Genomic DNA, 72,089 nt, shown 5'->3' on the forward strand with positions numbered 1-72,089 from the left:
GGGCCTGGCTCCTGCATGCACACATGACAATGAAAATGGGGAGCCTAAACACAGTAAAGTGTGGTATCCCCCACTAGCCCCATGCAGCAAAAGTAGTAAATTACACCAAGAAGGAAATAGTATTTGAGTGTGGGGATGAACCTCAATAATGTGTATTGTAACTCTTTGCAGCAATGCCTTCCATCTCTACTTGATGAGTAGTGTATAGAATTTTTCCCCCTTTAGTTGGGGAATATCTTTGCTGCAAGTTAATAAGGTAGAAAGCCAGTGCGGTGTAGTTGTTAGAGCTTTAGACTAGGGCCTAGAGATAGCCTCAGCCATCTATAAAACTCACTAGGTGACCTTGGGACAGTCACTGTCTGATCTACCTCATAGGGTTGGTGTGGGAATTAAACAAGAAGGGGGAGAACCATGTTTGCCACCTCTCCTTGGAGGAAAAGTTGGGCTATCAATGCAGTTTCATGGAAATATTATCTGGTGCAACCATTACAACTAAAATAATCCTGTTCTCTTAGGAACCTAATAAACTGCACTTCTAAAGAAGGTGGACAAGTGAGGAGGAGAAGAAGAAAGCAGTGTAAGTGCAGTGCAAAGGTTAAAAAAAATCCAATTACTGCAGGAATAAAGAGGCAGTAGAGAAGAAGCAATGTGATCCAGTCATTAAAGATCTAAAAGGCTGCATAGTAAAAAAGAAAGAAAGAAAGAAAAGTAAATTGGATTTGGATGCACTTTTTATTGATTTTGTTTTGCTGAAGTCATCCTGCAGAGCTTGGCTTCAGTTGGGGAAGAAAAGCAGAAAACAAAACATTTTTACTGGTTTTACTCGGGCAAGTACTTACCTGGAAGAGTGTTCTGCTCTGAAAGCAGCCTGACCAGCCATTTCTTGAACATGTGAGGGAATTATTTACCTTTAGATGCTGTTGCAGCTGAAGTACACAAAGAAAAAGAAAGGTCAAGCCTAAGTGGTAATAAAGTGTGAAATACTAGCAAATTGCAGAACATATTGCGAGATATTAAAATCCATTGACAAACTTGGATCTCGCATACATCTGAGACATATGCATCCGTTACCTGCCTTTTACCTATACTTACAAAAGAATTTTACATATGGAATTCAAGAGTTTGTCACTCCTTTTTACGGCACTACAATGATATGTTCCACATGTTTATTTATCGATACAATTCGTATCCTCCTCATCTTTCAAATATTGGTGAACACTGACATGCATTATCCCATTTTAGCTTCATTAAGACAGTTAAGGCTGAGAGTGTGTGACTGACAGAATATCACCCAACAGGCTTCATGGCTGAGTTGAGATCTGAGCTCTGATTTCCCCAGCCAGGTCCATCACATGAGTCATTCCATCACACTGACTCTTGGTGTCCAAGTTTTAGCCTCAATCTGTGGTTTCTACTTTTCATTTGTATATCAGAACTATGATTTAACCACACACTGCCTCATTAGCCCCACTGAAATCAGGTACTATTACTACTGCTATTAAGAATGATGTATTTCAAGTATAGATCACCCTTTATTTAAAATCACAGAACAGTTTACAGGCATATGTCAATAGTTGGGTCATTTCCCACTTGGACTTATGGGATATGGTTCTTGAACGGATAAATTTATATCCATTTTAAAACACAAGACTGCAAAAATACCTTCTCCAATGCAGGTCAAAATGGCTGTGAACTATCTCCAGTATCAGAAGTTGTATGGCTCTGAAGTTGTATGTTTCTGAGAAGCATGAGTGGAGTGACTGCTCATATATATTCTCTTAAATTGTCAGAAAAATCGGAAAATGTGAGTGAGGAGACATCTGTTAGTAGAAACATTAAGAGGTCCTGTTTCCCTCGCTGGTAGCTCCAAAGAGTTCTGGAGATTATGATTTATACTAATACAACTAAATTCCCACCACACATTGCAAAAAAGTTCTGGATCTTCTAAGCCTCTGGAAACTTATATATTGTAGGTTATCGTTTCTGGAACTGCAAGGTCCACACAGACTATTTACAAACCTGACTTCAGCCCAAATCTGCCAGCTTCCAAATGAGAAGTTCTGATCAAGTGCCTATTTGCGAGGTGAAAATTTTCCTTGGAAAACAGTCCTTCTTGACATTTGAAACACAAAAAGAACAAGAATGAACAAATGGGGGGGGGGGACAACCCCAACTGGTTATAATATGTGGATGGAACAGTGGGAACATTTATAAGAAAAGGGTTAAAATACACATTGTACTATGATTAAAAATAAATTTTTTACGAAATGATTTATCTTTGATACCTAACTCCTGAGCAGATATTTAGAATGTACAAAAATGTTCCAAATGCTTTGTTGGAAGTGTCAAGAGCATGAAGGAACATTTTATCATGCCTGGTGGATGTGTAAAAAAGCTAAAAGATTGGATACAAATACATCCTCGGATACAGAGGATTTTGTAAGTTAATGTTCAACTGAAACCAGAACTGTTCCTGCTGAGATATACAGTTTAAAAGATTATGGGACTTTTTCAATATATCATTACAGCACAAAGATGAAAAGATTCATCATTACCTACCATGGATGGTTGTTAAAATTATTTGACTTAGCTGAGATGGTGAAGTTGATGTGTTTAATCAGAGAAAAATCATTGTCAACTTTTACTAAAGATTGGAGGCTGCTTAGAGACCTTTTGTGTGAAAAAGAAAATGAACATAATATTTGGGTTTGAGGACTGAAGATAATATTGGTTTATAGAAAGTGGATTTGTGGGTGTTATCCTGGAGTGGATGTGTTGAATAAATTTTTACATATGGCTGACAGATGAAGAATGGGATGTTCTCCTCCTTCTTTTGTCTTCATCTGCTCCCCTCTTTCTGCTCTGTGTTATTATTTAGTTTTTTGGCCTTGATAAAAAAGATATCTGATAATAATAATAATAATAATAATAATAATAATAATAATAATAATAAATTATTTTTTAACCCGCCCATCTGGCTGGCTTCCAGATTAAAGGATTAAAAATACATCAAAATATCACACATTAAAAACTTCCCTGAACAGGGCTGCCTTCATCTGTCTTCTAAACGTCAGGTAGTTGTTTATCTCTTTGACATCTGATGGGAGGGTGTTCCACAGAGCGGGCGCCACTACTGAGAAGGCTGTCTGCCTGGTTCCCTGTAACTTTGCTTCTCGCAGTGAGGGAACCGCCAAAAGGCCCTTGGCATTGGACCTCAGTGTCCCGGCAGAACGATGGGGAATCTTTGCATTCCCCCCAAACTTTAGTAACATTGACTTTGAACATTTCCCAACTACAGTTCTGCTGTAATATGTCTTCCAGAGGAATTCATAACTATGCAAGGCAGGTTAATGCAACCATTTCTCCACCACTTTTCACCTTTTGCTATCACATTATGTATTTGTCATCTACAGCAATTTCCATTTTTAATGAGTACCACTTCTGGAAAGGGCAGATAGTGAACTGAATTTTAAAATATTGTGACTATGACAAGGAGTGAACCTTCCAGGCTACCTGGATTAGCCTGGATTTCTTGGTGGTGGTAGTTTTCAATAACCCTCACAACAGATCACTGGATTAGCTATTTAATTTTCTTCTCTCCATATATAAGCAAAACATTTTAAGGGCACACACCATTTCCCAGCAAATTGTTCTGTTCTGCCAAGTCTCTGCAAGATTGAGTATGCATTTAGATGAATAATTTACAAGTCACCTCAATCAATATAAAAAAATTAAGTGCAGAGTACTCAAGTCCCCACAAGCAAAACTACCTCATCAAGGAAAATTATTAGCACACCTCTAGAGTCTACCATATATATATTGATTATTTAATTATGTAAATAAGGCACAGCACACAAGTGAAGTTTAAAAATTAATCAGAGCTGGAAGGAAATCCAAGCCAATCTAATTTGGCTCCTTGTCCCAGAACATCACACATCACACATCAACCAATGTGCATTTCATAGAATGACATAACCCTTCACAGGTAAGAGCAAATATGGTAGCTCACCGAACTGCACATTTAAATGTGTCATGGTACAACAAAAATCATGTAGCTAGGGCTAGCTAGTTACTCAAAAGGATTTGTGTAGCACCTTGGACAACAGGCTAGTTACGTTACCCTCTGCCATTTAGGATATACAGTCGTACCTTGGTTTTCGAACAGCTTAGTTTTGAAACGTTTTGGCTCCCGAATGCTGCAAACCCATAAGTGACTGTTTCGATTGGTGAACTATTTTTGGAAGCTGAACATCCGACGAGGTTTCCAATTGGCTGCAGGAGCTTCCTGCAGCCAATCAGAAGCTGAGCTTTGGTTTCCAAACATTTGGAAGTCGAATGGACTTCTGGAATGGATTCCGTTCGACCTCCAAGATACGACTGTAGATGTCTGACTCTGCTTTCTTGTGATTCAAAATCAGAAACTACTGATACTCAAAACATCTGTATGAACAACTGTGGGTTGTTTGGCATATTTGCTTAAACATTCCATTTGAAATCAGCTCCATTTTCAAACCCATCAACACTTTCCTCCTTGGATGCCATTTGCCTTTGCTTAGATTGGGCTCCTATCAATAACTCATTTTCAGGTTTTTGTTTTTTGTTTTGTTAACTCTGGGCAGGGGGAACTGAGGATGAAAGCCATATTTGGAATAAAAACCCCCAGATTTTGTATCATGCATCTGACACATATTAACTCAATACAATTTTACTTCAGTTTTGGAGCACACTTGTAAACATATTGGGACTTGTGTTTGGTAAATGTGCTGAAATCTCTGCCTTAAGGCAAGTTCTCTATGAATCCAGCACAGAGTTAGTTCAGTAATTTTTAATAATCACTTTTGGTCTTATAACTCATTTTGGATACTGACAGGCCCTTGGGTCGTTAGAGGAATCTCCATAACACAACAATCATGCAAAATAAACTATGGAATTTCTCTTGAAACATGCAAAATAATTCAATGCAAGTCCTGAAAATAACTATACAATATTACACTATACAATCTCTATCACATATATACCCAAAAACCTATTATCATCTCAGATGACAATAGATATATAAATATGCTATCAATGGGCACCAGCTTTGATTTGAACCAGTGCAATGCAGATCATTATAACATGTTTATAATGACAGATAAAATCTTCACAGAATTTCTATAAAACTTTTCAGAAGATAATAAAAACATTGGCACACGTGTAGGATTTTTCTACTGTGTATCCAGTTTCTGGCATTGGAACTCTCTCCAGCATTGCAAAGTTGGAATCTGTAACCATTTCAAGCTTTCACTACTGTTGTTCATAAGGACTTTGAAAAGCTTCACATAATTCACTCTCCCAACTAGTCCCAAATGCAATTCACAAGTCAAGCTGTCCTAATACGCATAATAAAAGATGCTTATAAGAGACAAAGAGATATTTACAAGGTTTGAGCATACTACACCAATATGGGCCCGACTGCACTGGCTGCCAATTAGCTTGTGGGCCCAATTCAAAGTGCTGGTTTTGACCTATAAAGCCTTAAATGGCTCAGGACTGCAATACCTCAAGAACTGCCTCTCTCCATATGATCAAACCCAGACCTTGTGATCACCACCCAAGGCCCTTCTCCATGTGCCTCCTTCACTTGAGGTCCCTGAGGGTGGCAACACAACGACGGGCCTTGCCTGTAGTGGCTTTCCATTTGTGGAATGCTCTCCTCAGGGAGGTTGGCCTGGGGCCTTCAATATATATTTTTAGGCACCAAGCAAAAACAGTCCCCTTCAACCAGATCTTGGGCTGATTAATATTCCAGGTAAAGGGGACCCCTGACCATTAGGTCCAGTCGTGACCAACTCTAGGGTTGCACCGCTCATCTCGCTTTATTGGCCGAGGGAGCCGGCATTCAGCTTCCGGGCCATGTGGCCAGCATGACTATGCCGCTTCTGGAAACCAGAGCAGCGCATGGAAACGCCGTTTACCTTCCCGCTGGAGCGGTATCTATTTATCTACTTGCACTTTGACGTGTTTTCGAACTGCTAGGTTGGCAGGAGCAGGGACCGAGCAACGGGAGCCCACCCCGTCGCGGGGATTCGAACCGCCGACCTTCTGATTGGCAAGTCCTAGGCTCTGTGATTTAACCCACAGCACCACCCGCATTCCTTCGATTAATATTCTATTAATATTATAGAATAGAATAAATATAGAATATACAGCTTTTTAAATGTGTCTGCAGAAAGGGGGAGTTATTGTTTTACAGTGGTGCCTCGAAAGACGAAATTAATTCGTTCTGCGAGTTTTTTCGTCTTGTGAAGCACCACTGTGCATTGACGGTTTCCCATAGGAATGCATTGACGGTTTTTTAAAAAAGGCGCAAGATGTTTTCGTCTTGTGAAGCAAGCCCATAGGGAAATTCGTCTTGCAAAGCAACTCAAAAAACGAAAAACTCTTTCGTCTTGTGAGTTTTTCGTCTTGCGAGGCATTCATCTTGCGAGGTACCACTGTACTGTTTTAATTCTTTACTTTTATTCTGTATTTTGTTCTGTGAACCACCCTGAGATCTTGTGATGAAGGGCTGTATATAAATCTAATAAATCGTAACAAGATACCACATTGTGTGTCCACATCCCTAACAGAATCCCATTTCCAAGCATGTTGGTACCTTTGTACCTAATACCGTTTTGCAGAGGATGAAAAAGGAGCAAGCAAATTGAAAACAAATGTCTGCTTGAAAAGCAAATATATTTATTATGCACTTTCATATACATAAGGATTTTTGCTTAATATAATACAAGAAATAAAATAAAAATTTTACAATGTGAAATTCAATGTACATTATAGGCTATTTACAATCCAATCCAGAAAAAAGTCTTAACTGTGCACCATGTTATTTGAAGAGTTTCAATGGAGGATAACGAGCATGAACAGACATTTGCATAGCAGCATAGTTGACAAGAGAAAATGATGCTTTAAGTAAAAACAAAGCCTTTTCCCAATACTGATCATGACAAGGGTATCACTATAGTGTAAGATGCTAAGGTTTCGACAGGTAGATTTGCCATTCAATTCCCTTTTCAGGTGACTTCCCTGGCACGCATATGGTTCAGATATTAATGCTCATCAGTCTTTTCCCTAGTCTCCAATTATGAATTGTGACACTTTCTTTAGTTTCCTCTAGGGATGATTTTGGATAATATAGGGAAAAGAAAGGTGAAAGCAGAACCAGAGATACAGAGATTTGTGAAACGAGGAAAAAAGTAAGAAGTCTTGAATTCTGCTGCATTATAGCTGATCAGCCCTGCCAAGTCATGGCTTAGCAGAACTGAGCCACACACATCAATTCACAATTGCAAAGAAGACAGACCTGCCAATAATTCAGGGTGATTAATTTTACCTTTTTTTGAGAGAGAGAGGCCACAAAAGCCAATATATTTTTTAAAAACCATACATTAAAGCAATGCGGAACAATCTCACACTCTTGTCAAATGGATATTTTTAAACAGAGAAACACATGCTGCATTCCTAAGCGTTTCTGAAAATGTGCAGGAACTTTTATTTTAATTATCTGAAAGGTAGCACTTTTCAGCTGACCTTCCTATAGCTGGTGTCTGCTTTTGGGCATGTTACCACCACCAGCTCTTTTAGAGACATTAAGATTATAGTCTGCTGAAAATCATGAAGACTTCTGCAATGCGTAGCCTTCTTGTGAAAATGGCCAGAAATATCACCATCTAGTCACAAGGTACATACTGTAATTTAAAAACACACAAATAAACAAATAAATATAATCTCAGCGACAGCCGAGATCCAGAGAGAAAGGCAGCCTTTAGGGATGTCTTTCTACAGATCAATACATCTAACATGAAAGAAGAGCTATATTCTTGTGCAGTGTTGAAAACATCCAGTACTTAAGTTCAGAGCAAGTTGGGAGTAATGATTTGACACTCTTACCCAGCAACATTTTTACCTCCGTACTTAGGTCAAGAATGGGGAACCCATTCTTTGGCTCTCCAGATATTAAGACTGCCGCTCCCATCATTCCTGATCAAGATAGGCCTGATGGAGTGGGGGAGATAAAAAATCTGGCCTGCCAGACGCTAACGATTCCCCACTCCTGTTTTACATGTAGAAGGGTCCATATCGAATCCCTTGCACTTTTAGATAACGCAGGGATAGAGAAACTGGGCTTCCCTGTGTTCTTGGACTACCACACCATTGACAATGCTGACTGGGAATGATGGGAACGGGATGTCTGAAGGACCAGAGGCTCCTCACCCCTGAAGTTAAAGGATCTCTGTTACAGGGCTGGGAACATACAGTGCTGGACTTAAGGGACCTAAGACCTGACTCCACCTGGAGCTATTTCATATGCTCATAAGCAAAACCAGATAAGTCACTTTGGGTTGCCCTGGGCAAGAGAAAGCAGCTAACGAATTTAAATAGTTACCATCATTTAAGTGGGTAGTATGAAAACTGGCCTCGATGCTGAAGAACTGTTCCTTCATAAACCACCTTCAAAACAAGTAGCAGAGAAAGGACCCAATAAATTGCACTGTCGTACTCCGCCCCAGGCTGAAGGTAAGTACTGAAGTTAGCCAACGCCGTCACAAGAGTTGCTTTCCTTATGAGAAACATCTGAACAACACAGAAAACCAACTGTACATTACAGCAATGCAAATGTGATTTTACGTGTACAGAAGAGTAGCTTGTGTTTTGAGCCAGTTTACATATTCAAAATCTGCCCCGCGTTACATGTTTGCTGTGGCTTCTGTTACTTTACCCTCCCACGAGCAGATACAGAATGAAATGCATAAACCAGATTCTCTACAGCCTCAGACACTGATGTCTGAGACTGCAGTTGTGATTTCTCAGCTACCACAGGTGGTGTCGCCTGCTGCTGTGGCTGTTATCTGGGGATGGGCCAATTCACATTACCTAGTCTCCATGCAAAGAGTACTCTCTGAGGTCTTTTATGTGGATTTTGATCATGGTGGACCCTGCAGCAAAACAACAAAAAGTCTAATGGCACCTAAAGTCCTACACCAAAAGTACGCCGCAACACTTCTAGAAGTGGGTTCAAATAATTAACGGGAACTCTAGCTTGGGTCAATGGAGGAGGGGTTCCCTTAGTCTTTGAGGTGACATTGAACGTTCATTGTCTGGTTGACTGTGTGCAGAGTTTCTTTTGCACATGAATGTAAAATAAATACAGAAAGCATTGCTGTTTGTCACAAAGTCCACTGTGGCACATTTACACTGATAAAGCCTTCTGGAACAGAGAACTCAAATTTCTAGCTCTTAACAACTTTTCAGCTGTGTGAGTGGAAATACAACGTATCTTGTTCTGCTACTGAGGAAGAAAAGAAAGTGCTTATTCTGTGTAGTAAGTACAAAGTACACAAAATAATTTTTTTTCTGAAGCACAGAAGGTTACATTTAAGAAGGCAGCCTTATTTTTTTTTCTTTAGGCACATTACAGTAATCAAGGTAACTGTACTGCAGTGATCACATTCGTAATTTTCAATGTGGTTCGACAAGCAAGACATGCTTTGATTCCAGCCCGGGTGACAAAACATTCCAGGCAGAAACTCTTCATTTTATTCATGGTGTCATGGAGCTGCCTTGAAAACAAAAAGAAAAGAAAACATAAAATTGTTACATTCTAAGTAGATCATCTCAAAACTATGAATAAGCTGCTGTCTGTGGCAATCTATCTGATGCAGTCGTGATCACTGAAAATCTTGTACTTTAAATTTGCTTATGCATTTTCTTTTGCAGGGACCAAGTTTGAAATGATAACACACACAGGGTCAGATAGCATGTTATTATGCTGCTTCCATAAACAGCACCATGCCAAGCAGTACAGCTTCAATAACAATGGTAGCTTGGCCATTCAATATGAGATAAAATTCATTTTCTTAAAAATATATGTGAAGCATATGCATCAAATAACTCATGTTAATAATAATAATAATAATAATAATAATAATAATAATAATTTAAATGCACACATAGCATCCAGAAATTGGTCAGAGGTGGCTGACAGATTGGTGTGCCAGACAGTTATCAGTCAGTGCTTTTGAGCGGAAGCTGAGCTACAGGACCCCACACTCTTATTGGTGGGAGTTTTGCAGAGGCATTGGAGAGAAGACTATTGTTATCATTGTGGATGCAATATGATGAGACTTACATAGGATGCCTCTGGTCAATTAACACCATGAGCATGTAAGGTACTGATCTGGCTGCCCCCTGCCTCCAATCCTATTGAACACTGTTGATTGGTAAGGACATGAGGTCTTCTCCCCAATGGCTTTTGATGCCACCCTGCTGCATTGCCACCCTACTGAAAGTGCCTCACCTCTTACAATGGTGTTTCCTTCTTATAGTTGAAGCTTGGGTCATTCCCCTCAATTTGAAGTTTTAAGGCTTGCTTAAGGCTCAGCTCCGTCTCTGCAGAAGGATAGCCTTCCAAAACCTCCTGATGCCCTCGATCCTGTACTGTTCGTGGGACAGAAACTCTGCCAAGAAAAACCTGATTGCTCTGAAGGTGGTAGTTTGGATTAGTCATTATTCCATTTCTCTTTTTCTGCTCCCCACTTTGTTGGTGGATCAGGAACTGCTGTTGAGACCGGCAAACTTCCTGATGGGCTGGAGGGACTAAAATTTTACACTGAGTGTCACTAGGCATTGATTTAAGGGGCACGCCGGCCCCACATTTGGCAACAGGTATCCTTTTATCAAACTGAGTCATTTCATATTCAAGGACTTTTGGTTGAGAGGAGGTGCTCTGTTTCACCTTTTTCCCAGCAGACCCGGATTTGTTGGAATTCTCCGTTTTCCCCGTTTTGCTGGCTTTTGTGGATTTCAAGCTGGGCTTCACCTGGCTCCATTCAAATTCGCTGTTTGGCGAACTATGATTCTGACTTAAGGAATGAGTTGTGGAGGAAGGAGAAACGATAGACTGCCTACTTCTACTGCGGGGTAACGAATGCTGCTGTATTTGTTCCGTAAAGGACATACTGTGGAAGCTGTCGATCGGTACTGTCTGGGCAGTTGCTGTAGATGAAGTTGTGCGCAGAGAAGAGTTTTTTGAGCTTTTTAATGAATTATTGGATAAGGAGGACTTCTGCCGATCAACTGTCGAATCGGGAGATTCAGAAGGAGAACTAAAGGCATGAGCTGGCCCATTAGACAAGCCACGCAAAGCAGGCTGCGTATCTCCCCCACCAGTGCTCCCCGAACTATTGGATTTTATGGTTAAGGATTGCATCTTTGAAGATGCCGACTGCAAAGGTTTTTGTTCCATTGTATGGACCGGAGAAGGAGTGCAGCCATTTAGAGTAGAAGCACCATATTTTTCCAGTAATTTAATTATCTGCGTGTGTCCATTTTTTGCAGCTACGCGCATAGCTGTGCGCCCAAATTGATCCGCATGATTTGGATCGGCACCGTGCTCCAGTAATATCTGCACAACATCGATGTGCCCTTCTTGGGCTGCAATGCAGAGTGCAGTAGCACCCTGATTGCACGTATGGTCCACTAGGGCCCCACGCTCTATCAAAAGCTGAACTACTTTGACATGGCCCTGCCACGCGGCAGACTGCAAAGCTGAGCGTTTCTCATTGTCTGCGGCATTCACATCAGCATGGTATGTGATCAGCATCTGTACCATCTCCACATGGCCCTGCCAGCAGGAAACATGGAGCGCTGTCCTTCCTTCAGCATCACTGGCTTCGACATTTGCACCATTTTCTAAAAAATACTCAGCCATCGTTAGCTGGTTTTCTAGAGCCAAGATATACAGTGTTGGCCTGCCATCAGCATCTTTGTAATTCACATCAGCTCCATGACTGAAAAGTAGCTCGACAATGTCTCTATGGCCTTCTAAAGCAGCAACACGGAGAGCATTTCTCCCATCATAGCCCCTGTGATCAATGTTAGATTTGTTTTCCAGCAAGGTCTGCACACAATCATAGTGACCTTCCTGGGCAGCCAATATGAAGGCTATGCGCCCGTCATTATCAATTTCATTTGTTCGAGCACCTTGTTCTATAAGTGCTTCACATATCAACCTGTGTCCTTCAAAAGCTGCCATGTGCAAAGGTGTCCATCCTGCATCGTCCCTATGATTCTCATCCAGCCCTCTATCCAGCAGAGTCCGTACTACTTCAACATTGCCTTGTGCAGAGGCTATACTAAGAACCGTCCGTCCTTCACTATCAATGCTATCCACAGCTGCCCCCCAAAACAAAAGAGTATTTACAACTGATGCATGGCCCATGGAAGCTGCAGCAAGAAGAGGAGTGCGGCCATTGTTGTCCGTATGGTCTACATCTGCTCCGCCTTCCAGAAGCAAATCAACAACATCTACATGTCCTTCGTAGGCTGCCACTAGCAGTGGGGTCATGCCATCTTTGTCACAATGGTCCACCTCGGCGCCCCGGTCAATTAAAAGGCTCACAACTGAAGCATGTCCTTTACTGGCAGGTACACAAAGAGCAGCAACGGAGAGGGCAGTCCTTCCATCCACATCCTCATGGTTTACTTCTGCTCCGTGGTCCAAAAGATGCTCCACAATCTCTTTATGCCCCATGTATGCTGCTGCAATTAAAGCAGTTCTACCTTCATTATCCGCTTTGTTGACCTCAGCCCCATGTTGCAACAGATTCAGCACAATATCTTCATGGCCTCCCCAAGCTGCTGCTCTCAAGGCTGTCCGACTGTCAGCGTCTGCACAGTCTACTTTTACTCCAGCATAGAGGAGTGCAGAAACCACCTCAGTATGCCCACCCCAAGCTGCCGATCGCAGGGCTGTCCACCCATCATGGTCTGTGTGATTTATGTTAGCACCACACCCAATCAAACAGTTGACAACTTTGGTGTGGCCCTGCCGAGCAGCTAGAGTAAGTGCGGTCTGCCCATGCGTGTCTTCAATCTCTAAATCTGCTCCTCTGGAAACTAGCAGATTGACTACATCAAGATTGCCACTATATGCAGCGTTAGCCAAGAGTGTTCTACCATTCGAGTCACACTGGTTTACCGAAGCACCATTATCCAATAGAGTCCGAATAGAATCTTCTCTTTCCAAAGCCTGCCGTACAATGCAAGATGTCCGATCGTCCTCACTGTTGACATGAGCACCGGCTTTTACCAGCAACTGTAAAACTTCTTGTTCTTTGGGGATCAACGTTGACAAAGAGTCTTTGACAGGCGTACCATTCCAGATCATCCACAAAGCCAGTTCAGAGGTTTCCAGTTGCAAGTTGGAATCAATTAGGTGCAAAGCAAATTCTTGAGCCTCCAGAGGCGATAAATCCTTGGCTCGACAGGTGTAACTCATTGCAAGCATTCTGTGGCCTTCTGCTGCATTGCACAAATATTTTTGTGTACAGTGCTTTACATCCAACAGCCATTCTGCAAAGCTGTAGTGAAAAAGGATCTTTGTGTTTCCGAGACCATCGACAAGAACTTTCGACAGAACATCTAGCTTGCGTTGGAAGTCCTCCATAGATAATGCCATGTTTTTGGTCCATACTGCATGGAACAATTCAACTGTAGTTAGTGGCCTGCAAGCAGCAAGGATTACATTCAGAATAGGTTGCACCTTTGCAAACTGTTTTCTCACAAAAAGTCTTTGACAAAGCCAAAGATAGAGGCCGTTGAGTGTCCCAGGGATATCGCGGATTTCTCGTAACATGATAAAGTTTTCCACTACTCCATCTAGGACACGCTCGAGATACAGAAAACATCCACTGCTTTTAATGTGAAGCTGATTCAACATTTCTGCAGTTTCTTTTGTGAGATGTTGTCTCAGTGCTTCTTCTTGATCTAAGCGATGAAGAATATACTGTTGGACATCTTTCACGATGTAAGCCTTTCGGAGATCATCAAGGCTTATCTTTCGAAAGCCTATAAAAAAAATGGAAAGAGGGGAGAAGAGTAAGTTTTTCTGAAATTTAGCTGCAAACAAGCTTATAATCGCTCATTGTATTTTTGCTGTTCTTAAGATCGTAGAAACATTATTCTCCTAAAAAAGTGAAAGGGAGATGCCACTGAAAAGGTCTACCTAGTCACAAGAATGTAGTGCATATGTGCCACCTACATGTTGCTGAACCACCGCTCCCATCAGCCTCTACAAGCATGGACAATGACCAGGAATGATGTGAATTGTAGTTCACCAATATCTGGAGGGCCAAAGATTTCTCATATCTGATGTAGCAGAAGGACAGAATATGGTGTTTGATTTGAAGATATGAGCTCAGTGTTGCTGTTTGCCCTTGGAAATAGTGTCTGGTTTTGGCATTCCTCCCAGAACTTTTTTTTTTCAGACTTAGAAAACATTACACAGTCTGCACGTACTTTTCTGGAACCAGTTCCAGAATGAAAGTAACAGCAAAATTTCAAGTGGATGAATTTAAGACTGCTTTTATATAGCTATTGCAATCTCAGCTCTCTTTTTGCAATCAACTAACTTCAGCTGTTCTGGTTAGTAATTTGCATACTGTTCCTGAGAGTCACCTAATCGCTAACGATCTGTGGGTTCCAACTTACAATGGTCTTTAAGGCCAAATTATATTGTGGGTGAAAGCTGTTAAATGATCAACAGTGCACCCCAGTTTAAACCATGTATCCAGGGGGCTATAATAGTTAGGTTGCAATTGTTTTGAGTCATGTTTATTGTGTTTACAGCACTCTGGGATCAAAGTGCTCCACTTTCCAATAAACCTTCTTTTGTGGTATAATGGGATGAAGGAATCCAGCTGGAATGCTCAAGTCCAATGGGCAAGAGTGCTGCAGTAATACTAAGGGACACGAGAGATTTTTACAGCTGTTGTGCTGACTGCTGGAATTTACAGTGTCCAAACACAGCAGAGGTCCAAGACTGGGTGGATTCACAAACATGCAGCAAACAAGTTATGAAGGGACAATTTGATTCTGGATAGAAACAGGCAATCACTCCAAAATTTTGAGAGAGATTATCAGCCACATGTGTCCACTGTCAGCTGCTTTCTGATAAGCACTTGCTACCTGATAACCACGGTTTGTGCATTTGGGTCAAAGGTTGGGGAATGTCTGGAGCACAGGCCAATATGGACCTGGCAGCCTCCCCAGTTTGGGTAAGCCATGACCATCTACCCTACATGTGACTTCACACAAGTAAGAGAGGGGCTTGCCCAAAGCCTAAATCTGTAGCCTCATCTTCCCCTGACTGTGCAACAGAAATAGACTCCAGCTTTTATTCTGTTAACCGTGATCATGCCAGAAGTGAAATGCAATTAAGCATTTGATTTTGAAAATGAAGATGCACAACACAGGCTACTTATGCAATTTTAATGGAACTAAAGTAGCACTTCGGCATAGCAGAAGCATGCTATCACGACAACATTCCAGGAGAAGTCACCGAATCCAGGAGTTGAAAGGGGGTCCTCTGAAGATTTATCATTTCTCCCAAGCCCTTTAGTGTTCAATACTCCAAGGACAAGATCATAAATCTAATACCTTACATTAATCATCTAAAGACAAGATAATTTGCTAACCTACTTCATGTTGTGGCTACTGGAAACCCTTAACAATGTGTGGACAAGCAAAGTGACAGAATGGGCACGTACGATTCATAAGACATTTTTCACGGCATGGAATAGCAAACAGCCGCTCTGTCACTAAATACTTCTGGGGAAGCATGAGAACTCTCTAACTGATAAATATTCACCAACTGTTTGCCAAGGCCTAATCTGTATACAGCAGGGATGGAGATGCAGGTCTCAGACTCCTGGGATACTCCTGAGGCCACACCCCCTCCCTCATCTAGGCTGCACACCCCTAACCAGCCTTCTCCACACTCTCCTCCAGAGTTTCTACCTGTCTGGAAAATGTCATTGAACTGTGAAAACACTTCTTGCTTGGCAGGAATGTAGTTTATTGTACAAAGTTAAGAGCCACAGCTTTTGTTTCTTTTTCTTTTCAGTAATACAGTCATACCTTGGAAGTTGAACAGAATCCGTTCCAGAAGTCTATTGGACTTCCAAAACATTCAAAAACCAAAGTGCGGCTTCCTGCAGCTGATCAGAAGCTGCGGAAGCCCTGTCGAATGTTCAGCTTCCAAAAATAATTTGCAGACCAGATCAGTCACTTCTGGGTTTGCAACGTTCGGGAGCCAAAACGTTCAGGAACTAAGCTGTTCGACTTTCAAGGTACAACTGTACATACATGTCACTTTGTTTATGACAGCTAACGGACAGCAAAACCAGAAGACAATAAGGTAACAAGCAGGAGTTGCTGGATGTGTGTGTATGTATATATTCCAATCCCTGAGTTGAACTTCACCACCCACGCTAAACCAGCTAGCCACCAGTTTGCCACTGTGATTCAGCACTGGCATTATCCCTGTATGGTTTGGCACTCAGATCTAATATACCTGGAAGACGGAAAATGTGTCCACCTGGAAGCATCCTGAAAATGTTTATCTTAACATATTGAAATAAAATTGCTTGGTATACACATGCAAAGGCTCACAGTCTCTCTACTACGCCCAGCCACACCTAGCTGTTCTCATGTCACTCAACCCAGTTGATAGCCAGGCAGATTTGAACTCTGAATCAATCTTACATTTTGTTGAATGTATCTAGACGCTAAACAAGTCTAAACAAAATTATGTAAGATTCCTTGCCAACTACTTCTGACTAACTCATAAAACACACACAAAACACACACACACACTTATATTAGGCTTGCATGGACAATAAAGATAAAATATTATGGGAAAATTCATTATGTTGCAAAGCCTGTCTCACGAATTCTTGAACTCAGCAAGTCAGGAACAGCAGAGACAACTTACAATCTCACGACCCAACTTCTGCATTGTTTAGATTTTTCCTACAGCACATCATTTTCCCCAACAGGCGCTCAAAAATCCATTTCCTTGATTTATTAAATTTGCTTCCAGCTCTGTAAACAAATCCATACCAAATTTAGCTGCTGGCATCTCACAGGGGTCTTGGGTCATTTTAAGAAGTATATGGGCAGTATGCATTCTATGAAGAACAAAATACCTCCTTTGGTCTTTAATCTAACAAAAATGCTTTACCAGTGAAAACAAAACAGGAGCCTTGTGGCACCTTGAAGGCACACAAATTTATAGCAGCATAAGCTTTTGAGGACATGATAAATCTGTGGGTCTTCAATGCGCCACAAAGCTCTTTTCCTTTTTACAACAGACTAACAAGGCTACTTTTAGGAACTACAATGCTGAATTTTATTATCTTGGATCTGTTTGCCTCTTAATCCTATGCATTATGGAAAATTCCAAAACAACCCTTGTTCATATTTCTCCTTCACTCAATGCATCTTAAATATGTAATCTAAATGATGAGGCAATATTCCAGCGCCTTAAGTATGAATAATTTACATTGCCAAGCTAAGCTGATCTAAGTAGAATTAGACATTTATAATAACATTTTATGCATACCTACTCATAAGGAACTAATCTCTCGGCAGTGAAATATTAATCAGAAAACCAAAGCCCCTCCTTACACAAGGCCATTTGAGTGAGGACTGAAGTTAAAACAGTCTGTGCACAGAGGACATTCACAGAAGCAGGACACGAGAGAATTTGCCAGAACAGGGTTAACTGAGTTTTTGAATTGTGTACAGAGGCTGACATTTATACCCGGCACAAAACAATTAGAATGCAATTCCTTTGAAATATAGTGAACTTCCCAGCCTGCTATAACTTCTAAAAACCCATTCAAATGCAATTTTTTGAATATAGTGGTACTTCTGGATATGAACGGGATCCATTCTGGAGCCCCCTTCGCATCCAGAAGCAAACGTAACTAGCAACGGCACGTCTGCGCGCACATGCGCGCATCACTTTTCAGCGCGTCTGCGCATGCCCAAGCGGCGAAACCCAGACGTAACGGAGCATGGGTTGCCGTGGAGCGCAACAAATGTGCTCAACCCAAAGCGCATTCAACACAAGGTATGACTGTATAGAAAATGGCCGTTTGGAATGCATTTGTTTGTAAAGTTTCATTGGAGGCAACATTTCATTGAGTGAGGCATCCATGCAGCTTGTTCACCAAAGGAGAAGGCTGACGTTCTGTTTTGAGGGTGCTAAAGGGACTTATCATAGCCCAGTGTTATATTTTATATATACTGGTTGGAGAATTTGTCATTTAAGGTATTATGAGTGAGCTTCACAACTCAAAGCAGCCAGGCTGCCACTTTCAAAAGCAAGCATCCCGTTTTAAAGCCCTTGTTACTAAAATCTTCATGTGTTCGTCATGTGAAACAGAGTTTATCCAACTGGAGCTTGCATTTCAGCAAAACATTGTAAATCCAAGTATCTCTATCTATATATTTACAATACATGCCTACTCTGAAAAAAAAGTTCCAGGGGCAGAGCAAATGCAAAGAGCATAAACCTCTTCCTCTGCACATCAATACTTCCATTCTAGAGGTAGAATGCACAAGCCTATGGAAGTAAGTTTCGGGAACTCTTTTCCTTCCACCAACCTAAGTACACAGACTAGGTGGAGCAGACTAAAAGCCCATCAAACCAGCAACCTGTTCTCACAGTGGTCAGCCAGATTCCTGCAAGCAGGACATGAGTGCAACAGCACTCCCCCCACTTGTGATTCCCATAAGCTGGTATTTAAAAGGATATCAACTGACACAGCAGGTAATACATAGCTGTTATGGCTAGTAGCCATTGATAGCCTGATCCTCTGTGGGTTCTCTATATGTACATTTAGTGGCATTCTAATCAAAACATCTGCAAAAAGAATGAAGGCTACTCCAGTACACAAGTGCTCAGTGCAACTTAAGGCCACACAGTTGAAGATATCAGTGACCCACAACTAATATACCTCTAAAATAGATACTATGCAAGGAGAACAGAGTGCGGTGCCATCGTTCAATGGCGGAGCACGTGTGCTTTGTGTAAAACGTCCCAGGATCCATGTCTGGCACTTCCAGGTAATGTGAAAAGTTTCAGCCTACAAGCTTGGAGAGCCACGGTCAATCGGAGCAGACCAACAGTTTGAACAAACAGTCTGGGTTGATGTAAGGCCCTTTTGCTTTGTGCTTTTGAAAGAAAGTGAGCCAATATGATATAATGCAGGATGTTGTTTCTACGATCCTTATTAATGGTAGTACTTGATTCACCTATCAATAGTTAATCTTTCCAATGAAAAGAAAAGGGATGTGTGGAAGGATTTGCACCGTCTTAAAACATTCCACTGGTGAGAAACTAGATTTGCCCTTCAGCCCTGGAGATGTGCCAGTTAGATTAGATACACATTAGTGAGGAAATTGCTGCCGTTTTAATGTTACAGCCAGAATAATATTAAACACTTCAGGCAATGGTGCTGTTTTCAAAGTTTGTCATTGTCATAATTGAATTGCAAAATTTTAGCCTTCTCCTACAGTAAGCTTTAACTTGGAAAATCTCCTCTTGGCTACCGTTACCATTCTGTTTAATGCATCACAAAACCTCTAAGAACTATCTGTGTACATTTGCAATTTTCATTTGTGTTCTTTTCTGGGTAGATTAGACAGATTGCTCTTCAAGCAATGTTGCTACCATGCTTTCTTATGTCTTTGTTTTCATCTTCCAGTTTATCTACTTATCTCCTGCCATTGTCTGAAACAAACAATGAAGCTGGCTGGAACAGATTTCTATGTTATGACTTTTGTGTAGACAAATCACATTTAACTGGTGATCAGCTACCCACGTCTACTATTGCTCTCTGTAATTAGGATGTAAAGAGAAGCATATATGTAGTGCTTGAACATATGTGCTTTATTATGTATACTCCAATGACAAATCTTTCCCCTTCCTACAGAAACAGCATTGGGGTTGTATCCAATTGTGTGTGGCCTTCCCTTTGAAGAAAGCAAAGGCTGGACATTTTACAAGAACTCTGGGGAGGGAGGGGAATCACATGGGGGAGCATGGTTCTATTATCTGTAAAGTTCACCCACCAGGGCAACCAAAGCTGACTCAGTCCCATGGCCAGGTCTGAACCCAGATAATAACAGATCTAAATAATTATTTTCAAATAATTAAAAAACTTTGACATTAAACACAACAGCATATTTAATGTATCATCTAGTCTGGCTCTACAGGAGAAAAATATGCAGCACCACACCGTTTCCCCACAAAGGTGCCAGAAAGTCAACCACAGCAGCAATCCTATGCATCTGAGATTTAAGTTTATCTCATATAATTTGGCTGCAGTGAGCCAAGGCATAGTCCTAGTTCCTGCAATAATTCCACATTTGTGCTTTGCACTTATCCTTTTTGAAATCCATCTGTTTCGAATGCAACTGATCAAAATCTGAACACAGTCGTCTTAAAAATGACCATGCAAATGCATGGTGCTGGCATCAATATTTCCTATCGCTAAGGGACTCTATTAACATAATTTCATGAGATCATCCTGTTTGTTGCATGTAGCTGGCCTGATCCTTCTGCACTGATACTGCAATGCAACTTTGATGGATAACGTATTCCTCCCTGCCTCCCTCCCAAAATAGTAATGAAAATTTTGAGCGAAAGAGTTTCGAAGAGCCTGTGGGACCCTATTAATAACTTCTCTCAAATGTGAATGTTTGCCTCTTAGCAACATTCTTTGTCCTTCCTGCTTTGTTTACATGAGATCTTATCTTGGGATAACAGCCTCTGACCTTGCTTCAAGTCAGCCTAACTTGATTAGGAGATGCAGACACCATCCTGAAAGCAAGAATTCAAAGCAAAAAGATCAACTTGGAAATAATCAAAGAGTCTTGATTGGCCTTGCTGTTCATCTCAAGATAAGTGAGTATGTAAACAACAGCAGAGTTTATCTCTGGTGGAGGGAGCCCACATTTCCACAGGGATCTGTGAATGACCCAAGAGAGTCTGCAAACAGCACACAGTAATGTTTTGTTTGCATAACAGCCTTAAATTCTGTACTGTGTGCCATGCTTGCCCTGGAGACTTGCTCACAAATCTTACCTCCATCCTAAGTGCAATTGTGTAGCAAAGGGCAGTTGTATGTGAAGGATGGAACGCCTTCCTGGCTCAAGACAGTTTTTACACCAGTGTTGGCAGATCATCATTTGTCACTTACAAAGAAAAAAGTAACTTACTAATGATTAAGAGCCACAGGCATAGTATAAAATAAAGAAAACCCATGATCATGGCCCATAAACATACTGAGCAAAAACAATGGACAGAAAATAATATTTCTCATATAATAAGTCAAATGCCTGGGAAACTTTTTGTGTTTTAGCCTGGCACTAAATTGTGAATATTTCACAAATGGGGAGCCACAACAGAAAAAGTCTCTCACCCCGCTCTCTTGCCCTCAGGTGGGGCACCCAGAGGACAGCTACATATGAAGACCAAACAGTTCATACCTGAAGTTCTCCCAATATACTAGAAACTTCTACCACACCACCATTCTAAAAACAGTCAACCCTGAAGTAAGTGCCCCATCAAAACAACCAGGATTTCTGGTATATAGGCAAAGAAATGAAAAATGTCTTATGAGTCATGTAAAGTGGAACCCTTTGATACATGTACACATAAGAAAATGCTCACTTCAAATGAGAAAATTCCTCTCTTCTACACAGCTTTGACAAACACCCTACCCACTTAAACTCTGGATGCAAGGGAGAAACGTGCTAAGAGGAAGGCAAGCTTGGCAAAACCACACCGTGATCAACTGCTGCCTGGAAACCAATGTCCCCACTGTGGAAAGACGTGTGGATCCAGAATTGGCCTCCACAGTCACCTACGGACTCATTGTTAAAACCGTGTTTATGGAAGAGAATCTTAATCGGCTACGAGTGATTGAAGAAGAAGAAGAAGAAGAAGAAGAAGAAGAAGAAGAAGACCCATATGATGGTTTTGTAGGTTGGCTAATTTGGTCCCATGAAGCTCCTTTAGATCAGCTGAAGAAATTACACAGGGCATCATACTGAACAAGCCGCTGAAAAATACCTGTATTGCTGTCTCTTCTCCCCATTCTGGAATTTAATTAGCAGTTACCAACATGGTGGAACTGTACCAATGCTTTAATAAAAAGTTTTGTTTTGCTTCCCAATACAGTGCTAGCTAGTTTCAACTGTTAAATATTTTTACTTATCAGGAAAGTTGTTAAACATCATTTGTTGCTACTGCTTTATTTTAAGTTGCTAACATGCAGCATATTTTATGATGTCCCTATTAGTAGGGCTGAAATGTGAAAATAACAATAGTTTAAAAAAATGCATCCGGACAGCTTAGAAATAGTCTAGATGCAACTTTGATTATTTTTCCAAAATAAAAGGCAAGCTAATAACAGAAATATTGTAAAAATGAATTTGCCTGCTAAAAATGTGTTGGATGAACATCTAAAAATAACTTCCTTTGAGAAACTTGACACTTGGCAAGCAAGCAAGTATACCATGATAAATTAATAGCTTCAGGTATTTTAGAATCAGACGCTTATTGAAGCTACTTGGCTTTGAGGCACAGGTGGTATTTTAATGCCTTCTTTTTTAAAATGTAACTGTTTATAAACACTTACAGTCAAGTACAAAATGCTTTTTCTAGCATTCATTTCAATGGACATATTTTGAACTTAATCATTTTTTATTCATAACGATCACAAATTGGAACAAAATTGTTACCAAGGGTTACAGACGTTAATTGCACAATCTCAAACTTAATTTACTGCATTCATAGTACAGTAAGTAATTTTTCAATAAGAAGGCAAAATCAAGGAAAGATTAAACACTTAAGCTTCACTGATATCAACTGGACAGTGCAAATCCATCAATATGACTTCTAAAATGTTTTGACATTGGCTACAGCTAATGTTATTAATAACTTCCATAATAATTTTAATGTAGGAAGTGTCTTCACTCAGAATCCCATGCATTGTCATAAAACTCAGGGGGGAATTGTGCTTCTCAGTCCATCCATAGTGGTAGTTCATGTGCTTTCTGTACTTGAGACACTGAATAACACTTGTCAGTCAGAGCAGATGATACTATGCTCAGTGGGCGGATGTTCCAATTTGATATGACAGCTTTTTATATGTTCACATCATAGGTACTTGGGTTTACATCCCAAATATTGAGAATTTGTTGTCTAAAACTGTCACTTCTTGTACACAGCTATCTTCTTATTTGTAGGTGACTTTTCAGCCCACAGGTTGTTTTGATTTTGATTTTTGTTTGTCTGTACATTTCCAAATTTTTATGTTTTATGGTGGTGAAAAGAATCTGGAAAATCTAGAGATAAAGTAAGTGGGGCTATACAGGCCACTCTGTTCCATTTGGTCTCACTGGCACTCAGTTGTAGCTTCATTGCGTTCTGTTTTGTGTGCATTTCTTTTTCAGAATCCACAAAACATTTAAATGGCATGCATTTGGAAAGCACTTTTTTTCCCTTACAGAAAATATGCTCCTTTCAATGCTTTGAAAATAAATAAAATGCATCTACTTGCATGCACTTTTTGCACTCTAAAACTGCATTGCAAAAAGGAGAGAAAGAAGAGAGCAATGTGAATTGGAGTTGCATTCCGACCCACAAGCAAATTCAGCATCATCACATCAGACTGGTCTTCCGAGAAAAACAGACCAAATAAATTCCTCCCTCCTCCTCCTCCTCTGTTGCTGAGCTATGATCCTTTCCTCTTGCAAGGGACAAAAATGCATGCATGCTGTGAAATACATGCTATGAAAACTATGCAAAAGTTATATTTCAAATTGCCTTCACTCTGCAATTTGCTCACTACTCAAAATTATGAGTGTGTTTGCCTATAAAGAAGGGGAACCTTCCCTTTTCATCTTCTGAAAATAAACTGCTCCACCCTGTAACCAACTACATACTAACATACTTCTGGAAAGTTCTCAACCTTCAGTTGTCTTAAACAAAGACACATGTGTACACATTGGATGGAAGAAGCAACATATCTGAAATGCTGCCTACTTTTTTTGTATCTAGGAAGGGGATGGATCCAGGGAAGGCAGGAGAATTATGCAATACGGGAGGAGCAGCAGGAGGAACAAAAAAGAAAACACTGGAAAGAGGAGAGGACAATGCTGTTCACAGTGCAAATGCACGTATTTATTCTCAGGCTACAGAGGAAAGCAATCATGGCTGCTGCAGCTACTTATAAGAAAAAGCCTATTGTGCATGTATAAAATTACCGTATTTTTCGCTCTATAAGACGCACCAGACCATAAGATGCACCTAGTTTTTGGAGGAGGAAAACAAGAAAAAAAATATTCTGAATCCCAAAAGCCAGAACAGCAAGAGGGATAACTGCGCAGCAAAAGCAGCGATCCCTCTTGTTGTTCTGGCTTCTGGGATAGCTGCGCAGCCTGCATTCGCTCCATAAGATGCACACACATTTCCCCCTACTTTTTAGGAGGGAAAAAGTGAGTCTTATAGAGCAAAAATACGGTATATACAAGACACTACACACACTCCATTAACTTGTGAATTAAATTAAGTGAATCAACCAAATTTGAATGCCTCATTTTTAAAGAAATATATGAAATAGTGAAGGGGAAAAGGATTTAAATCAATTATGAAACAAGTTCTTTTTATCAGAGACTGAAAGATCAGCTGCAACCCGGAATGATGTGCCTATAGCAAGTATCAGGAGCAACCAGATTCAATGGGTGAGGCTGTTATACAAAGGTTGAAGAAATGAAAGATGCGCCCCTGAAGCATAATCCATTCATTTTTTCCTGTAACCTTTCATAACTTTGGGGGCAGGGGGAGTTGGAGGGAAAAGAATACTTCAAAGATGAAAAAGTGAAATGAGATGCAAAGCAAAAATGCAGTAGCTGTATGCTTTCAAGTTCACACCTTCTTTTCAAACATCCATATGGGCTAATAAAATATTCCATTCAAGGAAGTTGTTATCAGATGGATTGCGGGCCCTGCAGAAGCTACTATGCTTATCAACAAGGTACAATTGTATGCCTAAACAGCAAAGGGAACCTGTCACTTTTCACTGAAAGGATCTGAAACTGCTCAAGAAATTCAGTCAAACACGGTGCCGTTCAAAAGCTCTTGCCATACAGGAAATGATAGCTCAGGTTAAGTTTGACAAAAGTCGTTCATAGATCCAGAACTCCTGTTATGGTAGGTCAAGTCCAACTCACCACTCAGACGCCTTGCCCAAGACTCCTGCATTGCTCCCAACCAAGGTGGCATTAATCCGGGACAGGGCCTTCCGTGTGGTGGTTCCTTGTTTGCAGAATTGCTCTCCCTGGTGAGGTGTCCCTGTCTCTCTCATGACTGATTTTTTAGGAAATACGTGAAAATATTCCCATTTATGCAGGTATGAGATGGCTGAGATATACTGTTTATGGCAACCGTGAAATAAATAACTGTCAGGGTATGTGATTGTGTTTAAATGTTTTGATTTGATTTGAAATTGCACCGTTTAAATATTTTGCTGGGCTCCCATGGGAGGAAGGGTGGCATATAACAAATGATGATAATAATAACAGACTGCCCAGGACTCTTTATGATAGCAAATCAACTTAAATCATGGATAGTCAAAGCACCATTGCCCCCTCTTTCCTGGAACGTCCCGTGGTGACAGAACAAATCAGCCATGGAGGACAGGTTGGCATGGCACACAGAGGCCAAAGAGGAGATTAAAGGGTCGAACTAGACAATATGGCTCAAACCAATGACGCCACTACAAGAACAGAACCAATTTCTCCTAACACAATGAACTTACTTTCACCACAGGCACTGCAGGTTGGGAGGGGAGAAAGGAGAAGTTCACTCACACAACATTAGACTTCACCCTATCTAACGCCAAGGTTTTTTTCAGCCAGCACTCCCTGGAACTCAGGTGGGCACCATTGCCATTATAAGAGAACAAGAATGGCATTTGTGGTGAGTTCCAGCACCTGTTTTTCTACAAAAATAACACTGTCTAACACCATATGTTAACTGTGCGATTGCACAATGAAATGCACCTCAGTTTTTAAATCTCCTCTAAAGAGACATAGGGAGGCATTCTTGATTTTGACTATGGTACATTCAGACTGTCTCAACCCTTCTCCTCTCTCCCACTTTAGACACAGCACCACTGAAGTTCCTGCTTGCCCCAGGAGAAAAGTTGCCAGTGACATTACTAATGCCTTTAAGAAATTAATAATACAGTGGTACCTCAGGTTACAGATGCTTTAGGTTACAGACTCCGCTAACCCAGAAATAGTACCTCAGGTTAAGAACTTTGCTTCAGGATGAGAACGGAAATCGTGCTCTGGCGGTCAAGTGGCAGCAGGAGGCCTCATTAGCTAAAGTGGTGCTTCAGGTTAAGAACAGTTTCAGGTTAAGAACGGACCTACAGAATGAATTAAGTTCTTAACCCGAGGTACCACTGTAGTAATCTTTATCAATTTCTGAAATCAAATTATCATAACCAAATGCATCATCTAGTTTTGCTGTAAGGGTGAAGAGACCAGAGGTTTTTAATCTATTTATTCTTACTGTTAAGGCTTTATTATAACTGCAGTTTTATTCCACTCATTGCCTGGTTTCAAGCTGGTTTCACATGAAGGCTGGGAATCCAGTGTTTATGCTTCTCTACATTTAAGAAAAATCCCACGAACAATAGCAGCGGAGTGATGAAATGAGCTCACAATTCAGCAAAGACTGGAACAACAAGTTGTAGAAGATTCCCAATAGTCTGCCAACAGCATACTCCCAGGATCAAATACAGCTACACCCATGCAGTGAGCTTGCAAAAGGTAATCCTCAACTCCCAGAAAAAAAGATGACAAATCTAGATTTTTAGACAGAAAAAAAAATATTGCTGCACACACCAGACTAGTGGATTCAAGTCTTCAATGCTGTCATGTTTCATGCACTCTTTTACTGGGGAAGAACAGCACAAAAACCCCCATATAATATATCAGCATCCATGTAGATATACCCACTATGTGCAATAACCATTGTCAACTGGGTAAAGGCTCCAAGAAAATGGAGATTCCAGAAAGTTAATTGCTGAAATTTAGTGATGAGTAAAACATTTCAGAAAAGGATTTGACACACGAGGCTCCAAAAGCTAAGTTTTCATTAGTATTTGTACTCACCGGTAAACATTTTTGTAACAGCTTTGCTCTGCTTCCGGGCAGAGCACAGGAGCAGCAACCATGGAGGGAAAAACTCATAGTGACTAGCTAGAAGCTCAGCTATAGTTCCAGATAAGCCCGTAGATGTCTGGTCGCCTTCTGCAATGTTACATCCCTCATCCACAGAATCTACAAGGAGGAAGAGACTTTGTTGAGGGGGCTTGGCTCCGAGAAGAGGCAGCAAAATGCACCTGCAAGGAGAAGAAGAAAGGAGACTTATAATAAACACACATAAAATCCAGAAATATATTCTATATGGGTAGTTTTGTTTTTCAGCAAAGGAACTTGGGTGTGTTTGTGTGTATGTGTGTTTGCGTGTACACAAAGAAGTGTTCACAGTATGTACTAAAACGAGGTCGCTAGGGAATTCTTTTTCCAGTGTTGTCAGGGAATGCAGACTCACTTGCAGCCACTTTAATATTTGATTAAGCCTTTTAAACATGTAAACAAATGCAGCAGTTCAAGTGCTGAGGCCAACCACAAGCACGTCTGGATTATGCTTGTGCAGCTACCCAACATGGCCATAAACAGGGAATTTCAAGTTTAACAGGAGTTGGATACGCCCAGCAGAATATCTGTGAAATCTGAATAGAGGTTTTATTAGTACCAAGCGCAATCCCAGCTAAAGTTCTAGTAACAACTATTCGCAGCAATGCTCCTGGTCTGTACAAGCCCTATTGGAAGGTACTGCAGATACACAGGCCACCATTACTCTCTTGTGCGAATGCCATTCATTTCCATGGCTGAGTGCGCAACAAGTGGATGCTCTCATTATGAGACGGTACACAATCACAAAACCACCCAGTAAGAGCCTCTTTGCATGATCTCTGAAATAACATTCCTGAATTCAAGTCAGTATCCAGTTTGTTTACTCTAGCAAGCAGCTAAGTCCAAAGCTAAAGTGAACTGAAATTGAACCAGCAACTCTTGGCAAGATCAGAGGTGCTTGCTCACCCCTCATTCCTTGGAGGCTACATGATTCTTCACTGTATGAATACAAGATATTGCAGGACCATCTACCCAAACCAAACCAGACTGTCTACCTCCTTTGCCCCCACACAAAACGTCATGGTGGTAGATGTCTGAGTCCTTGCATCACTGCTAGGAAGCAGGCCATAACCTCCCCACCAAAACCGGTTGTGGGGTGAGAGCATATACTAACAGTAAGTACAGCATCAGAGCTATGAAAGCTTCAGAAATAAAGAAATAGCCCTTCAAGGAAAGGCAGCTGCCCCCAACAGCATGCTTCTCTCTGATCACAAGATTTGCAATTCTTAGGGTGGGGGTGGGAAGGAACAGGCAAAACCCAGAATCACTTAAATAACTCAAGGATGTGTTTGTGCTCCGGAATTCTTTATGACAGCATTTTATCAAAAGATGTGTCATGATAACAACCTGGATAATCCCCTTGGAATATAATTATAATTATAAATCTCCAATAAATGGGATTTAAGTAAAGTGTGAAGTAAAAAAAGTACATGCCAGATAAGAAAAAAAATATACAAATAGCTCAAAGTCTGTACAGCGGTACCTCGGGTTACAAACACCTCAGGTTACAGACGCTGCTAACCCAGAAGTAGTACCTCGAGTTAAGAACTTTACCTCAGGATGAGAACAGAAATCTTGCCCTGGCGGTGCAGCGGCAGCGGAAGGCCCTATTAGCTAAAGTGGTACCTCAGGTTAAGAACGGTTTCAGGTTAAGAATGGACCTTTGGAATGAATTAAGTTCGTAACCAGAGGTACCACTTACAGCCAATGAATAACTAGATATTAGAGTTGCAATCCTGATACATTTGCATTCTAGTCAGTCTCACTGAACTCAGTGGGGCTTGCTTCTGATTGAATAAGCCTAGGACTGCACAGAAAACCTATGAAACACATGTTTCCTTCATTGTACAAAAACCCTACTCATCTAATTGCACTTTCTGCCACCATGAAAGTCTTGGTTAACCAGTGAAAAAGGCATGCTCAATTATCCAAACTTCTGATTACTCAACGCAGCTATTGGGATGAATAAGGCTGTAGTACTATTTTATCAACTGGCAGGGATGGGGGTGGGTAGAGCCTTCAACGCAACTTGCATTTTTGCCATACCAAGGAAGTGATTCACCAACCGCTTCCAGTAATGTAGCCCCACTGACTTGACCAGATGAGTGAAAGGCCTGACACACTTCCAAAGTGTCATTTTGTATTACTAACCATTTGCCTTTTTGTTGTGTTTTTGGACTGGAATTCCCCCATCACCTCCAAGAATCCATAATTTCCATCATACTTTTTCTGAGTGCAGTTCTTTATGTCCCTATTTAAGACCAATTTTATCACAGAGGTGATTCCTAATTTATTTGAAATGGTTAAAAACAATCATTGGTGCATATTTAAATGGAATAGATATCCATTACTTTCTAATAATTGTAAAGAGCTAGGCATTCCATATGTAAGGTAAAACACATTCCATGCAAACTCGCCACAGTTCACATTTAGAACAGTTTGGCTATTCCCCATTTCCACCAGTGCATTCTGACTAAGATTTTTAAACACAAATTTAATTCTAGCAGGGGGGGAAAAGAATGCATTACAACGCATTACAGCTACCAGTAACTTCCCAAGGCTAGAGCATCATTACAACAGGAGATATCACACAAAAAAGCAGACTCTTTTAAGTGTCTGCTTCAGCGCATCCAGAATTTTCTAACTTCCAACTGCATCCTGACCTCAGGCCTATTCAGCAGATTCTTCAATAAGGCAACTGTTCCTGCCATGAAATAGTCTTGACTAGAAAATAATCCCTTTATTTTCAAAAATGCCATCTTGGTTTCAGAGCAGAATGAACTGCGGCTCTTCGCCCCCTTCTCGTGCCAGCCAAATGTTTCGTTATCTCTAGAGAAGGTTAGCAGTCATCTTGGAGACCGTTTGAAAATAATCATGAGCTCTGTAAAATAAGATGTAAACAATATGCCATCAAACCTAATTATATGTTATGAGTGAGAAATCGATCTTCAGAGTGACAACAAGTGGAACAAAGGGCTGGGAGCATCTGAAACTTCTGCATCTCCACATAACACTGGCTTTACTTCCAAATTCAGATGTGCAGCTGCACTGTTAGCCCCTCTTTATTCGCTTGTTTCTACCATTTCCCTAGATATTTACCATAGGTAATCACTCCTACCCTTCACTCCTCCCTTCAATAGCAAAAACACCTTTATGAGAAAGGCTCTTCATGTTAATCAGATGCGCTTTAAAAATATGTCACAAAGAACCTTCCATTCAAATCCACAGCACTAAACTTTTCCAACTTTTGCATCTGTGGGAATCAGCCATCCATGCCATGTAGGAAAAAGGTCTCCACAGAACACCATCAAACACCAGCCAGTCATGTGGCTTTGGTTGGGAGATGCAACCAAGCCATGCCTTTTATTTTACTCTCCCCTCCCTCCCACTACATTCACGCTTATGTAGTAATTTGTGATAAAATGTTCATGGCTGCAGCAGCAGCAAATGCCTTTCATCTTGGAAGCTCACACTAAACACATTTCCCTAGAATGGCTCGTTTTGGGATGATCAGTGCCAACTCTTCCAAGAGAGTGCAACCTCCTGCAACCTTTGCCAACACTCCTGCAAGTGGTAAAAACCTGCACTGCTACACCAAGAAATGGGAATCTGTGGCCTTCTGAATTTTGGCTGCCCTAGTCGGTATGGCAAACAGTGAGAGGTGATGGCAGTGGGGTCCAGCAACACCCAAAGGTCTCTGCACTACATATTTTACACATGATTTTCTGTATCTTATGTAAATCGGGTTAGCCATGCAGGCATCAAAATTGGACAACACACTCAGTTCCTAAGAAACAGCACAAATTGGTTTATGTGTTCATTGATCATTTGGATATAAATTCAGCTTCATCTCACCAGAATAGGTCTATAAATCCGGAAGGCCATATTCCCTCATATGAACCTGTCTGGGCTCTGAAATATTCAGGGGAGCCTCTTTATCTTGGTCCCACCACCCTCAAAGGCATGTTTGGTAGATACGCAGGACAGGGCCTTCTCAGTGGCTGCTCCCAGACTTTGGCTGCTCCCTTCCTAGAGAATTACGATTGGCTCCCTCCTTGTTGACTTGAAAGGGCTATTGCTGTCCTGTTTTTATTGTAATGATCTATATGTTTGTGTGTGTGTACGTTTAAATGTTGTTTTTTAAATGAAAGCTTTCTCCCCCTAGGTTTCACCTGTTTCTGTTTTAGCTGTAAGTTGCTTTGGGTTCCTATCAGGGGGAAAGGCAGGATATCAATAATGATATAAATTAAGAAATAAATGAAGATCACCCACAGGAAATCTCAATACACTTTTCCAGCAGCACCTCTCCTTTTGTGACATTTGGTGCCATTTTCGAACTGCTCAACTGCACCAATTCTATACAGCTTCTGAACTCACCTGAATTGCCAATTCATTTCAACGCTGAGAGAAGTATCTTGCCAGAGTTATCCGCTGAATGTTTGGACTTACAAGATTTACAGTTGCCTCTGGATTTCTCATTTCCTTTCCTGAATCTATATCATACAAACAAGAGGCTTGACAAATCTGAAAAGAATTTAATGTGATAAAAAGAGGATGCACTTCTGCAGCAATCAAAGGATTTCCCTGGATAGATATGAAAAGGAAGCTACAGACAATGGAAGAGTAGAGACTTCTCCTCACAAAGGCTTCCTCAAAGGACACAATAATTCTTTATACGACGTTTAAAGTAACAATACTGCATTTTATTTTATTTTTGCTCCAGTAAAGCCACTGGTACCTCTCCCCACTTCCTCCATATATTTCAACTTTCACCTTAATAAATTTAACATAACTTTCATTGATCTAAGTACTTGAGGGGAAGTGTAAAACCACAGAGGAACTGCACAATGTCTGGATAGTTCAGTGCAAGACTTTGTAGTCATTCTTCGGAATTAGCAGACTGTGAATGCATCCTTTTTAACACAGATGACAAGAACTGGTTGTAGCTTTCAAAAGGAACCAGTGCCATCTACGATGCTATCAGAACTTCCTTATCCCTGGAAAAAAAACACACCCCTACCTAACATTCAAGAATTTCCCTCATCTGCTTTACAGCCACACAAAACTGCTGGTTCAGTAACCCTGAAATACACCGGGATCCCTAGATCCTTTCTCATTTTTCCACTGATACAAAATATGCTTTAGCCCCCAAAGCATATGACACAACACTGGGTGCTACTAGATTGCATTCCATTTCTTTTATTCATTTTATTATTTTGCATTCCATTTCTTTTATTCATCTTCAGGACATCATTCCGTACATCCTGCATAATTCCTCAATGTCCATTTAAGTTAGCTACTTCATAGGCAACCCCCCACTTTCCCTCCTGAAGTTACCAGCGAAAAGAATGAATAAAACAGGTTTAAGGACTATGGCTGCAACACTAACTTTGTCTGCTGAAGTTCTGTTGAATCCAGTGGGACTTATTCTCTAATACTTGAACGAAGGACACTAATTCCTACTTGATCATTTATTTATCTCCTTTTCGGTTTCATACACTTCTTGATTGCAACTAACAAACCGACAAACCTCAAAGTGGTTTACAAAGAGATTTTACCATGTAGTATTTCCCCATCTTCGCTTTGTTTAGTTCTTCATTCGCCTTGCACTACACTGCATTGCTAAACTCCAAATGGATTACTCTACCTATCTGTTCAAGAAAATGCAACTTTGCTCAAAATAAGTAATCATAAACCTGTGTGGCAGGTGTTAATATTCTAGGTGGAAATCTTTCTGCCAAAAACACACCAAATATTATTATAATTATCTGGCTGGGTTTCCCCAAGTGAATCAAATAAGATCAGGGTCTGATATCCTATGGTCACATGCTTGGCCTTTTGGGGGTGAAATTGAAAACATTATTATCTGGGAGCAAGTCCCAATGAATTCAGCAGGACTTACTCCTGAGTAGATGTGCACAGGATTGCACTGTTAGCCTGCCTTTTCTAGTTGCATTATAATTTATGAGCAGGCAAGCGGAGTGCATGGTAGTTCATCTTTCCATAACCGCTGACCTTCTTCATAGTCTTTTTGACAGCAGCAGTACTCTGAATGGTAATGATGAATTTAACACTTTAAAGGTTGCAAAGGGAAGGTCTCACACACACCACCATGTAATACCCCGCATTTATCTGTACTGACTTTCATCTTCCTTTTTCAATTCCCTTAGTTAATCCAGCCAAGCAATGAGTTCAAATGGATCACTGTATCATCTTATAGCTTACACTTGGACACCAACACAGCAATCATAATTATGAAATTTCAGTGTCTCCTCTTTCGCTGTCACTGAATCCTTATATAAATCTGCTTTAGCCACAGTCTGCTTTAGACATAGATATCTTTGTTTCATCATTTTACAGATCATTAATATGTTAAGCTCATGTCCTCCAGGTTTATTAAATGGCTGCAATCTATACTCTAACAGTCAGTACTAATACAGAAACAGACTATTTTGACATATACTTAAAATGGTAAAATTACAGCAAAGGTAGTGCCTCTCTATTTTTGGTAACATGCTCTGTAAAATCAAGCTTTCCCCCTTATTTGTTCTCTTCTACTCACAAGCTGGTTCTCTAGGTCATAACATATGCTAAATCAAGCAGAATTCCTTCTCTACACCATCTTGATTTATAACTAAAGCAGTTTGTAGCACAACCATGTATGGTGGTTTGTTCCATCTCTCCTAACGAGTCCGTTAGAAAGGAGAGAGAGAGAGCACTATGTAAAAAAGATTCACTTTTTGAACTGACTCATACATAATAGAACCAGTAACAAAAACTTACAGTGAAACTCTGCAACCAGCAGAGCTGAGGGGAATTAAGAGTCCAGCAACATTTGAAGAACCACAGGTTCACCACCCTTGGTGTCAGTTTTTAAGGACACTCAGTCATTTCAAAGAAAACAACTATATTCTCACAATCCCTTCTATACCCTGAAAATCAATTTTCTACCTCTTTCCCTTAACTTCTTGTAGTATGCGTTGCCTATTTGTCAACAACAACAACTGGAACACAGCAAAATTAACCTATGTTCACTGTATGTTTGCCATAACTGTATCTTGCTGTAGTCATTTTTGCTTTTCTAAAGTTAATTTCTTAACGTTCTGCAGGTTTCAAAAATTATGTGCAAGTACAATTTAGCCTTCCAACTTTGCCCCTGGACAAGTTGCTTCTTTCTGCCATTCATCCTTTCTCCTCCGATTTCTTTCCCATCTCCTTTGAAGTAGTGGGTTGTCACAAAGTGACTCACCTCAGCACCAAAAGCTGAGGCATAAATCACACTAACGCTGTTAACAAAATCTATTCCACAATTTATGTCTTCAGCCTCTTAGATATACCATGATTGCAAGAGGAAAGGGAAGACTTTTAAATAGCACTGTTCCACCTGTGCTGCCACCACCGCATATTTTATATGGCAATTTCCCCCAAAAGTCCTACTAGTGATTTAATGCAAAAAGTTCTCGGAAGTCCCAGAAGTCTGGGTTTGGAGATTTAGTAAAAATGACAGACAAAGCAAGTTAAGAACACCAAAATGAATTGAAAGAAAAATTGTTCAATTTTCTCTGCACTGTGTTTTAAGCTGTTTATATCTATCCAAGCAATGGATGTTGGGGAGGGGCGAATTCTCATGACATTAAGTCATACTGAAAGCAGTTGTGTCCAGCTGGATACAGTGCTGGCCGTGGATGGCAAGGGCTCAAATCCCAACTCAGCAATGGGTCACTTGAGGTCTGGGGTAAGTGACTACTGGCAACCAACACAGAGTTGCTCATGAATAAACACAATAGGGACAAAAAAGCCCTATTGACATAGGAGTCAACAAAAAACTGCAATCTAAAACATATGTAAGTTGTGAATGCTTATGACTTAGTTATTTACTTTGTTGCTTCAAAACAACAGAATTCTTGTTAAAGTGTGGATTATGAAGTAATCTAGTTGACTATTTGTTCATTTTTTATGCTGAAAAAGCCCCCCTTGGCTTATACTTGAGTGAGGGTCCTTTCAGGCTGCTCCTTCCTCCTCTGCTGCCTTTGCCGCTGGCGGCGGCGGAGGAACGAGCAGCCCGAAAGCAGCCCTTTTGGGCTGCTTGTTCTTCCTCCACCGCTGCTGCCACCGCCAGGTTTGTGGTGTAGTGAACCAGCTTATACTCGAGTCAATAAGTTTTCCCAGTTTTTTGTGGTAAAATTAGGTCCCTCGGTTTATATTTGGGTCAGTTTATACTCGAGTATATACAGTATTCCTTGTGCCAAATGTACAGACCATGTAGTTAGTGGGGAAATGTTGCAACCTAGAAAAATGAAAGAAAACTGTCACTTGGTACAACTAGAATTTCCAAAGGGTGAGGCTGGCTCATTTTCAAAAGCCAATAAATGCACTGATGAATTAGGAACAGAAATGTGTAGCTGAATTGAAAGGCAAGGATGAAAAGCACAGTAGCAGGAATGGCAAACTGATCAGAAAGAGGTTGATAATAATGATTTTATTTATACACCCATGCATTTTGATCAAATGATCTGCAAGGTGGCTTACAACCTAGGTAGTGGGGCAGGAAAACTGAAAAAAAAAAATCACATCTGGCAATCAATGTGCCCTATTGGTTTCAGATAGCACAAGGGTAGCCAAGTCTACAAAGACCGGGACACAAATTTTCACGGGCCCCCTAGCAGCTATGGTGGCTCATTTACAAGACGTTATGTGTTTTGTGTTAATTCTGGAAGTGTGTACTAGATTCTGACCAAACTAAGTCTCCTAGAGCACAATATACACCAGGAGGCTTAGTTTGGTCAGAATACACTACGTTGCCAGACACAAAATACATTGGCATTATTTTCAGCTGTCCGAAGGAGACCTGGTTTGTCTGGCTGGTGGCAGAGGACAAAAGATCCCCAACCCCTTGCTTCTGCAATCCCAGGGCAACTGGGGCACTGGTTTGGAGGGGGGCTGGCGTGGAGTCTGCAGCTCTTCATTCATTGTTCAATGGCTAGTGAAAGGTTAGTTCTTCCAGGATTTAGAACAGCTGGTGCACAGTTTGATGACATACTCATCCTATTCTGTGTTCACATCTGCATTGGCATGAACAAAGGGAAAAAGCATTAGGTATGGACTCTGTACAGTTTGCACACCTTGTTTGGCGCAGGGATATATTTCCTGGTGATGTTAGGTAACAATACCCCAAGGCTACCACCTGCTTAATCTTGGTCTCTAATGGGCACCTATAACGGAGATCCCTGAGAACGGGACATGTCTAGTCAGGCAAGGTTGGGATTAACTTTAACCTGGATACAAATCGCCCAGACAAACCTGCAGAGATTGCGTTGCTTCATGTTCCTCTGTCTACAGTCTACTTCCATTAAGAAAGACGGCTTTTCTCAGTCAGGGAAAATAGAGTAAGCCCAATTCCTAGCACTCAGAAAACTGTCGCTTAATCCTGGCTGGCTCATGTAAGTTTATCAGAACCAAAGCTGGTTCTGAACAGCGCATAGTTAAACTATGGAATTTGTTTCCACAAGAAACCAGGATGGCTTTAAAAGAATTTAGCAAATTCAAGAAGGATAAGACTCTCAAAGGCTACTAGCCAGAATGGCTATATTTTCCCTCCACTGGTTGGGGTAGTATGCTCTGAAATACCAGCTTCCTGTGGGCCAAGAGGGAGTCTGTGCAGCACATTTCTCTGGTAAAATACGTAGATTTTGCATTAATCTAAGTCCCACTCATCTCCTGAACTGCTCTCCCAATCAAACGGAGTGGACTATTCTCTGCTTATTCCCATGAATATCCAGCAAATATGAAGCACAAAGACTTGAAACAAGGGAAACATTTGCTTAAAAACAGCCTTTTCGTGTGAGCATGCTGGTAATGCTTCAGAAACCCAGTGACAGAGTAATAGCATCTCATTTCTCTAGAACGATTGTTCAACAAGACAGAAAGCGTATCCTGGTAGGAAAGCCAACATCCTCCCACTCCTCTTACGCCTCAGGCTTCTCTACTGGGATTTCTTCCAGTGAGTTATCCCCACCCCACCAGCTTTCAATTATTCTGAAATAGCAAAAGTCATCCTTAAGGAATTAGGCTATTGCCTCAGATCTAGAGCAGCATATTTAAAGGAGGGAAATCTAGCCGTGAGTAAGAATGCTATCGCTTATGCAAAGGAGATACTATAAATTTCAAACAAAAACAAAAACAAATCACATGTGCCCCAACCATTAAAGCATGGGCAAGAATAAAACAAGCAACTGGCCAACATCCTTGTTACATTCTCGACAAATAATTTCCAAACTTTATTTTAATCATATTCATTCCCTCTAATAGTAAACTTCGTGTTGATCAGAAGCGGAGCCGAAGTCAAACTGGGACAGAGACAAGGCAGAGAGGGCTCTGTATACTTTGGAGCTTTGCCAAGTATGCATTTCCTTTCTGGTTCTGGGTGTTTTGTTTTTTGTTTTTCTTAGAAAAGCAAAAACAACAACCAAGTCCTCCTACAGGAAAAGAATGACGTAAGGAACAGTTAGGAAGTCTGAGAGTGACAAAAACAGTCACCTCCATCAACAAAGACAGGAGGCGGGTGGGTAGACATAAGATGAAATAGGAAATACAAGCCCTCGGTGGGTTAAATGACCATTCAACCAATGACACTCTCTTCCCTTCAACCTGAGGCCTGATGGGAGGGGAGAGAATTAGGGTTGAGGCCTGCACACCGGCTGGAGCCTATTTGCTGACCCACTGTTCTCCGGCCTTCAAGTTCAATCCCAATATGGGTGTGCCCTCTTTGCAACATAAATGGTCCTTTGGGAGCGATTAATAAGAAGGGGAGGATAGAGGAGAAAGCACTTTCTCCAACCCAAATGCATTGGTTCAATAGAACAATTTAAACTCTAGGGGGAAGATTCTCAAATGTGGAGCAGAACAAAAATTGGGAATTCACTCTCCGCACTCTCCCATTACAGCACCAGCAGAGAGACATAAAACTACTCTGCCCAACACTGTATCACTCATGAATGCTGCAAGGGGAACCTCAGTACTAACTCTATTACCACATGATTTAGCCAGCAGGCAAGCATAACATTTTCTTCTTTCCCACCCTCTCAAAATCCCCTACCTCCAATCCTGTCATACCATACCTAGCTCTGGAATGGACTATGGCAAAATACTTGTGCGTGTACCCACTTATAATTCTCTCTCTCTCTCTCTCTCTCACACACACACACACACACAGCAGGATGGAAACTTAAGTGACTGTTACTGTCATAAACTGTCCATGCCATAAACTGCCCATACCTGAAAGCACAAAGTCATTCACTGATTGAATGTCAGGCTACTACAAGATTAGCATTGCAATGCTTGATCTCTTAAAAAAGAACACTTGAATTCTTTGCGAAAGCCAAGTAACTGCTTTGTGACAGACAAGGCCTGCTTTGTCAGTACAAGCTTCCTTCTGCTTCCCACATCACTGATTTTCTATATGGTCCAGGTATATACCAGGATGGCGGTACTTGTGTTTTCTGGAGCCAATATATTTGCAAGCCATTTCCAATTAAGACAGTAAACCTCTCTCTAAGGTTATATTGCTTTCTGTCATACTGGTCTCTCTAACCAGCTCTAACCAGATAATATACAGAGAGCATTAATATTTAGCACCTCTATAGCACATTCAAGTGTTCAGTGCCAACGTATATTTTCTGAGTTATCCTTACAAGCCTGTTTTATCAAGACTTGAGAACCTCCAGACCAAACTAGACCCAACAGGAATCCTAATTTGGCCCATGAGGCAAATCCTCACAAGCCAAACACAATCACCCTACACCTAATGTCCTCTATGACGGCCATTGTGTGGCAGGTTGCAATGAAATGAGCGGTGTGGAAATAATCACATCATTAATTGTCTTAAATTTGAAAATTACATAGCAGACAATGAAACTTTGTCTTTGGCAGAAATCAAATTGCGAGAGAACAGAAACAGCACTGATTGTGACGGAGATGGATTGGAATAGAAATCCCTAGTTACCTCTGACTTCTAGGACTATATACCGCAGATAAATTCTTTAGCACTGTTATCATGGAGAGGAGAGGTGCAACTATGGCAAAGGAGAAGGGGATCTAGACTGAGCTGGCCACTTCTGATTCTTCCTCTCCGCGCCCACAACTCCATTGTTTCTCTCTTCTTTCCCCATCATCATAGCTACTGCCGCTTCACCAATTTAAACTTGCTCCAATGTATCATCATCATAATGCTTCTTCCTGCTAGAAACGTGAGATACATTAGCACTGCCATAGGGGATTTAGCTGCAGTCCCACCCTCAACCAGGTAGCATAATGGTATGAGTCACATAAGCATTGGTAAAGTGAGTCATGAAATTAGCCATCTAGGGTTTGCCGATCAGAAGGTTGGCGGTTTGAATCCCCATGACGGGGTCAGCTCCCATTGCTCAGTCCCTGCTCCTGCCAACCTAGCAGTTCAAAAGCATGTCAAAGTGCAAGTAGATAAATAGGTACCGCTCCAGTGGGAAGGTAAATGGCGTTTCCGTGCCCTGCTCTGGTTTGCCAGAAGCGGCTTAGTCATGCTGGCCACATGACCTGGAAGCTGTCTGCAGACAAACGCCGGCTCCCTCAGCCAGTAAAGTGAGATGAGCACCGCAACCCCAGAGTCGTCTGCAACTGGACTTAACTGTCAGGGGTCCTTTACCTTTTTTAATGCAGTTCAGAACTAATAGTTATAACAAACTAACACTCAGTCCCTTCCATCACCTATGCAAGGGAAAACCTTTGCAATAACCATTTACCTAGAACTTTGGCCACAATGCTTAAATCACAAGACAATCCAAAACTGTCAGCAACATATATATTGGGATCAGCAGGTCAAGGGATAATAAAAAATCGCACAGGTACATAGAGGACTGTAAAGACATTAACAGCACCTGCTGTTATGGCAAATCAACTTTTATGTTTTAATCTGGACCACAGTGTGCGGATGTATTTTGATCAATTTGTCCATATCAAAAGTTTCCTATTCAACTCTATTCCTACCAAGCAAATGCTGGTCTGATATCTGAGCAGGTTACCCACAAACATACCACAGGCAGAAGGAGCTCCAGGTTTTTTCAGTGATGAAAAAATTGTATAAAGCCCAAAGAGACCAATGGCCACACAAATTCTCTACCATATATATTTAAATCCATACTATAAGGCATATAGTCCAACTATTTAACCCCTTGTTTTCAACAGATATTGTGCTGGCTTCAAGGTTGTCTTTTATCTCAAGGCTTAGTCCAAGAGTACTCCACATCAAGCTGCTCTTGAAAAGAAAGGAAGATTGCGGGACTCAAGTACCAACTAATGATAAGGATAGAAGTTGGAAGGCGTGAGAGACAGGAAGACACCAGTACAGAAATGGAAGATATGTACTGCACACCTAAGGGCGATAAAGCAAGTTGCTTAGGATCTCTCTCTGGGAGCAGATAATAAAGTTCTTGGACTAAATTAAGGACTAAAAAGAAAAAGGGACAAAATTCCTTGATTGTTTAAGAGCAGCGTGTTACTTTGTATCTTGTAACATTTGTTTGTCACTATTTTAGGAATGCTTCCAATAAAGCTCTGAAATTCATTCTTGTGGTGGAGAGCTTATTTGCTTCTGTTCTGCGCAAGGTCCAGATCATGGATTCTGTTGCAACAACATACTAGCCATGATGACTATGATTTGCTTCCACAGTCAGAGGCAGGGTGGAGGAATGTTCTTGTGCTCAGGTCCTGTTTGCAGGTTTCCTATGGTCATCTCGTTGGCCACTGTGAGAACAGGATGCTGCAGTATATGGTCCTTTGATCTGAACCAGCGGACTCTTCTTATTGCCCTTAAGAACTTATATTTGCAATCCTAAAAAACATTTACTTGCAAGTTCCATTCAATCAATAGGATTCACCTTATGGCTAAACTGCTAGTTATAAACACCTGCTCCAACCATCTTGAATTACAATCTTGAGAGCAACCGCCACTAAAATGGTCCCAAGGAAACATGCATAGGAGTAGGGTGCATGCCATGCCTAATTTTCTCTGATGTGTACCTGCTTGAAGAGGCTTGCATTTTCTGGAGACTCATATGAACAGCTGTTAGGGATGGTACAATCTGATGCACTTTTGCAGCTGTGTTCAAGTCTATTAAAATTTAATTTTCATGGCCTTTGAAGCTTAGAGGCTTGAAAGGGAGGCAAAGGGAAACACACAAAACAAAGACTGGGAAAGGACAACATGAGATGTTTCATGCAAATAAAACCTCTGTGCACTGCAAACAGGCAATTATTTGCCTGGACTTTCATCAGATACCTTTGCTAGAGAGGTAGCTCCCTTCTCTGCTACAGATGGAGAGGGAGCAGATAATAGGCAAGAAGTTGCAGACAGCATTTCCTCCCCTTTCTGTTACCTCTCTCCTTGCATATACCTCAGGCAGAATGTAACAGACATTTCTCTTTTGTACCATGAACAAAGGCAGTACGATTACCAAAGGATTTGCCTGCTTTACACCAAAGGTGAATCCGTATAAGGCTTTCGATATTATAACATTTGAAGAGTTATAACGCATAGGCACAATTACAAGCTAGATGCCTAACTTGTAGACATGTGGCAGAATTCTGCGATTCACCGTCCACATGTTTCTGGGCTCCCAACTCCCCTCAGCCCCAGTAGACATCGATCATGGGAATTGTAGTTCAAAACATGTGCAGAGTACCACGTTTGCTACCTTTGAGCTATAGCATTCCATGGCTTGTGCCACCAAGCTTGATGTGTTTTAGAGCACAGAGATGCACCAAGCCATATTTTTCTTTGGCATGAGTCCAGGGACAGCTTTTACTCAAACTTCGGGAGTACAGTCCTTAAATGTTCTAAGACACACAAAAATATTTTTCTTGAGTCAAGATTGTCCAAGGGAGCTTGTGTTTCCCTCTTCGCATGCAGCAGGTGGATTAGCTCACCTGTACAAATCTGGAGGTCTACCCTATCAGCACGTTTCTTCAACACTGTTTAGAAAAATCTATAAACCCCTTAATAATAATACCTATGTGGTATACATAAAATATACACACTCCCATCCTCAGGATATATATTGCAATCTGGACTGCAGAAGTAGATCTGCAGGAAAGGTGAATTGCTGAAAAGTAATGTACCATAACAGGAGTTGGGGCACTCATTTTCTAATCCCACAACCACCAGCAGCAGCTTGAGGCAAATATTGCAGGTAAAAAGAAATAAATAAAATAAAAATACTTTGCTTTCTTTATGTGCACAGGAGATAGAAGATGCTGTTTGTGTGCAATGTCGAGGCAAAAGGTGCTCTTCTTGTCCCCAGGTTCATTGCTTTTCAGGCTCAAAAGCACCTCTGCAGCTGATGACCAGAAAAGCAAAGCGTAGACTATTTGCTCACCTTAAGACCCATATCATATAATTGGCATATGCTGTCTATATGTTAAAGACCACTGAGAACACAAAACACATTTCAGAAGTATACTTATGGAGGTATTAGGTGTGCAAATGAAGCATCCTGTCACAGCTGTGGGTAAATTCATTTATAATGCACATACATCTCTTGAGAACAGCACAAGTCTTTCGGGTTCCTTCCAAGAGTGCTTGGTTTTTCCCAGGCAAATTGCATCTCAGTTGTTCCACAACAGTCATGATACTTAACTACCCACCTTTTCCGGCTGGCCCTAAACAGGTTCAGAACCTAAGGTGTTACAGTATTATTATGCATACGGTCTCTCCAAATGTCCTAAGCACATACAGTATTTAAAGTGGTGTGTATCCTTTCAGAGTCAAATAACTTCAATTAGCAATACACAGGCTCAATCCTGCATCTGCATGTAGCCTTATTCATTCTGCCTGTGGGCCTAACACTGGTGTCCATTTCAAAAGAAACCTCTTTACATCCTAGTTTAATAGCAGTTTCTTTTAAAAGAGAGAGAGAGAACTACAAGTTAAGAGTTGAGGCTACAATATTTTCTCAAAAGGCAGAATGGCTTTCAATGACTTCCACCATTTTTTAAAAAAAAAGTGAGAAAAGACACTGAACTCATGTAAACACAGTTTATTCTCCACAGTACAAGGCCTGCTTTTGAAACATGAACATCATGTGGTGGTCCTCCACACACAAAACAGCTGGAAGTCTTACGCTAGGTGAATTAGACCTATCAAACAGGATCTCCAAACATTCAGGTATGAAGTCTCTCCATATGATTAAGAGATGCTTACAAACATTAGCACTGTCATGCACAAGTACTGTTAAGAGCCACAACAAAACCCCTAGAACTTTCTCTCAAAAGGGCCGAGTCCAAAGTTATGCCTCTTATCAAGAAAGCTGCAGTAAATCCTGTCTTTCCACATGGCTGAAAACCAGCCCGGAGAGTTGGGCTATCAAAGTCAACTATTGTAAAACATTTGACAGTCAGTCCCCATTATGGTGCAGACATCCATTGCCTCCTTCATATACTTCCATACTTTGAGATCTCCTAACAAATGCTGTTTGTGACATTATTCATATTTAGACTTTAAAGCACACGAGTTTCAGGTTTCTAACAAGTCTGTGCAAAACACATACTATTCTTGTTTTCAATGTAACCAGATTCAAATCTTCATTTTTAGTATGTGCTCCCCCCCCCCCCCGCCCTCCACCCTGAAAGAACTTTTACAGGCATTCCAACAACAGAGCTTCAAGCTGCAGCTTTGTTTACAGGTATTTAAAAATGAAGTTATAGCACTTATACTTGAGTAATAGCTGCAGCCAACAGATACTTCTCTTAGCTTTTAGAGAGACTGTAGCCCTTGAAATTCCAGGGTTTCAAACAATGATAACCTCCATCTCATGTTTTATTAGGCATAGATGCTCTCAAATTAGCTTCCTCATCATTACTTACCAATGCTATTAAGCTGCTGCAATGACTGCTACTTTCATCCCACCGTGGCTTGCAGCTGTTTTATCCAAATATTAAAGAGAAGAGTTGAAAACCTGCATAATTCCTTTGCAGAATGGACAAGGTTCCACTTCCAATTCAATTTAACCAAAGCAACAGAACAGAAGAATGTAGTACTGTCGTTTGACATTCATTTAGCACCAGTGTGCTAGGTGCTGCATAAACATAAGTAGCAAGTCACTTTCCAAAAGAACTGTTGAAGAACAGCAATGTGATTCTACAATGGTTCAGAAAAGGGTTACAGACGGAAAATGCCTAGCAAATGAGGAGTGGAAGATACTTCTAGACACAGGAATGCGAGATAGCAGGCACTTGAACAGGAGGAACTAGGAGGAGGACTAAGAAGGTAAACAGGAGTGTTGGAGCCAGCTGCTCCCTGGCGACTCCGCACAGCGGTTCTCTCTATTTCTGTGGTATAGCTCCCAACAACTTGGCAGATGTTTCCACCCAAAAGTGATACTGCCCCATCCAAAACTGAACCAGTTTTCTGGAGACTACAGGTGAAGAATTACAGGTGGGAATCCATTAATAGCCCAATCTGAGCAACTCACATGAACCCACTGGAATCAGCCACATAAGAGATTTCTAAGTGTAAGGCTGAGGCTGGATATGACATAGAACCAATATAAACAATTACTGAGAATAGTATAAAATGGGAGAGATGGAGGAAGAGTTTGATTTACCTTTATATTCCACCCACTCAGCCTACTGAACTACCTCCTAGCAGTGTCTTAAAATACTAACTATGGTAATATACCCTTTTGCCTCCATTTTAACAGTGGATGCTAGTATCCCCCTTGGCCTTTCCTATTCAAGTGAAGTGTTCTTTTTTATAGCACTAAATTAGGATCCCTCAAGAAGCCTGAAAATGCAGACAAAGGTAACAGGCTTTTAACACCATTAGTAACTTCCAATGCAGGATATGAACACTGGAAAATTACAAGCCAGCAGTAGAGTACCACCACATTTGTTTATACCAGCTTTTGCCAAACAGATGTTTTGGATGACAACTCCCATCAACTCCAGGCAGCATGACCAATAGTCAGGAGTGGTGGGAATTGTAGTCCAAAGTGACCCAGTTGGTATGAAAAGTTGGACCACCCTGAGTTAGATGATTACCCAGAAGCCACAGAAGGGAACATCTTATCTTACCACAATAACTCAGTGACAGCAATACCAGCCAACATGGTGCTCTCCAATGCTGCTGGCACACATCTCCCATCATCTCTCAACACTGGTCATGCTGGCTGGAGCTGATGGCAGCTATAATAGAAAACATCTGGAGAGTACCATGTTTGTGACCCTTGGCCTATACCACCTTGGTAAACCAGCCATCAGTAACACTACCTGCAGTAAGGAGGATACTACTTTTCCTGGATTTCTGACCAGGTGTTGATGCAAAGTAAAGTTCTCTTTCATCAGTGACATTTTAGACATTCGATACATACCATGCTAAGGTGCCACTTGGTGAATAATGACTTGCATTCACCCACTATTAAAACAGCTTTTATGAAATTATGAGTGCTGGGCCTCAAATCAAGAATGCATTTCTTTGTGTGGTTATTTACACAGCCACCTATTTCACAGAAACAGTTTAACGAAATAAGTGTAACTGGACAACTGCTGGAACTTTTTTTAAAAAAATCATTGAAACTTTCAGCTTTCATAAAATACTCTTGAGAAACTAACCCCTAAAAAAAACCCTATTAGGTCAGTCTTGCTTATTTAACAGACAGCATACTAAATTAACTCTAATTAGATGAGCTTGGCAAGTTCATGAGCAGCATTTATTCTTTTCACACATACCCAAGGCATTGCTTCTCGTGTCTTTTCTCCCCCTGCAGGTTTCTCTGTTCCTATATTCCCAAAGGAATGATTTCAGGTTTTAGACACAAGGTAAGGCTTCACACGTGGGAAAATGAGACCCTTGTTAAACCCTCATGTCAGCTCTTCAACCTCCTTCAAAATCCTAGTTCAATTATTGTTTCCCAGGTATAAGGCCTGGAAGGTATCACAGTAAAGGACAAAAAAAAAAGTGAGCTCAATCTTTTTTTATGTTGACCAATATGGGATTTCCCATGTTGCATAAAGCCTAATCTTTTTAGAGGAATCAAGTTACAGTTGGAAGTAATTCATGGCATCACCAAGATGAAACTAAATTGATTAAATCCCTCAATAACCACTGCCTCACACATTTTGTTTTGATACTCTTGTTTCTAGACTTCCCCAAAAGTTCCAAGTCAGAAGTAGTTCACAACACTAGTAAGAAAACCTGTGTCTTTAAAATCAGGGTCTCTTGTCAATACAACCATGGAATCAGTTTCCTTTTTGTTATATGAAAAAGAAAAAAACCTCTTCCACTTTATTCCCCTCCTCCTGCCCCTTCTAAAGCCAATTACTATGCAATCTTTGGAAGATGCCAACCTGGAATGTGTTTCCAAGTGTATCTTGTCTGGCAGCATCTGCTATAAACGGGTATTTTCCATACGGGCCATTGGAACAATTCATGCAGGGAGACAATACCATGTGAGAGATAGGTTTTACCTGTTTTTATGGCGGGCTGTGTTTTTATCTGATCAGGAGATATGAAGGAAGCAGATACAGGGTGGGTGTTTTTTGGTTTGATTTACCTTTTAAATGCTTCGGCTGGGTTTCTCTCGCACTCCCCAGGCTGCAAGAGACTTTGAACAGCAGGATCTCTCAGTTTGTCCTCGAATCCCTGAATCAGTCCACTGCGACAGATTTGGGCCACTAACCCTCTGATAAAGCCTCCCACACAGAGTGTGTCCGAGTCCTGAGCCCTGCAGAAGTGGAAAGCCAGGGCTTGGTGATGTAAACCCCTTTGCAGACTGGCAGGTGAGCTCGGCCACAGTAATTCAGTACAGAGGGCTGTTTTGCCACTACCCGGCCCTCCTACCAGCAACACACCCCAGGCAGCTCCCTTGCCAGGGACGACGCAAGTATTAGTCCCAGAGTTCAGCACAACGGATGGTTTGTTGGCAGTGCTGTTGCTGCAGCTCGTCTTTTCCTGCAGGCAGTGCTGAAGCTTGTGAAAAACCCACTCTCTACAATAAAACTGTTTCCCCTGCAGCAAGCTGGTCTGAGCCATTTTACAGACTTTCTTCTCTGGGACAGGTCAGAAACGACAGCACATCTTTAAAAGTTGCACTCAAGGCAGGTCCTTAAATCCAAGACGACACGTGCGCAGCATGGAGCTTGGTCACTGGGCAATGCAATCCGCGAACCTTTCATCCCCTCACATAATGGTCAGTAGCATCTTTGCAAAGCCGAAGAGGCATCTTTCCATCCAAACGCTCTCCTGATTAGCACATGGTGTATTGCCGATCATCCGATTTAGAAATAAAGCTACGTTTGATACCAAGGCTCAGAAATACTTCTCATATGGCTTAAAAGGTCATGCAATGCCATGGCTACAGCTGCAGCTTATAGTGATGCATTTCCCTCTAATACAGATGATACATCTAAAAAAGCTGAGTTGCTGACACGCACGGTTCCTGCGTGTTCTCTGTGCCTCTTTAGGTTTCCAAGTCATTCCAAAATATGCGGCTTTTATAACCCCCTTCAAAACGCCGCCCACATCAAGATGCGACTCTTGTCAAAAAAAGGCTTCTTTTCTGTTCCGTGAATGTTTACTGAAAATGTATGGATCTGCCTTGTTTATCGAGAAGTGGTTCACTGGAGCCTGTGCAAGCTTCTGTGGTCCAAGGAAGCCCTTCAAATTATGACGCACCGTGTCTCCAATGAGATGGAAACACTCAAACTTCTTGCGCAGGAGACATTCAGCAAGTGCTCTCTTTGCAGTCTCATGGTCTACTCTCACACTCCAGGTGTCTCAACTGCAGGTGTCAAAACACTCCCATTTCTGCCCCAGACCTGAAATTAAGCACCACAAACACTTGTTAGCTGACATGTACCAGGGTATTCCACTCTTAGGTAAATCAACTGAAGCCAGTTGCTTATTAGGGCAAAAAAATAAGGAAGAACCTAGGAAAGAATTCACTTTATGCACACTACGTCCGGCTTTTTTTAGTATCGGAGGAGCAAAAAAAGGACAAAAACCCCAACCAAGCCCTACTAGCACTGGCTAGATTCACATTTGTGCCCTTTTTGAGCAAGATAGGTGACCTTGAAGCCACAAAAGAGCCCCCTATCCAATTCTGAAAACTGATATTCATCCAAGGACCCTCCTATCTCCTTCTCTCCCCCCCCCCCAAAAAAAAAACTTGGTCATCTGAACCTCCCTTGTACCTGCTTCCTATTATGCCTACTGGTCCTGCCGCCCTCCAGCTTTTTCACAGCCGCCTTTGTTCGGGGCTCTGGAGCATCAGGAGCAAGACAGGAGCCACGTTTCCACTTACCGTCTTCTCTCTCTCTCTCTCTCTCCCCGCCCCCCTCCACCCCAAAAGTCCCCCGGCATTGTTGCTGGGCAGCGTGCTGTCGCTGTCATCGGCTCGGCTCCCCGCGGTTGGATCCAGCAGCCAGCGACGCGCTCGTTGCATTTGTCCTCGGCTTTGTCTCTTTCCCCGACCCCCCCCCCGGGCGTCCCGCACGGCTGGGCTTCCCGTTTCAGCCGATAGCCGAAAGAGAGGAGAAGATTCAGCAGGATGCAACGATCGCTTTCCTAGGGAAGCCTCCCCGGTTGCAGAGCCTTGAAGTCTTTAAGCTTAGGGGGAAAGAATGGGAAACAAGGAAAAGCGGACTCACTCGAGCCAGCGAGCGCTTGGCCCGTCTGCTCGCTTCCCAGATCCTCCGCTCCGGAGAGACACACGCCCTCCCTCCCTCCCACCGCAACGGAGGGGACACGCACGCAGCAGCGCCCCACGGCACAAAGATCCCCGCCCGCCACTCCGATCGCTTCAGCCCCCACCCTCCATCGCTGCACGGGAGTTGCATACTCCGGGAGGAGGGCGTCCCGCCGCGGCCTCGCACCTCTCCGCCCGCCGGTCGGGCTCCCAACTCGGATCGCACGCCTCCTTCTCCCCACCCCCACTCCCACGTTCGCGGGGTTCAGATTTCAAACACTCGCAGACCCAAAGAGAGAGTGAGTGAGTTCGGGCAATCCCCGCCTGGGTTTCCGACGACGCTGCGCGCTGGCCCCTTCTTCACCTTTGCCACTCATACAGCCTTCCACGGATCGGGAGGGGAAAGTTGGGGAGGGGGCAGGCAGACAGGCAGACGCGCGCGCCCCGACCAAAACAAACAGAAACCCCGAGAGAGAGCGCTCCCACGTTCCCAAAGCCGCACCAGCGCCTCGCACAAGTCCGGGGAGCTTGGCAATCGCGATCGCAAGGCGGCAGGCAAGGATTTGTGGCGGATTGAGACGGGGATCCCCCCCCCCCAATTCACACACACACACACACACACACACAAAACAAAGACCTTTGCACGGGGCGCGGCAAGCGTGCAGAGCAGACCCTCGCGCGAGCCCACCCGCTGCACACGGAGCTTTTTGCACAAGGCAGGCGCTCATCCACACGGGACGAGGCGGCGATTGGCCGGGCAAGAGAGCCGTGTAGACCCGGGCGCAGCCCCAGCAAAGCTGAGACAGCTGCCCCGCCGCGGAGACTGCCTAGCCCCTGGCAGAAAAGAGGGTCTTCTTAGCTGGGGTTGACACCACCCCAAGGGAGGGAGGTGGACGCGTGAGTTGCTGCAGCCCCTTCCCCAGCCCTCCTCCACCCAGCCTCTCACTCGGCGAGAGAGAAAACCTCCCTTCCCCGGCTGCTGCTGCTGCTGCTCAGTTACCTCCCCTGCTGCCTCTCCTGTGGACAAGGAGGCGGCAGCTGCTGCTGCTGCTGGTTGGCTCGTTCCCCTCCCGCCGCCGCCGAAGCCGCTTTCCCCAAGGCGGGCGAAAGCCCAGACAGGCGTGTCCGCGGAGCTTCCCTTCGCCTCGTCCCTCTTCACTCCCCGCAAGGCCGGCCTTCCGGCCTCGCTCTCCCTGTCCGGCGCAGCCGAAGCGCGGCCGCCGCCACCACCACAGCTGCCCCCGCCCCTTTCCCCCTCTCCCCGGCCTGATTGGGTGGCTTCGCTCCGGCTCCTCCTCGGCGCTCGCCTCCTTAGGCCCCGCCCGCCGCCGCCCGCTGGTTCGGTGCTTCGGCCGTGGGCGTGGAAGGGGCGTGGCCAGACGCCGCTCGGCATCGCCCGAAGCGGAGGGAAGGCTCGGTGTGCTGCGCTCGATCCTCGCAGCTGGCCGAGGACTCTTGAGTCGCTCCTTTGTTTTCAGGAGCAACAGGCTTTGCCCTACACCTGCCTCTCGGGTAGGTTTACTGTGCTGGTTTCTATGAGGCTCATAGGAGAGCCAGCTCCTTGTTGCCGTGGTCCCTTCATAAATATCCCAAAGTTAATGGGCATTGTCATTCAAATATAGTAGCTTAATGGTCAGGGGTCCCTTTACCTTAACCCCCAACTCCCCAATATTTTATTCAAATTGGCACCTCGGATAAGGCAGGATATAGGATCTCAGCCCTGGTCACTTGCTATATTTAATAGAATTGTAAGGTTGGAACGGACGCGGGTGGCGCTGTGGGTAAAAGCCTCAGCGCCTAGGGCTTGCCGATCTCGGCAGTTCGAATCCCCGCGGCGGGGTGCGCTCCCGTTGTTCGGTCCCAGCGCCTGCCAACCTAGCAGTTCGAAAGCACTCCCGGGTGCAAGTAGATAAATAGGGACCGCTTACTAGCGGGAAGGTAAACGGCGTTTCCGTGTGCGGCTCTGGCTCGCCAGAGCAGCGATGTCACACTGGCCACGTGACCCGGAAGTGTCTTCGGAAAGCGCTGGCCCTTGGCCTCTTTGAGTGAGATGGGCGCACAACCCTAGAGTCTGTCAAGACTGGCTCGTACGGGCAGGGGTACCTTTACCTTTACCTAAGGTTGGAAGGGATCGCGAGGGTCCAACCTGCTGAGATGTAGGAATCTTTTGCCCAACATAGGACTTGAATCCACGACCCTGGATTAAGTCTCATGACCTACCAGCAGTGATTTAGAACCTCAAGCTCAATCGAGACGCTTTAAAAGAGACACACACACCCCTAACAAAATAATACTACTTCCCACGGAGAAGCCCATCCAGTTTCACTTCCTGAGGCCAATGGTGCCAACTTGGAATAAAATAGGGAGGGGGAATAAGACCCACCCTGCATAATCGATCACAAGACACAGACACACACACACTATTTGAATGGCAATGTCCATCAACTTGGGGGGGGGATGGCCCCCTCAAATATTTTATGGGGGGAGGGCAAAGGGTCCTTTATTCCCAAGGAGTTGGCTTCTATGCTGCTCATCAACCAAAACTGGGAAACTGTTGCCACCATCTCTTCTCGCTTCTTCGATGGCAGTGGCAGCAGTGGGTGGGCTCTACAGCACTCAGGCACAACAGTGGGATCTGTTGCCTCTGAATCCCTGCAGGATCCCTGCAGGAACCCGCCACCTGAGGCAGTCACCTCAGTGTGCTGCCTTATGGTAATGGCTCTGCCCCCTCCCTACAACAGCATCCTCAGGGTAGAGCTTTTCCTCTGAGAATAGAGGTCTGATTGTTAGCCTGAATAAGGGCAAGGCTTTTGCACGTTTCCTCATGTTTTGCATGTTATCCATGGCCCTTAACTCCAGGAAAGTGGGTGTGGAATTGTACAGGGCTGGCACAGCAATCATTCAGTGTGAGCAGAAGAAGAAGAAGAAGAAGAGTTTGGATTTGATATCCCGCCTTTCACTCCCTTTAAGGAGTCTCAAAGCGGCTAACATTCTCCTTTCCCTTTGTCCCCCACAACAAACACTCTGTGAGGTGAGTGGGGCTGAGAGACTTCAAAGAAGTGTGACTGGCCCAAGGTCACCCAGCAGCTGCATGTGGAGGAGTGGAGACGCAAACCCGGTTCCCCAGATTACGAGACTACTGCTCTTAACCAGTACACCACACTGCCCTGTTTTGAGGCAAAATAGGAAGTGCCCAGCCCCTGCTGCTGCTCCTGCTGCTGCCACCAGCACCCTGCCACATCCGCCACTGGCAGAGAAGCACTTCCATCATCATCACCGAATTTGGATGAGATCTGGTGTGCTTCAGGTGAGGTACTGCTTCACCACTGATGGAGGTGACAGGGCAGGCTGCTGCCTCAGACAGCAAAAACCCTAGAGGCAGTACTCCCATGCCCCCCCCCGTCATCTCTTCCAGTGGCAAAGCAATGCAAGCATCAACACCAATTTAAGGCAAGATGGCATCCATTTGGGGTGACAAGTCACCTGAAATCAGCACCGATGGTGGCACCACTTCTCTCCCAGTGGTGGATGTGTGGCAGGGCATGCTGCGGTGCCAGCTATAGGGGGCAGAAGGGGCTTCATCCCCCTCAATATTTCTAGGCAAGGAGCTGAGCCCCCTCCCCCAATATTGATGGGGCTGCCATCTCCCGCTGCCTCCAGCAAGCGCCGGCCTGCCAGGCAGGAGGTATGGAGTGCAATTTTCACCCTCCACACTCCCTGCCATAATCATTGGAGCCCCTTCCAGGAAGGCACTCTGGTGATCTTCAAAGGGATGCCTGAGTGTCCCCGCAGGCCTGGCCGGATGGTGGGGGGGGGGGTCAGGTGTGTGACATCATGCACGAGCAATGGGCCACCCCAGTGTTGGGCCCAATTCTGCACGCCTGGGGCATGTTGTGGCAGGCAGCGTCAACAGGTATGGCAGTGGTAGTGGCAGGAGTTGCAGCAGGAGCTGGGCAAGGCAGCACTTCCCATTTCTCCCCCAGCTGTTCCCCCAGCTGTTTTCCCCCTAGGTTCCTTACTCTTGTCCCAAGACTTATGTCCATCAGCATTGGTGCAGCCTAAAGTAGACCTGTGGTGTCCACTGAAACGATTGGGACCGGTGTGGGAATTAACTTGTGTGGTTTGAGCTCCACACTTTGGCTAATGCTGCCAATGAAACTTTAGATATAGAGTTAATATGTAGGGTGCCATCCTGACCTCTTTTGGGTGCATCAGTTACACTCAGGAAGAAGGAGGGGAGGTTCTGTGGCTGTCTGTGTTAGTCTTGCAGGTGCTTTGAGCTGCAGATTGCATAGCATTCTTTGACCACATGTGAAGTTTAAATGTAAGTTGTGAGCTTTGGGCCTGTATCATTTTGACTTTTTGCTTCACGCAGCCAAATCCCCTTGAGAAAAAGTGGGTTCCTTGCTGGCCTATGCTATCAAACCACCTTTAAAATAAAATCATGTACCAAAGTCTTTAAGTGTGAGTAACTCTGCTTTTGCAGTGATTCCTTCATCAGTTCATATCCTGTTTCTAAACTTACGCTTTTGGGGAAGTGAGTAATCGGTTACTCTGCCTTTATAGGCATCCCTGGGTAGCTTAACTTGTGTAATTTAAGGCTGTTCAGAGGGATTTTGATACAGAGAAACTGTATTTTGTTTTATAATGATAACTTACCTTTTCTTAGCAGCCACTCATATCTTTGCAATTTTCTACTCTAAATTGTCAAGAACTTAAAAAAAATAAATCATTGCTGTTCTGAGTGCACTTTTCCCAAAGTAAATCAAGAGCTTTCAATACAATTCACAAGTGACTGAGTTTAGGAATGCAGTATAACTTCAAAACACATGCATTTAAGGTGACTGTACTCTGTATTCTTGCTTACGATGATGACGCAACATAACATGATATTTACAGTGACTATTTGAAGAGCTTACAATAGTCAGCCACAGAAATTTGAATCAGGCTGCATCAGGTGAGGGTTGAGTCCTAAGCAATGCTGCTACAGAGTTTCACAGTGGGAATGAAACTTGAAAAGCAAGAAAGGAAGCTGCTTTAGTTATTAAGTGTTTTGCAATGGACTTAAAGCATGCTAACTTATACTCTGACATGAATGCCACAAGATAAAGAATAATGCCCAAATATGATCTGCAACAAAATGTTGCAGCGTGGAGTGCTGGTGTTCAGTATTCCGGCTGGTTAGCCACACTTTTCTGCTGGACACAATTTTCACAATTGACGGCTTATGCCTTTTTGCATCTTTTCCCCCTGAGATTTGAAGGCAAATCCTGTGTAAAACATGCATTCAATTTGAAAATGCCTATCTTTCATTTCCTGTCCCACTTTAACACACATAGGGGGATAAATCCCAAAGTAAGATGACAATCTGAACCCCTGATCTGGACTGCTTGTGGGCAGTAGGATTCAGCAGAGATGTCCCTTTTCCTAGGCTCTGTCAGCAAGGCACTCCAATGCTATAGAGACCGCTTCTGCGCCTGCCAAATGCTGAGCACACTTTTGAGCGAGTTCATACCTCTTTCCCATTTTCCATGATGAGGGAGCAAGTGTACATTGTTTTGCATGTTTAAATAATAAGGAAAATCTGAGAAAATCCCATTTTACATGTCTCTGTACCTGACAGCTTGCAGGAACAAATAAGTATGGGGAGGTGCTTAAAGTGAGCGCTCACTTGGTCTGTCATGAGTTGTAGATCTGTATTCACATGATTACATTCTCAGCAGAGAAATCTTAATTACCTGACTCAAGTTTAATTCATTAATTGGCATGCCTAATTTATTATAATCTTCCCGTAAACCACTGTGAGGTGTAGATTTCTCGTACAGATTAAAAAGTGAATTGTTTAATGTCAGGTTTCTCAGATACAATCAACAGAATCTTATTTGACTTGCCCAGGGTGCAAGTGGAGGTTTGCATGTTTGAATCCTCTCCTACCTCGAAATATGCAAAGGTCCACATACAATTAGAGAAAATGCACATTTGGATTTCCCCACCTTCAAATTTCATTTCATGCAAATTGGGCCAAACCCTTTAACCTCGCTATTTTTCACCTGTTAAACTTGAGGAAGCGTGATCACTTATTTATCATTTGCTTTAACAACAACAACAACAAAACCACCTTTGTTCTAATGGATTGCCTCTGTTAGCTTTACCCAGTTGGTGCCCTCCGGATTGTGAACTACAAATCCTATCATTCCCAGCCAGCATAGCAAACGATCAGGAATGTTGCAAGGGTTCTAGCTTAGGGAAGACTGGTCTACAGCACACACTGATATTAATAAAGCAAAGAAACATTGCTGGGAATGTTAACAGGAGCATTGAACGTATATTAAATTTCATTTTAAAGGGCAAGGAGCCTGCTGACTTGAGTCAATTACAGAAAAGCTGTGTTTCAATTGGATTGTGGCTAATTGAATTTTATAATATGGAAACTGGTGCTTCCTTGGGAAGGCTTTGCCATACACATCAGAAACCACAGAGAATTCCATTTTGACAGGGAAATCTCCTTATATTTTGGTATGCTGTATTTGAGATTCATCTGAACCTTGACATTGAACAGTAGCTAAGCTGATAAGGAGGCAGCTGAATGAGGGAAAGAGAGTGGGAGGACTCATAGCTCATTGGTGGAGTGCATGCATTTTATGCAGAAAGTTCTTGTGAATTACCGTATTTTTCGCTCTATAGGACGCACTTTTCCCCCTTCAAAAATGAAGGGGAAATGTGTGTGCGTCCTATGGAGCGAAGACGCCATAGCCCCGCTTACCCTCTCCCTGCTGGAGAGGTGACGTGCGGCTATGGCAGGAGCCCCTTTAGCTGCGCGCCACCTCTCCAGCTGGGAGAGCGCATGCGGGGCTAAAGAAGCCATAGAAGCTTTCTGCTGCTCCCCGACCTGCTCTTTGGGGCTGGTGGTGGGCTTCCCCCCGCCAGCCCCAAAGAGCAGGTCGAAAGGAACCTGAAGCCTGGAGAGCGAGAGGGGTCGGTGCGTACCGACCCCTCTCGCTCTCCAGGCTTCCAAAGTAGCTGCCTGAAGGCAACTGAATGCACCTTAAACGGCACCTTGTTTTAGAGGGGGGAAACAAGAGGGGAAAAATTCTCCCCCTCTCTGCATAGCGCCTCCTGCCACTTCGCTGAAGGGGTGCTGGGCAGAGAGGGGGAGATATTTTTTTTCTTGTTCTCCCCCCCTCTAAAACAAGGTGCGTCCTATTTTCCGGTGCGTCCTATGGTGCGAAAAGTACGGTAGATGCTATAGAGCTACTGCTGATAGGAGTTGTACTTGCCCAGTTAGGGAAGGATGGACCAGTTGCCTTAACTGTTATAAGGCAGATTTTTATGGGTCCCATTGCCACAAGATCCCTGCCTGTAATTGCTCCCCGCTCTTCTCCCCTTGGGGCCGCGGGTGGCGCTGTGGGTTAAACCACAGAGCCTAGGGCTTGCTGATAAGAAGGTTGGTGGTTTGAATCCTGGCGACAGGGTGAGCTCCTGTTGCTCGGTCCCAGCTCCTGCCAACCTAGCAGTTCGAAAACACGTCAAAGTGCAAGTGGATAAATAGGTACCGCTCCGGTGGGAAGGTTACCGGCGTTTCCGTGCGCTGCTCTGGTTTGCCAGAAGCGGCTTAGTCATGCTGGCCACATGACCCGGAAGCTGTACGCCGGCTCCCTCAGCCAATAAAGCAAGATGAGCGCCACAACCCCAGAGTCGGCCACGACTGGACCTAATGGTCAGGGGTCCCTTTACCTTCTCCCCTTGACTGGACTTCTGACAAACCTATCTGACTAATTTACTGCAAATACAGCCACTATAAATACAATTACTATAAAAGCAGGGTGGTCCTGTGCATTAGCCTTATTTGCATGCCCAGGTATCAAAGGGATGGCTCTTGAAGCATTCCAGGACTGGTTAATATCAACGATGCCCCCTGCTGAAACTCAAAATTGATCAGTTGGTGAGCCAACTTCATAGTTCTTGAATATATAGTCAGTCCTGATTTCAATTCAATGAATTTTAATATTTTCATAATTCTAACTGACATTGGTTATGAGTTAATTTTTATTTTCTGGATCTGTACAGTCTGTCTGTCAGTCTCTCTGTGTGTGGAGGGAGTTATTAGTGAACATTCAATGATATAAAGTGGTCCAAATGTTTTTTTATGATTATATTTGCAAGTATAATATATTGCAAATATAATATTGTGCAAGTAATAAAAGTTATAATTGGGTTTCCGCACAATTAATGGAAAGGCATTATCTTTGGCTGGCTCCTCTCCCCTTCTATAGCTTGGATAGGCAACTCGTTCAACATTGAGGACTGTAATCATAGTGATGGAGGATGGCACAATAAATTTCTTATTGAAATAGTCTGCGTTTAACACCATCTGTATATTATTTTTATGAACCTGGTGGAAGGCAAACGGTAGCTGGTAATCTTTCTTTTCTGTAGGTGATACAAATGCAAAACCTTGGCTCAGACTTGAGAAAAATCTAGTGGGGTGACTAAGAACATAGGGGATATTAAAGCCCATGCCTTCTTCATTCCTGTTCTCATTTTGAAATCAATCTCCACAAGCATAAGCAATTAAAAGAAAGCTCCTTCAAATAATTAAAATGGTTATGCTCTGAATTCCAATAAGCTGCAAAGAGAAGCCAGAGAGTGGGTGGAGGAGTTTCATTTCACCCTGGCTTTCCCGCACAGTTTCTTATTATCCATTCTCTGAGCCACTTTGTGAGAGGAGTCATCTTTTTTTATTCTGTAGCTTTGTCTCCTCTTTTTCTGAGTATTTCTCTCCAGATACACAGCTGTGCTTCTTGAGTTGTACAGACTTAGAAGCTTACTCAGTTGTTGTTTTTTCCCTAAACGAGACTATAATTATTCTGTCCAAAATAGTTCATCTCCTCCATTCTTAAATGTATTGTTATGAGTTTGTGGGCGCCAGACTCCTATAATCCCCAGATCCAGTAAGTGGTAGAAATTAATCAAGACTTGGGGTGTTAAGAAGGTTGTCAGACCTCTAATCCTCAGATCCAGCAAGTGCTAACATCTAATTAAGCCAGGCTCAACTGTGTTGAGGTGAGTGTCTAGGTAACAGGCCATCAAGAGAACAAAGGATCAAGGGGGCTCAGTGCGAGAAGACAAATGGGTGGAGTCCCCCTCCTTCAACATATAAATCCAGAGTTTAGTGTAGAGAGGTTACAGCAATAATGTGACTTAGCTGTAAGGCAGCAAGCCAGAGAGGCAGAGCATGGTACCTGATGTCTGTTTGAATCCAAAGCTGTGGTTATGGGAGAAACAGGACCCTTTTGGAGTGTTAATGCTACGAACCCCTCCATTGTAGGCTCAGGTTGCATAGATGTGTAAGTAAACCATATATCCTAAAGACACCACAGTCTCTACTGTGCCTCATTCCTAAAAGGAAACACGAACCCTAGCCTCGAACCCCTGAATTTCACACCGCTTGGAGATTGGGGTGGCGTGCTAAGTATGTATGATCAGCTGAACATCTGCATGGAATCTAAACACAGAAGAGGTTGGTGGAATCTAGACCTAGGAGGTCACAGGGCCAGCACCTAAAAGGTCTCACTCCTCCCCTCTCAAAAAAGAAATAGCGGAGACATAAGCTGTACCATTGTACAAGTACTTAGGACTTAAACTGTCTTGCTTTCAGAAGGGGGTCTCTGCAGTCACAATAGCTTCTCTTCTGGAACAAAGGTTGTGTGTTCTGGCACAGAGGAAGCCCTGTATGCATAGGAGCCAACTCCTAAGGGCCATGGGGCTTCAGCCCCCACAATAAAATATTTGAGGAGGCCAGGCCCTCACAAAGTTGATGGGCATTCCCATTCAAATGGTGTGTGTGCACTGTGTCATGTGATTGATTATGTAGGACAGGACTTTCCTGGGCCCCCACAATATTTTATTCAACTTGGCACCCCAGCCTGTACACAAGTAGATTGTATGCAGCCATTTAACAGCAGGCATAGCTATCTCAGGAGATCCAGTTCTCCACTCAGTGTGCATTCATTCTCTGTGGATATTTCAGGAGCACAGACCCTGGGTTTATAACTTCTTACAGCAGAAGCCTATTTGTGCCTGAAGATAGCTCCACTGAGGGTTCATCCACATTCCCCTTGTGCCGTGTCTAGAAAGCATGGGTACAAGCAGTTGCCCCACTCCTTTCCAAGGGAAGACTCACTCTTGAGTTATAGATCCAAACAAAGGGCAATGTGGAGAAAATGAGGAAAACTGAGGAAAACAATTGTTTGCTCCAATTGAGTGCAAAAGAGCAGTTTTCCGCAGGGGGGAAAAGCAGCAGAAGAGGAAGTGTGGATAAGCTCTAGGTTAAATAGGGCTTACTTTCAAGTAAGTGCACATAGGAGCGCAGTCCTACACTGCTGTCTACTCAGATGTGAATCCTATTAAATTCAATGGGATTTCCTTTCAAGTAAGTCAGGTTAGGATTTAATTTCTCTGTCAGATAATGCCTTTTCACAATAAAGGTCACACAGAGACCTCTATTCCTTTGTTCCTATTGCACCGGCTTGCCTTACTTCAGATCAGAGTCCTACCATTAAGCAGGTTTAAAGCCAGTATTTATTCAGCTTGAGTGACAAGAGCACAATTAGAGCTGCGTGTAATCGCAGTTGGTTATACGGAGGTAAGCCAAAGTTGATAATAAAGGCTAATACTCTGGAAAACAGGTGTCAGAGCTGATAACTAGCTGAGTAAGATTTTTTTTTGTTTTTTTTTTTAGGGAACACATGACTTCACATTCCATTAAATAATATTATGAAACATAATATAGGCTGGAAAATAAAGTCAGTCACCAACAACCCATTATAGAAATTAAATTCCAAAACTGACCTTTCACATGATTTTGGCAATAAATATATCCATTATAACTCGTTGACCGCAAAAATATAGTTAAGTGCTGAAGTCTGAGGGTAAATGCATTTATGATTGATAAAATGGACTATATAAGTTATTAAATTATGACTTTCAGAGGTGGCAGTATTCCCATAGGTCAATCCTATGCACATTATCAGTTTTGAACCAAGATTCAGGAAATTCAGAGAAGCTTCTGGAATCTTGAAAGTTCATAGGTTCAATATCACAATAATATGTTCAGAGATAGTCTGCCTCTGACTGCTATAGATAAATTAAGGCACCAGACACATTTACTGCTATTAGCATAGAAATTGCTCCATCTTTCCACACCAGGCTGTTAAACATTGGAATGCAGGAATCACCTGGTAAGCATTTAGACACAGGACCAATTGAATGGCCCCTTCATAACTAACTGTTGCCTGACCAGGACTGAGCAAATGAGGCTGAGGAAAGGGATGGACCTGACAAAGATGTGCCACTGCCCTAAGCAGCTGGACCACATGATCTAAAATATGCTTTTCAATATCCCTTGATGCATCACAATAAGATGTTCAGCATCAGTTTCAAAGCACAAGCCGCAGCACTCGATCTGAGGAGTATCAGAGAATATGTCTTGGGGCATTGCAAGCGATCTTGTGGCCACACCATTTGGATCCCACACTGCTTAATTGGTGCCTCAGCCTGGGCTGCTGGTGCAACTGGGAAGGTCACTAATATAGAAGAGGGCCTACCAGAGGACACTTTGCCAAGTATCTCCTCAAACCACCAGCTGGCTTTGGTGACACCTATTATATATATATATATATATATATATATATATATGTATGTATGATAAACAATAAACGCATTCAGGCTCATTTGTGTGAAGTAAACAAATATGGTGGCAAGAGGCTGCCCCCACAGATTGCATGGTTGCTCTTGCAATTGTCATATTGAGGCATAGCTACTGAAGTGGGGTCCCAGATATATGTATGGAGCCTCCCAGACCCACATAAAGCAGGACATGGGGTGAATCCAAGTTGTGCCCCAACACAGAAACAGTGTGGGAACAGAAGGAGAAGCCACATGACTTTTGGGTGGTGGTAAACATGCAACCCTACAGCCATACTTGCTCCCTTTGTGCAAATAATGTCTGAAGTGGGCTACATGGCAGAGTTCTTTTAAACATTGTTGTGCCATTTGAACTAAAACCTACAAACGCATGCATGATTACACCGGCAAAGCTAGGACCATGGTGGCTGAAATGCATTTAGGGCAGTTTTGAGGCTCATAGGCTTGGGCCTTTTAAAAAACCTCACTACCACCCAGTTATTCAGTGTAATTCAAAATTGTCACAGAGCTATTTGCTTTCAAGGCACCAAATTGCAATTTACTGCATTATTCTAACCAGTCAATATCCACATTATGAAGCTTTGATGTTACAAGATATAATTATTCACGTCAAAGTATAGTAACAACAAAAGCAGGCATTTGACATTATATATGTGTGTGTTTATCTTCCATAACTTTCAAAACAGAATGCAAGGCGAATGAACGATAAATCATAGGGGAGGTTTGGCTGGTTTTAACAAATGTGTTTTAAAAAGAACATCCAATCTTTGAGATGTCAAGTGAGCAGCAGGGATAGATTCATAGAATGGATGGTGAACTCCACAAATAGGATTTTAGCCATTAAGAAGAAATTAGGAGAGCGCTAAATTACCGCTGCATTTATTGGAAAGTGGGTAAATTATAAAGCGACACTTCTAGACAAATGACATGTTCTACTTGCTGCTTTTTACTCGTTAACTAAATGCTACCAGTTATAGAATTCCACTTCATGGGATAATCTGCATACTTTTGATAAGCATGTGCCGTACCTTATAAAAATATGCCTACACTGCCAACTCATATAAAGCCCCAGTGCATTGTACAACAATATGGGCAGGCACAATAAGACACAAATTATGATAAAACAAGCACATACAGAATAACCATTAAGAAATGAATGGCCTGCAAGCATAAAAAAAACAGCCTCCAAGAAAAATCTCCTGAGAGCCAGTAGTGAGGCTGCCTGCTGCATCTCTGCTGGGAAGAGAATTCTACAACATGGATCCGGAATTTCTAAATTCCCAGCTTGAAGCTAGTCAAGCTTCTGTGGCCTGAGGAATGACTAACAGTGCTTCTTCAGATGATCTGGATTTTAAAAATTATGTGTTTTGCATCTTCTAGTTCTCTGGTTTGAGTAATGAACTACAAACTTTTTGTCACATCTAGCAAAAAATAACAATAATGTCAAAGCCTGCATGGTGACCATCTTCCTGGGTGAAATGAAGAGGAGGAAGAGGAGGAGGAGAAGGATGACGACAAGCGAAGATACTTAGCGTTTCCCCACCACAGGTATCTGCAGGAACTGGTGTTTTACAGAACAATTTATCTGCAAAGATGCTATGCCAGTCTATAAAATTAATATTGATAATGCATGCGCTGCAGTAGAATTCCATATGTTACAGTTCAGTAATTTTCAATTAGGATAGGATATGGCACATAGTTTGAGCAGCAGTTCAGGTTCTACATTAGGCTTTCCTCTATGTTTGCAATGTTTCCAAGGAATGTAAAACTATTGTTTACAAGTTTGAACTGGGGGTTTTAATGGGAAGATAGCAAATTCACAGCTCTGTAAGGAGGAAACTGGGTTACAAGTGCATATAATTCTATTGTTGTTACTATTAATTTATTTAGTACCCCTCCTTCACTGTAAAGTCCCAGGGTGGATTACAGCATTAAAAACAATACTAAAAACAATTTAAAACAGCAACCATAAAAATGAGGTGGGTCCTAAAACAGATGCTTTTCTACAGCACAAACTTATAACAAGTCTGTTGGATCAAGTCAAAAGTCCATTCAGTCTAGCAACCTGTTCTCACAGCAGTGAACCAGATGCTAAAAGCAAGATTTGAGTGCAGCAGCACACACCTCACATGTGATTCTCAGGTCCTGGTATTCTGGGGCAAGCAGCTTCCATCAGGGGAGGCCGTACCCAGCCACTGTGGCTAATAATTACAGAAGCTTGCAGTAAAAACCTATGAATCATGTCAATCCTATGGAGCTGTACAAGGTGTTATGGCACAAGTAGTGAGCTGTACAGGGTGTTCTGGGAAACTCTGTAGTCAGGTACTAAAACATCTCCCCCCACCTTACTTGTTCAAGCATTTTCAGAAGCGGAATATGTTTTATTAGTCTGTTGTTGGCATCTATTTGTACCATGAAAATAAATAAAAACAGTATGGCAGACAGAATGGATTGTGCCATTGACTGGGGTTGAAGTCAAACTGCTGCATTAGTGACTGCCCCAGGGCGCAAGCCTGGGCAGTGTGTATGGAGGTCCTGGGCTGCCCAGACAACAAGGCCCTCCTCTCTGCCTCGTTGATGTAGTTCAAAGGAAAATAGAACAATATATCTGGCACCAGCTTGGCTGAGAGAGTTGCTGGAAGGAGGCATACAAGGCACCATCCAAGCATCTTAGTGATTCCACTCCAGATCCTTAGCCTTTTCTTCGCCCGAAGATATCCCACAAGCTAGCAGAGGTTTAGGATCAGAGTTTTCCTTCACCTTAATGAACTACCTTCCCAGGTTGACAAGCCCCATCTGCCTCTCGCTTTCCTCCACAGAAATCACCTTCTTGACCATTGGACCCACTATTGGTCTTGTCCACTCAATCCGTTGGAGCCTGTCTTCATATACAGGGGAAGTCCCTAACTCATCAAGGGTTTGAGACAATTTCCTGGGGTGTGGCTGCTGTCGCATGCTGACAAAGGTGAGAGCTGAGTGCAGGGATGGGAACAAAGGTGGACAAACTACCCAGAAGGGGCACCACATGTCCCCACTCCCACCCCTCCTCTAACAACCCATACACTGGAATAGGCTATACATTATTGCACAGACCTACTATATTAAAAATCTCTGCATTTTAAAGCAACTTTAAGTTTGGACCAGGTTGCTGCTAGGTTCTTTGAGCTGGTACAAATTAACTACTTTTCCACTCTATCTGATGAGGAGTTCAGCATAACTCCTAAATATAAACAGAGGGGGTGAACTGTATTTTTTCATTCTCGTTAGCTTTCTATTCAATGGATTATGTGGTTAGGACCTACAATTAGCACTTAAAATATTTCACAGTGCCTTCTCCCACCTACACTTAGCCAGAAGACGCGCTACACTGACACAAATAGGCTGAGCCAAGATATATTTGTAAACCTCAATGTTGCTTGTCAGCAATAAAGACATATTTGTTGTCAGGCATCTCCAGATGGAGGGGAATGTGATGACGTGTCCCATGCACAACATGCGAGTTGATTAGTCCCAACGCTGCATTGATAAGTGACTGATAAAAGTGAAAAAATCCTCGCCACGATCTTCAAAGCTGTAAAGGAGGTGGGCTTAATGATATCTCAAGGACAGCCTTCTCTCTGATCATGAAATACCATGGCAATTTCTATCTTTAGGAACAATGGGAATGTCAACAGGGTTGAGACTCAAGAGTGGAGATGAAGACTTTTTGGCAGCTGGTTCACAGCTGTGGATGATCCTGCCACAAGTGATTAGATCAGGGGTGGGAGTCAGCAAAAATCTATTGAAATGTTTTGGTAGGCCCTAAATGTCACCCCTGCTCCTTTCTTCACGAGTACTCCAAAGTTTAAGAGCACACTCCCAAAATGTAAGTTCTTTTAAGTCCCACTCGTTCTAGTGGTAAAGATTAAAATATGTATATTTTCTGTACATTTGCTGTTGCAGAGACAAATTTGATTCTTACTTTTGAATTCATCATGGTGTCTTTTTGGTATACAATGCTCAACTAGTTGTCCATACCTGTATTAGAAATACTTTTTGCCTCGCTAAACCCTAGGCTCTGTATATATGAAGAATCACAATTTTTATACATATATGAGCAGAATGGGTTGCATTGGCTGGAGACTCTTGGGAGTTTTCTGTTTCTCCTTGTCTCAGTCTGGACAACTGTGTTATATTTAGTGTCCTGGATAATAGGCTCTTCTGATATCATCTTGCTTGCTCCTGTTCTGCTTTTGGAGCTTTATCATAATCCTCAGTCCCAAAATCTTGAAAACGGGGAATGTTTCATGCTAAAGTAATACTTAACCAAAAAAAATATGGGGTATCAACCTTTGACCAGTATATGGTGATACAATTCCATGAAGTCATTACTGATCAACAAGTTTGGGCTTCTGAATTTTAGGGGTAGGATGGTCTGAACTGAATTGGTTGCACCTACAGATTTCTGCTGGTGTTGGTGAGCACTGGATTAAAATAACCCCAAAGTGTCTTCTGTTTTCAAGACTATGATTAATTGTACAACTTTATGATCAATTATACAATGAATATATGGTACTTATCTGGAACTTTTCTTTTGAAGTTCTCTGGACAAGGACAGCCCCAGGCAAGGAGCATCCTCAGCATTTCTTGTATTTGTTCGACCTTCTGAATCTAGCATTTGTTACTGGGCTTGTAGCCCATTTCATGACTCTGGTGCATGATCTGCATGCATGATTTGTCCCTGTCAATTATGCTATACATTTTCCCATATATTTTTTAAAAAGAAGAAACTCAGATGCATAAGGAAGTGCTAGCTACACAAGTCAGTGTGCTTGTACTATACGTTTCAGCTGTGAACCCCCAGTAACCAGGTAATCACCTGAATCGCCTGCCTCCCTAGATCTAGCCCAGGTTCTAATCCCTTTATGAAGCTGCTAAATATCAGTCTTGAGTCCATAACCTGGGATGCTGACAATCTTAACATTAGTAGAGCTTGCCTACCTCCCCAATCTGGCAGGGGAATAGTCATTTATCTTGACAGGCCTCATTTGCCTCTACACTACTTCCTACAGTTCAAGGTGGAATCAAGACAATTGGCTGCCTGAGGCGAAAAACAATATGTCCCCAATTCCTCATACAAAAGCTGATCAGACGGGCAGCTGAAATCTTACTTCAACACTGGCAATGATCTTAGGACAGCAAGGTGGTGGATGGAGACAGAACATAATGCCCAAAAGCTTGCATTGGCTACCCATATGCTACCAGGCCAGGTTCAAGATTCTTATATTAATTGACAAGGCCCTTAACAACTTGGGTCCGCGAAAACTCAGGGACCACCTTTCCTCAAACAGCTTGTCTATATCCTCAGGCCACAATAATCAAGATCCAGTACTGATAGACCATTGGACTTGGTCTAACTTTGGCATCCGACTCTATGAATCTGAACTACTTTGTCTACAACATGCCTTGCAAATTTGTTACAGCAGGTTGCCAGGGGTGTGAGAGATGTTCTTCTCCCATCCTTTTCCTTTATGTTGTCCAGCTTCAAGAGTCAGGCCAGCTCACAGTTCTGGAAACAAGAGAGCACTTTATCGTAACACAAGGCAGGGGGACAGGGAAAATATGGAGCAGCTCCATTCATATCAGGTCATTTGAGAGGCTTGGAAAAAATAGCAGATGACAGGGGATTAGTCTGGGTGTCATTGTGCATAGGACTCTGCTTCAGAAAGAAGGGCTGGATCAGTGGATGTGTTTAGCCCTCAACTTCTAAAATGAGCTGTCACAGCTTCTTTGACTTGCTACAAGCACTGCATCCCTGCTGTGTACAATTACAGTTAATAAACCATACATTCAGGCTAATACCTCACCCCACACCCTTAACTTGTGCTCTGAAACTGGGTTTAAATTATGGGCGTAGCCAGGTGGGTAGAGCAGCAAAAATGAAAGTTTTCACATGATCTGGAGCCCTGGTCAGGCATGCTGTCTATGTGCATGCCAGGGGATAGCACTAATCAGAATGATGTCCCTACCAACATGTTACTGGAACATGTGAGCAGCTTTCTTGACAAAGTGTTAGAATAGTCTGAAATTGGGAACCTCCCCACCCCCCAGTAGACATGCATGGGATAGCCTTCCAAGGTACTCTTAACTATTTATAGTACAGCTAGATTTATGGGGGCAGGCAGGTTCCTTCCCCTTTTGGCCCAGCTCTGTTGTGGCTAAACTGTGTTAAACAGGACATTGAACCTGCTTAAAGGCATTTGTTTCATAAGAGATGTCATGCTTGTTTCAGGCAAAGAATAACTAAAAGAGACACTGAGTCTTTCCAATTTCAAAATGGGGAGATATCTGTCTCCCTTAACATGATTTTTGCCATGTTGAATTACAAAGTAGTCAACGTGTAAGAAGTATCTCTGTCACTAGGAAACAATCCTGGTCTGGGGCGAATGAAGGGGGAATAAAAATGAACAGACATGATGATGTGAGAGTTTTAGTTCCAGTGTGTTTTTCTTCCTGAAAATCATTCATAGAGCCGATTTGGATCAGAGGACTAACCCAGGATCCCCCCAACTGTAGCCTGCAGGACTTCAGTAGTGCACATGCTTCTTTCAGGTCGATTTTTAATTGCATTTTAATTCATATTTATTTTTAATTATATTTTTATTGCTGCTTTTATTCCTTATTCTGTGCTTTATTGAATTCGATGGATGCAATAAATTCTGTGCAACGCAATAAAAACCCATGTAATACAACAAAAGATAATATAAGAAATTGAAGAAGCAATAAAAAACCCATTAAGAAACACACAGAATCTAGTACAGCACAGTACAAATGCTACAACTGGCAGAAAAACCATCAAGGTGTCCACCAAGACTTTCAGCTATTTTCAAGTGATCCAGGGTGGGGTGTTTGTGTTTGTGAAGTAGTGGTCTAAGCTGTTCATTCCCTGAACCTTCTGATATAAGAAACCTTGCAGGTTTACACGCTAAGCCAGGCATAGGCAAACTTGGCCCTCCAGCTGTTTTAGGAATACAACTCCCTCATCCCTAGCTAACAGGACCAGTGGTCAGGGATGATGGGAGTTGTAGTCTCAAAACATCTGGAGGGCCAAGTTTGCCTATGCCTGTGCTAAGCCCATGTATGGTATGTCTTTCCTTATACATCTTTAGCATCTTGGGGCAAGGGTAGCCAACATGCCGACTTCCAGATGTTGTGGACCAGAAGTCCATCATACCTGACCATTTGCCATGGTGCCTGGGGCTCCAAAATCTCTGGAGGGCACTACTTTGGCTACCACCGGTCTAGATGGCGCTACCGACCACAAATCTCCACAATCCACAGAAATTTCTGCATTTTACACTTTGTTCCTAGATTACCAGTCATGTACTTTTGAAATACCTGTTCCTTACCACTTGAGATCATACACACAGCTAATTTTAAAATGAAATTATATTTAATTGTACAATTACACATAATGACAGGCACCTTATGAATACTGTGAAGATGTCTTCAGCAGACTCTCTGGGGCTAAGAGACCTGAAACTACAGCATTCACATCCGGTGTTGAAAGCAATATCCTAATAAGAGCAGAGAATGACATGTAAATAAGAGAGTGAAAAGCATATAGAAAGGAGCAGGTACTAATGGGAAAACGAATGCATTATTCTTCAGCCTTGGTTGGCAATCTGAATCCATGATTGAATAGATATAATTAAATTTGCAAAAGCTGGTATCTCTATGATAAAGGGACTGGAACTTAGAAGCCTATTCTGAATGTAGATTTTAGAGAAAAGGATTGTAAATATTTTTTAAAACTAGAGAAGAATAAAATTTGCATCTGTCAGGGTTACAGGCTCAGAATGCTCTAATTGTTAGAGAACTGTGAAATCTAATCCAAATTCTCTGCCTATTTTTTTTAAACCCTAAGCTGAATACAAATATGGAAAGGCTGATACAAATTTGAGTTATATTGTGTTTTCTACTTAAATGAATTTGATTTCCTGTAACTCTGAAAAGAGAATAGACATGTAAAAAATATGATTGTCTTAGAAATGAAAGGTATTTTTTAACCTGTCCATTAATCATGGGGGGATGGGGATAGTCAGCTAAATTTTACACAGAGTAGACTCATTGAAATTAATAGACCCAATTTAAGGCTTACCCACACTTCTGCTTGCCCGGGCCTAGGAAACATGGGTCTGAGTGGTGTTCAATTGTCCCATACTTTCTAGTCATGGGTCTACTTGGTTTTCCATTCCCCCAACACTTTCTCTAGGAAAAAACCCCACTCCTTACCACTGAATTGGGGCAACCATCAATCTGCAGAAAACCCAATTGATGCTTGCTCCGAATCAGTGGTAATGCACGGGTTTCCCTGAGGGAAAGAAGCAGGACAAGTGGAAGTGTGGAGGAGCCCTTGTTCCTTAATTTCCATGGGTCTTCTCTGAGGAAAAAGGTAGTTGAATACCCACGATATTTTAGTGAACCGATTAAGGCTGCAATCCTAACCTCACTTACTTGGAAGTAAGCCCTGCTGAATTCAGTATTTATTTACTTGTTAGATTTATACACTGTCCTTCACCATAAGATCTCAGGCTACTTCACAGAATTGTTCAGTAGGACTTCTTTGTGAATAAATATGGTTAGAATGTGCTGTCATTCACTGCTTTGTTTTGCATATACTTGCCTATGAGAGGAGGGATACAGGTTTCAAGTGGGTGAAAACAATATAAGCTTTTTTTGGCGGGGGGGAGGGGGGAGAATTCCTCACATTAAAACAAAAGCAATCTTCCTAGGTCAGACCAAAGAAGAAATCTATTCTAATCAGTGGCTCACTTTTTTGTCTCTGCCCCCTAAAGTGGTAGGATACTGCTTAAAATGTATATGTAGCCAATGTGGTTGTGGTTTTTCTGGGACTCCTACTCCCATCTACTGCAGCCAGCATAACCAATGGTCAGCCATTATGAAAGTTGTAGTCCAATAACATCTGGAGGGCATCATGTTGACTATGTCTGGAATATATAATCTTCCTTTCCCTATGGCGCCTATTCTCAACAATGGCCAGTCAACTGCAACATCCCCTTCCCCCTAAAATGCCATCCTGCTTAGTGATCATCAGTTGGGTTCATGACAAGGAGAGCTAGCTTTGTCCCTTTAGAACTGTATCCAGGACTACTTAGCAGCATTCTCCTGAACGTTTTCGCTAGGGTAGAGAGAGGGAGTGCACCACAAACCTCTAATTAATCCAGGTTGGTCTTGCGGTTAAGGGTTCCTAAAGAGAGCTTAGCTCCAGTTAATTAGGATCAATTTTTAATCTAGCATTTTAGATTAATTAATTAAGGCAGACTTTTGAAATAATTAATCAAGTCAGTCAGTCAAAGTTGTAGCCCTATTATCATTTCTAAACTGCTTTCTAATCTAACAAAATCTCAAAGTTGTTCAGAACATTAAAACATACATTGATTTTACCATATGCAGACATACTCAAAAGCAGCCTGCACATGTAGTATAATAGACATGGTCACCATTTGATGGGTATTGTTATTCAATATTTATAGTGTGGCTTTTTATCTGTTTTCATCCACACCCAATCTACATCTAAGGAAGGCTTTATGGGTGATGTGACCTTGTATTGCTTCTTATAGAAGTGTGATATTCACAGGAGGAGGAATAATGGGTGGGAAATTAGCATTGCTATTTCTATATCTTATATGGTTGGAATAATAACATTTTTTCATATTAGCCATATCTAAATATTATTTGAAGAACAGCCCTTGATGTTGGTGACACTCCCTGATCTATACATGTAACATGTAGGCCAAAAACTATAGCACAAAAATCAGTGGTGGTGGGGATCTGTAGCAACTGGCTTAATTTTTATAGCAGAGATAGGTAATAATTGATACCCCAACTATTTCATGCTTCCTTTGGCTAGTTAAAAGCCTAGTGTCTTCTGCTGAAGCCATTAGTTTCTTTGGGGTAATGGGGCTTCTAGCTGTGGGGATACCTGCTCAGGGTTCTTTTGATTACTTGAGGAGGCTACAGGCCAGCCATCTGAGTAGAGTGGCAGAGATGTCACCTCAGGGCTAAATGGAAGCTCTGGTGTCCATAACCCCACATGGGAATGGTCCAGGAAGTGGCTTCTCAATTTGTATTGTATTATTTTATGTACTGTGGCTTGCCGTTGTTTTATTGATTATAGTTTAGAAATTATTTATTATAACTGTTGAGTGGATTTCTGTTTCATTTTTATATGCTATTATTATTATTTATTACTATTCTAATGATTGTTGAATGTTACTTTTTTGATGTAGGATGCCTATTTTAAAGTTATGTTTTATTATCACATTTTTGTATTGCATTAGATTGTTATAAGATGTACATTTTTTGTTTCTTCAGCTTGTAAACCGCCTTGAGTATAGTAAGATTGAAAGACGGTATAGAAATTAAAAATGATGATGATGATGATTCATCTCCTATTTAGAGCTGTGATTGCCAGAGGATTCTGAAGAGTCCTGGTCATAACAAATGTGTCCCAATCTTTAAGACACCAAGAACATTCTATGTATCCCAAGTCCCTGTGGACCAGAACGCAGCTGAAAGTATTAGCAAGCAACATTTTCCCAGGATACCTGCTGAACAGGCATTTCCAGCCCAATATTGCAGAGCCCAATGCCTCTGCAACATTCTGATCTTAGTTTCTAGTGGTAGGAGTTTTTATTAGTTGTTTGGCATGGCAAATTAGAATTAGGCAGGCAGGTAGTAATAGCTAACCATAAATAAAGATTTAAATGTGGTCCCATGGGTGTGAATGATGCCTCTCCAAAAGATCAAAGAAATACTCCATGCCCTGAGGTGTCATGAAATAAATTATACCCAGGTACAGATTTATTTATTTATTTATTTTAAAAAATGAATAAGTATCTACACTATTACATTCCTTTCCTTGACACGGGTACTGCTGCCTGAATGCAGTGTATTCTTAGCACTCTCAAGTGGCATTTAATATTTTATTCCATTTTAAAGTGACAATTTTGTTGTTTTCCTGCTTTATTCAAGCTCACGGAAGGTGTAATCCTGAAGGAATACATTTTGAGACACAGAAAGCCTGTAGCATGTACACATAGTGAGTTCCACACAAGCCCAGGCCAATGGTGGCAAGCCTCTGAGTGAGAAATCCTCAGCACTCTCAAAAGGAGGAGGAGGGCACCCAAACACAGCAGGTCTGTCTTAACTATAAAACAGGTGAAACAATACACATCACCATATAAAAAGGAGGTGATGAGTTAAGGTCAAAGTCTAAAATTGCCTAACAGCACTACTGGCCCTGACTCTGAACGTTCATCGTTTCCAAAAATGTCCTCAGTACAAAACAGAACTTCTCACTAATCAAAGAACATTGTCTTTATGCAGGCTAGGTTTGTAAGTATATGCACATGCAGCAATTTGTTCCCAAGCACCCTTTACTGTTTCATCAAGCATTCGATACACAAATGCCCATTTGTGAACACACACAGGGCTGGA

General features: G+C 42.3%; 1 protein-coding gene across 7 annotated transcripts; it reads right to left on the reverse strand.

Moving 5' to 3' along the window:
- Positions 1-6,698: 6,698 nt before the first annotated feature.
- ANKRD50 (ankyrin repeat domain containing 50) lies at positions 6,699-50,149 on the reverse strand. Of its 7 annotated transcripts, XM_083457045.1 has the most exons (6): positions 49,882-50,097; positions 46,749-48,012; positions 45,271-45,381; positions 27,082-27,311; positions 10,334-13,884; positions 6,699-9,596 (listed from the first exon to the last, which is right to left on the reverse strand). In XM_083457045.1, exons 3-5 carry the CDS (start codon positions 45,303-45,305, stop codon positions 10,337-10,339), a joined length of 3,813 nt encoding a protein of 1,270 aa, XP_083313171.1. In that variant the 5' UTR covers positions 45,306-45,381; positions 46,749-48,012; positions 49,882-50,097; the 3' UTR covers positions 6,699-9,596; positions 10,334-10,336. The 7 variants fall into 7 exon arrangements, with proteins under 7 accessions (XP_083313171.1, XP_083313167.1, XP_083313172.1 ...); XM_083457041.1 differs by lacking the exon at positions 45,271-45,381 and having other exon boundaries at positions 49,882-50,149; XM_083457046.1 differs by lacking the exon at positions 45,271-45,381 and having other exon boundaries at positions 46,663-48,012; positions 49,882-50,096.
- Between the last annotated feature and the right edge of the window lie 21,940 nt (positions 50,150-72,089).

Source organism: Podarcis tiliguerta (genome assembly GCF_965153285.1).
Source record: "Podarcis tiliguerta genome assembly, chromosome: 9".
Taxonomy (NCBI): Eukaryota; Metazoa; Chordata; class Lepidosauria; order Squamata; family Lacertidae; genus Podarcis; species Podarcis tiliguerta.

Bases quoted from the DNA above. Each gene is read 5' to 3' on its own strand.
- ANKRD50 (XM_083457041.1), bottom strand. From the start codon at position 47,227: ATGGCTCAGACCAGCTTGCTGCAGGGGAAACAGTTTTATTGTAGAGAG. The intron at 27,312-46,748 runs GTAAATCAAACC...TTCTCCTTGCAG, and splicing joins CCAGCCGAAGCATTTAAAAG to GTGCATTTTGCTGCCTCTTC. The intron at 13,885-27,081 runs GTGAGTACAAAT...TTTTTTTTATAG, and splicing joins TGTTACAAAAATGTTTACCG to GCTTTCGAAAGATAAGCCTT.